This window comes from Macrosteles quadrilineatus, unplaced genomic scaffold, assembly GCF_028750875.1.
Source record: "Macrosteles quadrilineatus isolate MER2022 unplaced genomic scaffold, UCM_ALF_1.0 Scaffold_1__1_contigs__length_201487025, whole genome shotgun sequence".
Lineage (NCBI taxonomy): Eukaryota > Metazoa > Arthropoda > Insecta > Hemiptera > Cicadellidae > Macrosteles > Macrosteles quadrilineatus.
In genome coordinates, this window is record NW_026542594.1 from 98004808 (window position 1) to 98076896 (window position 72089).

The 72089-nt window shown below is 33.2% G+C and overlaps 1 protein-coding gene across 2 annotated transcripts; it reads left to right on the top strand.

Annotated features, from left to right (window-relative positions):
• Nucleotides 1-8889: 8889 nt before the first annotated feature.
• LOC128982346 (uncharacterized) lies at nt 8890-49225 on the top strand. 2 transcript variants are annotated; one of them, XM_054401309.1, is made up of 13 exons: nt 8890-9004; nt 9300-9411; nt 10717-10970; nt 12328-12452; nt 12783-12957; nt 16535-16711; nt 37705-37813; nt 39702-39958; nt 41993-42114; nt 42559-42727; nt 43382-43558; nt 47850-48015; nt 48959-49225. In XM_054401309.1, the coding sequence occupies exons 1-13, from the start codon at nt 8968-8970 to the stop codon at nt 49080-49082; spliced, it is 2004 nt and encodes a 667-aa protein (XP_054257284.1). In that variant the 5' UTR covers nt 8890-8967; the 3' UTR covers nt 49083-49225. The 2 variants fall into 2 exon arrangements, with proteins under 2 accessions (XP_054257284.1, XP_054257290.1); XM_054401315.1 differs by lacking the exons at nt 9300-9411; nt 10717-10970 and having other exon boundaries at nt 8917-9004.
• The last annotated feature ends 22864 nt before the right edge of the window (nt 49226-72089 follow it).

The following is a 72089-nucleotide window of genomic DNA, read 5'->3' on the forward strand; positions in this document are numbered from 1 at the left end:
AAAACTTTTCGGGACTGAATTTTTCAATTTTTTTTCTTTCAATTTTGGGATATGAATCATTATGCTAAATGAAGAAAAACTTTTATGTGAAGGTGTGTCCGAAAAATTCATATTTACCCAGATATCTGCCATTTTGTTTATACAAAAATATTGTTATCCGTGAAGTTTTTAATATTAAGATTATGAAACTTGGTAAGCATGTTAACGTACAAAGATCTATTACATAAAAAATAATAAGTTTAGTCCGATTAGAAATATCAAAATGGCGGCAGTTTGAATTTTTATAACCTAAACAACTCGGAAATGGATAATTTTATCAAACAATGTTGAGAACACTTTTTAAGCATTTTATTTCCCTATCTAACGACACCAAGATCACAACTATCGGACGGCAAATAACCGAAATAGAACGTTTTTGGTGTAAAAATAAGAAAAGAATACATAGTTTCTTCAGGGTGCACGTTATTTAACCTTATCTTACAAGTAAACAAACCTATCTGTTTTTAGTTATTTGCCAACCGATGTTTTTTTTCTTGGTGTCGTTTGGTAGGGAATTAAAAATGCAAAAAAGTTCTCTTGACATTTTTTAATAAGATTATTCGTTTTTGAGTTATTTAAATTATAAAAAATAAAACGGCTGCTATTTTGAAATCTCTAAACAGACTAACTTTATATTTTTTTTATATAAAAGGTCTTGTATACTTTAACATGCTTATCACGTTTCATAATCATCGGTTAAAAAACTTTACATATAAAAATATTTTTTCATAAAAACAAATTGGCGGATATCTTGGTAAATAGGCATTTTCGGACATACATTTACGTAACCTTTTTTCCTTTTAGCATGATGATTCATATCTCAAAGTTCTGAAACATTTTTTATGGACACCCTGTATACAGTTTAATTAAATCGAATTTGGTAAACGCCTGAAGTTTGGGTAAAGCTATTCAAGATAATATGTAGTAAAATAATTATTATGCTTTTAAACGTGAAAAACTTAGTGAATATTAAGATTGCAAATAGTTATCGGGATATGAATTGAATTGATATTGAATAGTTTGCGAAAATATTGAAGGATATTTTGGAGAATGCGTCATAGGGAATATATAAACGTTCTGTCACCACTATCAGCTGAGACAAACCACCAATTTATACGTTTGTCGAGAATGTGACAAGTCACGTGACAAGACAGCTGATCTGCTTAGTTTTGGCTTATCCTGACAAATGTAAGCCATTATTTCTCTGAACCAGGGGTTCCCAAATTTTGTTGTTTCACGCCCCCTTGTGAAAGGTGGACCTTTTTTACCTTTTGTAAATTTTGGATGAAAAATGTTACAATGTAAACAAAACTAGTATTTTTACCATTACATTACATTTAAGTATTAGCTACACACATAGTATGTAGTCATTTGGTATTTAATTAAGTAATATTTTTATAATAATTACGAATATAAATAATTATGAAATATAATAAAATGAAAATAAATAAATATTTAATAAATAAAAGGAATATTATGCTATCTAAAAAATTTAAATGAAGAGCAGTCAGGATTGGTCAAAAACATAATGAAAAATAACATTTGAATTGAGTAAAGGGGGTACGATTTAAAAGTCTTGGCCATTGAAAGAGTTGCAGGAATGAAAGTAATAAAATGTGTAACAGATATGTATAAATTATTTTTAGTCTTAGGAACATTTTACTGTAACTGATCCTAGGCTCGCGCTCCCCTGACAAATCTTCATACCCCCCACTGTGGGAACTCCTGATCTAAGCCTTAGTGGCGTGACGTTTCTTAGTTTATACACAGGCAATATATAAAAGTGCATATAAAAGGCAATAACCCGGTCTAAGAAACCACTTTTGAGGGACCAATGAAACTAATGGCTTCCCTTCAACTCATCAAAAATATCAAAATGTAGAAAGTAATAATTAAATTTAAATTCACAATAAAAATACCGGAAGACAATCATCAATCGATTAATAGGCATTAAGGTGTTTTAAAACCGTCATATGTTTGCAAAATCGAAATTATCTCAATCGAACAACATACCGTAACATATTCATAAACTATTTAAAAATACAAATGATTCAAAAGTATTACATCAGAAGACTATTTACTATATTATTATCAACTAGAATTCACTTGCTGTTATGTATCCTCTCGAACGAATTCTTCAATTTTGTTGCTTCAGTTTGAGCTGTACTCTAATAACTTTCCTTAAACAAATTTAAACGTATTAATTTGTTAAAAATTATAATAATAACAATAATGGTAACAATAACCAAAGAAAAGCACAGGTTTTTACAATGAATGTTTCATTTTCCAACTATTAACACACTGTTGCACTAGTAGCCCTAAGGCAGTAAGGCAAGGGATCAAATTCATTCGGGAGGGGTTTCTTTATTACAAAACTTTAGCAAACTGCCTCAAACTTCTGTGGACTCTTGAATATTTGAGTCAATTAATGTTACTGTTAATATCCATTTTATTGTTCAGCTAATAATCCTAAAATGCAGCTTATGTTTTGTGAGGTATCAAATTAATTATTTTTGCTACTATTTTTATTATAAACAAATACTTTTCTGTATAACTTTCGCGAATTTCTCATATAATCTATTACCGTAGGATTCATGGGAAGACCTGGACCCAGGACTGATATACTTTTTCGCATTGAGGTTCCCAGGAACTAAAAACACGATCCGACCAAATTCATATATATAAGTGTGTGTGTGTGTGTGTGTGTCCGGCAGCACCATAATTCGACTAAAAATGATCCAACTTTAATTAAATTTGTTACAATCGTATGGATCTACAATTATTCGAAAGAGTTCGCAAACCAGTATGATTGGACTATGGTAACGAGGGTTTATGGGGTAAAAGTTGGATTTTCTCATTTATGACCCTGAATTTATCATTTTAAATTTCTTTCATAACTGTTTTGTAGAGCGTATAAAAGAAATAATTTAGTACAGTTATTGTATCTCTATGCGTTTGCTTTTGGATACATTCTAATGAAATTTGGCAAATTTGTTTATTTTGTAATAAGCTATCATCATTTTAATAAAACACACACCTTAATACATTCCCTGTAGCAACAAAACTAAGTAGTCATTGATATACTGAAATTAATTTTATTTAAATAGGAAATAACTATAACAATTTTATATCATTATTTCAGGAGAAATCCAGCCAGGTATATCTACGTCATTCGCTTATACTACTATTTGCAGGTTTGCTGTGGCAGGGGTAAGTACTCTGACTTTGATAACTTATGTGTAATATTGTGAACCTCTCCTCAGTAGGAGTTTTGATAGGACTAACAGCATATATTCACCCTTGTGGATGGAATATCAGCAACTATTAAAAAAAAAAAAAAAAAAAAAAAAAAAAACTTTAGGACAGGGGAAAACGATGAAATGTTAAGGTAATATATGAACTGACGCTAACAATACGTATCAGTTGATTATACTATCGACAACTAATAATATGTTCATGATTATCAAGCTGTTCTAATCAAAATTCTTATTTTTACACTGACACAAGACTTTGAAACTTTAAGTGAAAATAATTATAAAAGAACAACGCTCTACAAATTGCTAAATACAATAAAGCTAAATACAAACATCATAACGTAAAGATTTAAAGCATAGCGTATTCCAGTATTCTACCGTTTGGAAATTGAAAAAAAAAAAATTAATATTCATTCTGAAAGCCCCTCGCCAACGAGTATGTGACACAATGCAACGAGACGCGCCATCTATAAATTATTAAATTGTGACATAATTTGGACTATTGATGGAGGTAAGCCGTAGCCTAAAAAGTAAGAAATATGTTGTTCTGTAAGTTTCTGCTGCTATATATTGGGACTTTTCATCGATCGCGCCAAGTCGTGAAATCCATGGATAAGTTTAAGTTATTTGATTACCTGCTTTAATTTAAATTAAAGTACTAGCCCTACACCAATCTCACAGTTCTTTTAACAACTGCTGAAGTTTACATTAGTAAATGATTTTCTTCTAACATATGATCATTGTTTTAAAATGGATTTACAGTCCATTAGAAAATTCCACTAAGATTTGTTTTATATTTTCACTCACCACCGTATTATACAACAATAATGCTTCTACGTTATTGTTCCACAAATGATAAAAGGTAGGCCTACGCACTTATATTATTAATTACATAATAACGCTATTATCTAACCCATATGCTTTGAACATATAGGTACTTATTTTACAATTTGGGGCCAATAGTTAGCCAAGATTTGATTCTCTTACAAAATATTGAATATATTCTTGTCATTCTTATAACTAGGAAACAATTATTGTTTAAACACAGCAACTTCTGCACAGCAATATACAATATTTACTATAGACAATAATTTCACAACTGCCCCTATTAATCGATATTGAAACACCGCAAACATTTATATCGAAAGGTTAGTGAAACCAGTATAGTAATTAAATTAATAAAAAAAAAACTACGACCAAGATGATCGTCGAATAAATGTAAATTACTTTGGATTGATGAGTTATCCTATACTCTAATACGAGCAAAGTTTGCTTGTATGTATGCTTGAACCAAGATCTCGAAAACGGCTCCGACGATTTTCTTCAAATGTTGTATATAGTTTATTTCTGGCCTAAAAACGAGTTTACTGCAATTAGAACTGCCAACAAAAATCTAATTACGTAGAAAAATGAAACTGAAAATCACATTTTTTTAACATTAGTCTTATGGGTTGCTAGGTAACCATGTTGGCTGAATTAAATAACAAGGAAAAAGTAAACAAAAGACTTGTAATTTGTCTATCCACAGTATACTAGCAAAACAAAATACAGTACAAAAGGAAAAACATCAGTTGTTACTATTGAGCAAAGATTATACTGAAGATTACTCGATTCTATAGTAAAGGGTAGCAGTGTGGAGTGTGGGATCTGTTTATGACGATTAGATTACGGTATCTGCAATCCTTAAATGCTATGGAAAGGGAGGAAACAGGTCTACGACCATAGGAAGTGGCGAAGGCAGTAGTAAAGGCGAGCAGTCTGGAGTGTGGAAACTGTTTATGACGATTAAATTAAGGTATCTGCAATCCTAAAATGTAATGGGAAGAGAGGAAAACAGGTCCATGACGTAGGAAATGGGGAAGGAAGTTGTAAGGCTAGCAGTCCAGAGTGTGGGAACCGTCTGTAGCATTTATGTATCTGCAATTCTAAAATAGTATGAGGAAGGAGGGCAAACAGGTCTACGACATAGGGAGTGGTGAAGGAATTAATTAACAATTAAATTAGTAAGGGTGAGCAGTCTGGAGTGTGGGAATTGTTAATAACACACGATTAGATCAAGTTATCTACAATCCTAAAATGCTATGGGAAGGAAGGGAATCAGGTCCGCGACGTAGAAAGTGGTGAAGGAAGTAGTAAAGGCGAGCAGTCTGGAGTGTGGAAACTGTTTATGACGATTAGATTAAGGAATCTGCAATCCTAAAATCCTATGGGAAGGGATGGAAAGAGGTTCACGACGTAGGAAGTGGTGAAGGAAGTAGTAAAGGCGAGCAGTCTGGAGCGTGAAAACTGTTTATGACGATTAGATTGAGGAATCTACAATCCTGAAATGCTATGGGAATGGAGGGAAACAGGTCCGCGACGTAGGAAGTGGTGAAGGAAGTAGTAAAGACGAGCAGTCTGGAGTGTGAAAACTGTTTATGACGATTAGATTAAGGAATCTGCAATCCTAAAATGCTATGGGAAGGGAGGGAAACAGGTTCACGACGTAAGAAGTGGTGAAGGAAGTAGTAAAGGCGAGCAGTCTGGAGCGTGAAAACTGTTTATGACGATTAGATTAAGGAATCTACAATCCTAAAATGCTATGGGAATGGAGGGAAACAGGTCCGCGACGTAGGAAGTGGTGAAGGAAGTAGTAAAGACGAGCAGTCTGGAGTGTGAAAACTGTTTATGACGATTAGATTAAGGAATCTGCAATCCTAAAATGCTATGGGAAGGGAGAGAAACAGGTTCACGACGTAGGAAGTGGTGGAGGAAGTAGTAAAGGCGAGCAGTCTGGAGTGTGGAAACTGTTTATGACGATTAGATTAGGGTATCTACAATCCTAAAATGCTATGGGAAGGGATGGAAAGAGGTCTGCGTCATAGGAAGTGGTGAAGGAAGTAGTAAAGGTGAGCAGTCAGGAGTGTGGGAAATGTTTATGACGATTAGATTAAGGAATCTACAATCCTAAAATGCTATGGGAATGGAGGGAAACATGTCTGCGACGTAGGAAGAGGTGAAGGAAGTAGTAAAGGCAAGCAGCCCGGAGTGTTGGAACTGTTAATGACGATTAGATTAGGGTATCATCAATCCTAAAATGCCATTGGAAGGGATGGAAAGAGGTCTGCGACATAGGAAGTGGTGAAGGAAGTAGTAAAGGTGAGCAGTCTGGAGTCTGGGAACTGTTTATGGGAATTACATTAAGGTATCTACAATCCTAAAATGCTACACGAAGGGAGGAAAACAGGTCTATGACGTAGGAAATGGTGTAGGAAGTAGTAATGCTAGCAGTGCAGAGTGTGGGAACTGTCTGTGGCATTTATGTATCTGCAATTCTAAAATGGTATAGGGAAGGAGGGCAAACAGGTCCACGACGTAGGGAGTGGTGAAGTAACTAGTGAAGGTGAGCAGTGTGGAGTTTGGGAGTGGATTAATGTATCTGCAATACTTTTCAGAGTAAACTAACAATTTTCCCCGAGCAAAGCTCGGTCCCCAGGTACTAATATCATAAATGAAACACATTTAGCCCAATATGGATTATAACACAAACAGTCTTAAATTTTCATTATTGGTATAAAGTCAACTAAAAGAGTTGAGGTTGGAACTATTCAATCAAGTTCAAGGCAGAGGTACAGAGTAGGTGGCTCCCACACCGCCTTGCACCTTGCTGGAGTGAGGGATGGTGTTGGCTGCCCCATGGATAGACAGAGTGCCGGGGCCGAGCTTGGTGCTGCCACCCACACTGCCTGTGACGACGTTCCCTTGTTCCTCTGGACGTTCCTCTGGAGTGAGTCGCCTCCATATTTATATAAATAGCAATAACCATTAGCTGCGTTTTCTATTCTCTAAAGTCCAGATTAATTGGGATTATTATTTGATTTTACAACACCATCACCGGAACCAGAAGCCTTTATATCTTATCTGTAAAACAAAAAATAAACCATAAAGATGTAATCAATTTAATAAAATTTATAAAATGTACCTGAAAATTGATTTCTCATATTTGGCGAAATCGCTCAACATTTGGGTCTAAATAGCTGATAATCGATTACAGCAGTTACTAATCATCACGTTCATAAAACTAATAAGCCAAAATAGCCAAAGCGCGCATTCTTTAGCCTTTAAAATACCTTTTCTGCAAATATTTTTTTTTTTTAATAGTAATTTTAAGGAGTTTAAAAAATTTGACAATGTTTAAGAATGATATTTTACCTTTTTACCGGCTCATTACATACATTATTGAAGGCCCTATATCAATATTACGCTCCCTAAAAATCTGTATAGCTTGTATCTACATCTGGCTAGAATGACGGAGTCAACAGCTTTGAATACTATTTTGAACTCATTACGACCTGATAATCGAACTAGTCTTATAGGCATGCTACAGTATTTCAATAGGTAGCAGGTTTTTCGCTATAGTCCGTGTGTTTTTTCGATCTAATTGGCGTGTAACCAAACCTGAGTTGTACACTATGATCATTATATTTGAGCATTTCCTGGTCTATCGTGATATATGGTTGGAGAGGTAGCGGCAAGGAGTTCGTTCTAGCTATGTGTATTTGTGTACTCTAGCCTAGTTTTACTCGTGTGCCTGCAATATCTCGACGCAAGTACGCGTCAGCCTTGCTTAGCGTGTCTGTATGTAGCCAAACTGCAGGCGTTAAACCAATTCAGGGATTCCGTTGACTAAATTGTAATCTATTTCTAATGTACTAATCCCTCCTGAGTCCTGGCACAGAAAACATATTACTATAACCATGTTTTCTGTGGTCCTGTTGTCCTGGACACTTGTGTTACTCTTTTGTAGGTAATCATTTAATTTCAAATAGACATTTTCTTTTTTAGATCATCGAATGATCATAATGATATTGAGACCCATGAAAAACTAGTTGTTTTTGATTTCGAACTAATTTATTTTAAAAGTCCAAATTTGAATTTGGACCGCGATAATCCATACTTCTTACATTGTTAAATGAAACAAGCTATCATAACATTTTATAATTTTCAAAGCATCATCTATGTTTTATATACATAAGAGTTTTCTCTGTTACATCCCTTTTGGCACCCCGTTTCTTGGTGTAACGTAGTGCTTCTACTTTAACAGAAGAAACTGTGGTTTTATACTATGTGGTCCTCAGTATACTTATCTCTTATGTCAACAGCAACAGCTTGCTATATTTTGCTCTCCATAGCTGTACGTTTTATCGCTGGCATTAGTTGAAACAGGGGTAGAAAATAAATCAAGACTACTCACTTTCAAATGTATATACTTTTGCAATGCTTTAAAACAGAACCCTAGTTTTTCCGATCCTTCAACTCCTTATTGAAAAAAAAATATATATATATATATATGTATACATATATTTTTAGAATCCAATCTAAATATTTTATTTGTATTTTATTTATACTTTTAATACCTAGTTTATGAAATATGGCCACTATCTTAATTAATTTATTATTTCATTTCATTTACATTACACGTATACTTTGCGGCTCGGTTCAAGGTCTAATAAACATATGGCTGCCTGACTAATGGTTGTTTGCCAAACATTGCTATCGTCATTCCAAATTGATTGCTCTTATTGCGTAATTATGAAGAGCAGCTTTCGAGTGAGGTGTCGTTTCAGGTAACTGTTCACACAAGAGTTTACTAGTTTCTTGCATGTGACACACTGTTTACTACGCTTGCTCTTCAATGATGACGAGGGGATCAATTCTGAATCTTCTAATACGTAAGTATGTGTAAGTTAAGGGCTATGGCCCCTACTGTTAATTTAAATAGATCAATTATAAAAAATTATAAACATACAACATTATTTCTTGGTGATGGTTTTTAAAGAATGAAATAGTTTCTATACAATGGTAAATATTAACTAACGACCTAAATACTGACATTAGAGGATGCAGATAATCTTATGATGTATTTTATGCATGTTTTTAGTTTTGTAAAAATATAGTAGTTTATGCACTGTTATGTGCTGTTAAATTCAATTATTAATTTTGAATAATTATGTTACCTTTTTTTAGTATTGATTTTTTGTTCAAACGTTTCAATGGCGAAGAGGGTATTCAAAAGAGAACCAAGTCTAAATATACCGAAAGAGGAGCTGACCAATCATATAGAGCTACGAAAAGTAAAGTAAGATTTAAATTATACTTACACATAAATATAAGCAAAACCACGGTCTTTTCCGTTAATTATAAATTAACAGCATATCCATTAACAAAAATACATGTTGTACATGTACATGTTATACAAAATGCATAAAATTACGGCAGTTAACTTATTTTCCATAAAAATAACATTAGAATTGTAAATTTCAAAATTTCTTCGTAACAAATAATTGTAAAAAAACACTTCAATATACTAAATATTTTTGTCTTTAAAATTGTACCAAGAGGATTTGGGTAATTTTATATTTTGAAAATCAAAAGTGAGAAACCCAATTTTTACCCTTTAAACCCCCCATAAAATCCCGTTCCTATGGTCTGACCATGCTCGTTCGCAAACTGATTCAAGTTTATCCTGCCCTACACTTGCAAGCCAAAAATGTCATTAAAATCTAACAAAGATTACTGAAGTTGTCACGGTTATGGACGTATATAAATTTGAACGAATTGTGTTTTTGCCCTCAAAAACATCAAAGTTAAAATGGGAATCGGTCCCGGGTCTAGGTCTTTCCCTATAGGGAAATTTTATAAATTGAAATGTCGTTATTAATCAATGGTTTTATGTGTATTAGACTTAACTAATATTACTCAGACACAAAAAACAATACATTAAACAATTTTTAAATAAACATGTTTTAAGAACTAAGAAACACCTATAATTCGGTAATTTGATTGTACGAATACATTTTAATATAAAGATATCGTGTTTGTAAAAAGGTAAAAAATATTAGCTAAGACTGTATGATGAGGGAACCTTTCATTATATTAACAAGAAGTTTTAAAATGAATCTAGTTGATCAAAACCAATATTCATTAAGTAGCAAATTAAAAAAATAAATAAATAAAAACAATAAAAAATAAACTTTTTCTAGTAGTAACATACCCGGTGCCCGAGGTCCCAGGTTTAGATCCCGTCAATCACCAATGGTTTTTACGGTTGAAAATATTAACTTATGACGGAGTTTAATGAATAACTAATTAGTGTAGGTTTGTGATTTACTTTTTAATATGACAACTATAAATATGTAAACGTGACTTATTATACAACACCGAAATATATCAAAATGTATGTTTTATACATCGTAGAATCATCACTGGACCACCACTAATAAATGTTTTGACTACCGTTTGGTGTTACAGTGTATTTCATTATTAATTCTCATATAGTGTAGCAGTATGTAGTAGTCACAATTTAAACAAATAACTACCTAATGTTTCTTCATTTTGTAATATTATTTAGAACGTTTTATAAACATTAATCTAAAATTCTTAGAAACAATTGGATGCCCAAGGGATTGGGAGAGGCTGAAGGTGGCGTACTACCTCGATTCGAAGGCAGTCCTGACGACGCACTAAAGATATTTGAAAGGAAAGGAGACAAGTATACGTTCGACAAACAACCGCTGGCTTCAGCTGATCAGCTCATGACGGACAGTTTCGGTTACAGAAAGGACAAGGAGTCCATTTTCATTCTACACACAATCGGAACCGACGCCCAACACCTTAGCGTAAGAAACGTCGTATCCGGTGAGTGTTGAGTATATGTTAACTTCAATACTATGCTTCGATTACGATTAGTCGACAAACGATTTTAGCGAATTTCCCCTATAGGGAATAAGCTATTACCGTAGTACTCATGGTAAGACCTGGACCCGGGACCGATTTACTTTTTCGTTTTGAGGTCCCCAGAGACCAAAAACACCATCCGTTCAAATTCATATAAATGTGTGTGTCCGTTAGCGCGATAACTCGAGCAAAAATCATCCGATTTTGATGAAATTTGGTACAAACGTGTAAACTTACGTTTATTCAAACGAGTTCGCAAACCAGCATGATCGGACTATGGGAACAGGGGTTTATGGGGGGTTTTATGGGGTAAAAATTGGATTTTCCCTTTTTTGACCCTAACAACTTAGAATTTTTCTTTCCAAACCATTTTGTAGAGCTTAAAAAACAAATAATTTAGTATAATGAAGCGTTATTATGCACCTGATGGTTACGAAGAAAATTCCAAAAATCTGTAAATAAAAGATCCCCATGTTATTCTTATGGAGAATAAGTAAACTGTTGTAGTTTGCTTGTTTATGAACATATTTTGATCAAATTTGGAAAATGCATTCCTTTCATACTAAACCATTACATTTTACAAAAAAAAAAAATACCTTTTTACCCTCCCTGTTGCAGCAAACCTAAACCTAATGTTATTTAAATAGGGAATAAATGTGATATTTTTAAGGAGACATTTTAGTGTAAATCCAGTCAGGCAAATGGAAATTCGGTTAGTCTGCAGGTTTCCTGCTGCGGGGGTATTACTTTCTTTGTTTAATTACCAGCTGTGCTTTAAATCGTATACATGAAATTAATAAAATCATATAAAACGTATTACTCGTATCACTTATTAGTCATGAGGACGCCATGAACATCCGTAATTGTAACTTCAGTATATTGATAATACCCCCAAAGCAGCAACTCTGCATACCAAGCTAATTTCTATTTGCCTAGTTCGGTTCTTACTACAATTTTTCCTATTATAGTAAGCACGATGACTGAAGTGAAAATGAAGCGGTTTTGATGACATTTGGTACAAACTTCTGAATCTACGTCCATTTGAACGACTTTGTTTACGGTAACATTTGAATTGGACTATAGAACGGGCCAAACCACACAATAGCATGAGCGAAAGGTCTTGCATTATAAATATTTTAAAAATAGTGCAAATAGTGTAAATAAATAGTGCTAAATTGAGGTGGCTTTCACAGGAAGAGCAAGAAGACAAAGGCCTTTTCATCATATAAATTAAGATTATCCAAGTGTTTTTGCAGTTGCCCACAATTATGATCAAACACATTTTAGACTGCCAATTCTAATAAGAATTTGTCAACAGCACTGGCTATGAGAAGGCTAATATGGAATGAGTACAACTTGTTTCTATTTAACATGCCAAACGTAATGGACTTCATGCTGAAACACGTCGTAAGATCAATATTTATTCCTGCAGGTAAAACTAAGGTAAATAATACAAATAAAGCTACAAAAATCTTTCTTTAGCTTTTACAAGACCAATATTTTTGTTTCGTCGCTTACTTAAAAACGTAGCTTCACTACAGTGTAGTACCTAATACGGTCTTTCATAATCCAGTTTTATAATTCAAGAGTTCATTTAATCTTTAGGCGTTGCTTTTATTTTTTCAATATATCAAATACCATCCCTCACTGTATTTCACTGAATGCAGTCCTAGTTTGAAATAGAGTTTGAAACATTTCTCATTTATGATACACTAGTACCATGAATCAGTCGTGTTTACGTTTTATTTATTCTTACTGTTACATTTTTTTCAGTTACAGGAAGTAGGTACAGTTTTAGGCAACTTTTTCAACTCATTAATTGTGAAGGAACTGATAAATGCCAATCAGATTCATATTGTGGGGTTCTGCTTTTCATCCCAAATTTCAGGATACATAGGACGATACGTTTCTTCTTATAATGGTGGAGAAAGAATAAAATCTATAACCGGTAAGGGAAACTACTACCTACCTAAAAACCTTTTGCAATAAACTTCATATTGCTGTTATAGCTATAAATTGAAGTCAAACAATTTATGATATTCGATAATCATTGCTAATAATAGCCAATTAGCTTAACTAGCTTAACTTGTCTTAACATAAAGTACCATTTGGGTATTATTTACATTTAATAATGTATATTTACAAAGACTTAAATGATTCTCTATTGACTCTCGACGATATGTTTACTATAAACATCGGATACCTAGATATACATCTCATAAAATATGCATTTAAATATATGAGGTTAGACAACTTTTCAATTAAAACAAATAAAAATAAGACATTACTGTAGCAACTGTAACTAATGTTTTATCCTACTAATATTATAAATGAGAAAGTTTGGATGTATGGATGTATGGATGTATGGATGTATGTTTGTGACAAGTGAACGCGAAAAATACTGGTCGGATTGGGCTGAAATTTGGCATGATGATAGCTCACATTCCCGATTAACATATAGGCATATTCTTATTTCAAAAATCCTTTCGGGCTCCGCCCCAGTGGCTCTGGAGTTTCCCATGTTAACCTTATGAGAAATGAAATTATTGAATCTTAACAGCTGTTTCAATTAAACAAGTTGGTTCTGTTCTGTGATGTTCAATAGCAAAAAAGTTACAAAAATTACCAACAGGGTGCAGCACTATTATTTCTTTTACATTTATGACAACAGCTAATTTGCAACCAAAAGGTGAGTGAGCGTAGCGAACGAACTTCAACCTGGAGGCGAGTTAGCGTAGCGAACGAACTTCAACCTGGAGGCGAGTTAGCGTAGCGAACGAGCTAACCTGAAGGCAAGTGAGCGCAGCGAACGAGCTCCAACCTAAAGGTGAGTGAGCGTAGCGAACGAGCTCAAACCTAAAGGTGAGTGAGCGTAGCGAACGAGCTCCAACCTAAAGGTGAGTGAGCGTAGCGAAAAAACTTCAACCAGGACGTGATTGAGCCATGCGAACGAGATAATCTTGAAAATTAAGAAGTTAAACGGGGCAAAGCCCGCGGGTTACAGCTAGTTAGATATAAGCAGCTTAATATTAAACAAGAATAAAGATTCTTGAATTCGATCAACTTCTTTAGTGGCATGATAAAACTTCCAAAACATATAAATGTTTCAAAAAAACATTGCCAAATCAATGAAATTTAGCATTGTTACTTTATGGTTACTTTAATAACCAAGAGTAGGTATAGGTCAGAGATGGGGAAGACACATAGATTAAATGAGAAGCTTTTCGATATTACTGATTAAGTAACTAAACTCTCATCTTCCATCCAAGAACAATACGATCAAAAAAAATCACAAAAAAAACATCTGGTGGCTGTATCAATTTGGAACGACGGTTGAATGGAAACAGTGATGACAGCAAACTCGTTCATGAAAATCCAAGAACAAACTGTTAGATTTCATCAGTCTTCCTATAAACCTAATGCCCCTACACAGTCCCTGCAAATACCAAAAGCTGATAAGCCAGTATGGTACCACACTATTGTTCCAAGACACGCAAGGATACCAAAGAGTCATCCGGTAGAATGGAATTTATAAAGGAAGAAAACTGTAATGTGTTCTTAACTATTTTGTTATTTAACCATTTGAAATTAACTAGCAGAGTACCCATCTTTTGTACGGGGTTGGTATATAAGTATAAAATGCTGATTGCAGTTATACTCAAGCTTTGCATTTGAAATGGGGAAGGACGCAGTTAGGTCAAATTCGGTTCTTTAAAATTACAGTATGCTATAGTATATAACACATATACCAATAGCCATAAACTTCTACCACTGCACCTACACAATATAAATTACCAAACATTCGCACAAAATCACAAATTATTAAATTAAAAACACAAACATAACTGTAAACAATCCTACTTTGACAGTTCTCACTGCATAGGCCTATCACAGCTATTTGTTGCTGCTTAGTTCAAATTAGCTGTTGTCATAAATGCAAAGAAAAAAATAATAGTAGGCTGCACCCCGTTGGTAAACCTTATATTTTTGTTGATGCTATTGCATATCATAGAACCAACTTAAATAGTTGAAACAGCTGACTAAATTCTTTAATTTCTTTTATATAAACACTCACAAGGTTAACATGGGGAATTTCAGAGCCACTGGGGTGGAGCCCGAACGGATTTTTGAGCTAAGAATATGCCTATATGTCAATCGGGAATGTGAGCTATCATCATGCAAATTTCAGCCCAATCTATCCAGTATTTGATGTGTGATTGAACTTCAAACAAACAAACACATAAATTTTCACATTTATAATATTAGTATTATTTATTATGATATGACTATTTCTTGTTGCTATGCTTATTTTTTACAAGTTCACCTACAAAACTTTGTTTCAAAATAAAATAAATATTATTTATTTAATACATTTGATTAATTAAATACGTTTCACTATGTATAAGACTTCTAAAAGGATTACGAAAATCAAAGAAGACGCTAAATATAAGGATTGGAGATGGGTTTCATTTGAAGAAAACAGCTGATTGCACCAGGTTCCTGGTGGAACAAGAAAATTGTTGGTTCAGAGCACAGATAAACATATGAACACACATAATATATAACATCCTCCGGGTAGTAACCAAACAGTAAAACATAAATCATTAAATTAACTCTAAATATTGAAACGACATTTGGCCAACATTTACTAGACACGAAAAACGAGTATCTAGATTTATAATAGGAAGAGAAGTGTGCTTGTGTTGGTTTGTCTATAGTTATACCAAAATTTAAACAGGCTTTTAAATAGAATGATCATCAAATTTGACAAAAAAACTCCCTTTCTGGATGAAAATGGAATTCTTGGAGTTCAAGGACAGCTGAAAAATGTAAAATGCCTAGCATATAAAACAAATATCCAATATATTGGACCCAGAACATTGTTTTACGAAGCTTTTGATGGATAGATACCATAAGATAATTTTTCCTCAAGTACAAAAGACTGATAATATGTAATTTGACAATGTTACGAAATGTTTTGTCAAAGAAACAGTAAGGAGTAGCTAAAATCTAAGCCCTGTACTTTACGAGTATTTTGGGCCAAGTATGAAAGGAGATAAGTGTACGATGAGTGACACGATCTTGCAGTCTTGTTAGTGACTAGGGCCTATAATGGGAGATTTAACAGAAGCAAGACTCACAGCTCACCCTTCTATAGTACTGGAATAGATTAATTTGGTCGAATGACAGTAATAATGTAACTGATGGTAGAAGAAACGAGAAGAGGTATGGGGTTTTTATTCACATTACTCCAGCTATATATATAGAGATCTCATTAACAAACTAGTGTCACCACAGTAATGACAGTAAAAAAATTTATCGTAAGAAGAGGATCACCAAAAATGAAAAATCCCAAGAGTAACCTATACACTTTTCTTTAATTATTGGTACTAAATAATTTAAGTAAAATGAAATTGTTATTAAATCATTATGAATTTTCGATCAAAGATCAATATGAGGCTCTAAAAATAATTAGAGGATAAATAATTTTGAGGGTACTGTTTTTACCAAAATACCTTTTTCAGCTTTAGACCCATTTACACTAGGGTTATCCGGAGTGTTCAACAAACCCGTTTCCAAGGACGACGCTCAACTAGTGCACATATACCACACCAACTCAATCGCGCTTGGAACACTTTACCGCAGGGGCACCGCTGATTTCATCTTCAACAACGGTTGGATACAGCCCGGATGTTACTTTTGTAAGTAAAATCACTGTAGCTCACATTCTCCATTTTGAGTAGGTAACCTTTTAGGATGGCGCCTTTTAAATTTAACTTTAAAATAATTCACAGAAAATTTTCATAAACAAGCAGTCCTATGATATTGGCCATTTTGAACTGTTTCAACACAAATAATATTATTTTGAGTAGTACGTTGCCACCACAGTAAGGAGGGGGTGAAACCCATTTTGGTTTTAGTAACCTAATACAATTTTCATTTGTTATTTACTTTCACGTTATTTGTAATTAAGATTTTTTTATCAACCCCTCCTTATTAATTATATTTCTGGCTGGTGTGTTAAATAAATTACACTAGCAGATTATATGACAATTAATACAACATAATTTGTCATAAATAAGTTAAATTTATATATTAGTTGTGACAAAGAAGGATTTTGTCCACGCCACGGAAAGTACTAAGACAATATCGTGGTTTGATTTTTCAATTTAAAATCTCAGAGATTTATTATTTATGCATATACTGGAGTTCAAAATGTGCATTATATTTACCTAGGAGTACGTCACAAATAATGTATTCAACAAAAAGTGTTTGGTTTAAAAAAAAATTATAAAACCACTGTGAAGGACAAACTTAATGATTATTTATTTAACTGTATTCCCACGGTTTTAAACTATCTTCTTTCCAAAGTAAACAAACATCTTTTAATTTACATTATTTACACAATGGGGCATATAATACTTTCACTAGCGTAATAGACAAATGTAATAGTTAAATTTTTTCTTCAGCGGAAAATTACAACTGCAGCCATTGGAAGGTATGCAAATATTTCTGGAACGTAATCCTGTATCCTGAGCTGTGGGTCGCAAGGTCATGTCCAAGCTGGCTACGTTTCAAGACCTGTCTTTGTAACGCCAGAGCAAGTGTGTCAATTACGTTCCCGCCTGTGGAAGGGTGAGATATGCAGAGTGTTTAGCCAGTAATACACGTAGAAACTAATCACTTGAGTTAACCAAATATATTAGTTTGTTGAAAAAGGTTTAAAACCTCATTAATATATTTCATTTGGTTTATTTTATTGAAGAATAGATACCAAACTTTACTTTTAAGTTTTAATTTGGTTGTTTAATCTATTTCAAAATTAGTTTGTTGACTCGGTAAATTATAGTACACAAATTACCTCTGATTTGCTGGTTCAGAAGTAGACTTTAGGGTAGTAAAATCATGATAAACCTTTCAAAGGTCTTATGAATAATAAATATTACAAATGGTCAGGCGGAGCCTTGTCTACTTTTTCTTTCTCCCTCTATAGTAGGTAAGTATAGGGGAGAAAGTATGTTTTTTGTCAACATTTGATTTTTGGTGGATAATATCTGTTTTGGGCCCCTCCTTAAACCAAAAAAGTGGTTATCAAAATTATGTGCAATTCAGTTCAAAAATCTTTATTCATATAAAATAGCTTTTATACAATTCCATGAGCAACCATGTGTTGTAAACACGCGTGGTTGAAAACTTAAAACTATATCTTATATTCTATATAAATACTGTGTAAATAAAGTGTGTCTGTCTGTCTGTGTGTGAGTGTGTGTGTTTGTGCTAAAAATCTACCGATGGTCAGATTTTGATTACATTTGGTAAATGGTCCATGGCATCTCTAGAAGATTTACCATTTTTTTTTTGATATTTTGATTTTAATGGTGATTTCTCCATAAAAACCCTTAAAACAACGGTACCCCCATCACTGTAACATTTACGGTTCAAAAGTCATTGCAACTTTTGCAATTTTATTTATTAAATATCATAGTTGCTCCCATAAATCTTTGTGGCTTTTGTCGACTGAGTGTACTAAATATGATATTTCTTTCAATTTATTCCCATTACTATGAACTATTGCAGATCCTACACGTACTTTCTCATCTTTCTTGTTGTGAATCTTCTTCTCAGGTGTTTGTTTCAAAACCACGTCATAATATCCAATCATATACCTACTTTTTAACTATTTATTTTACTAACTAGAACACCGTGTTACAGTGCACGAGGATCGTACTATTTGAACACGTTGGCTCATAAGCCCTACGGCATTGGTCCTCAAGCAGCCTATTGCTACACCAGAAAGATTGACAAGGATACGCTATAAATAAGCAATGCTGGCAACCAATAAAAACTTTAAAAAATTTTAGTTTTATTTTAACAGGCAAATTGATTATTTAAAACATCCCGTATTTTGTAGTATAATGCAATATAAATCCTTACATAATACACTGTGTACCATGTGTTTAAGATAAAAGTAGCTCAGCTTTTACTTTATTAATCTTGATCGCTCTCGATAACTATTACGTTAAGACTAGGCAAAGTTCTTGGTAGGAAATTGGCTTGGATAGTCTATCCCTCTTTTTTTAAGACAACCATTACTCACTCGTTTGTATGCCAATTTTATCTTTTATTACAGTAGAATATTACTAAAATATTTACTAAACCTAGATGGCTAGACTTCTCAGATGTCCTTTGCTAATAAACAAATGTCAGTAGATAGTGTCCACTTTCTTTCATGCAGGATTCAAGCATTTTTTTTTTTTTATTTTTCCATTACACGTCTTGGCATTTGATGGCCACCATTAATTTGCACCCTTCCTTGTTAATTGCATCCTTAACAGACATCAGGGTTTGAGGTTTGTGAGTGTAGGCTTGACATTTTATAACGCAAAAAAAATCACTAACGCTCAAATATGGCAACCTTTGAGCCACAGTATATCACGTGAAACGTGAAAACCGCATCATATAAACGTAAAAGCCTTCCAGGACTATTAGGCGGATGTATACGCTTGCATTTTGTGCATAGCGGACGGTAGGTGGATATATCCGCATATTATTATGACAGTTATTGTTATAGTTGATTGTCTATAACATCATTAATCTTCGTAAAATCGTCCGTTTATTCAATTATATCTTTAACCGATGTACAAGGAATGTTTTTCTAGAAGAATAAGAAATTTAATAATTTTTTTTATTAAATACAATTTTAAACTAACCTAAATCTTTTAAGAAATTTAATACAAAAAAGTAAAAAAAATAGTTCGGACAAAAGTGCTGCATCGGTCACCTTTTTACAACATTCTATAAATTATAGACATTGTTATGTTTTTATTTCAACTAGTGTCCCTGTTGCTCGAAATCGAGCAATTGCTAAGTATTACAGGCGTTATTTTAAAACGAATAACAGTCATATTTTTTTATGACTATAAAAGATTCGACTCAATGATTACTCAAGATGTACATAACAGATCGATATAATCAACATTTCTTGTAAATATCTTATCATTTTTCAAAAGCAGATTTTGTTTTTTAGTGTTTATAACACACATTATTTCTATTTCTTCCCCTTGGTGGTGTACTATGACTTTCCTATGTTTCCATAGTTTGCAAATCGTCTCTTTCAATGATTACTAAGAAATGCAGCACAGTGTTAATTCAGTTTTCTTTTTAGTATATCAATTTATCCAGGCTCTCTCGTTTTTTCCCATTGTAATAATTACGCCAACCCAAATTCAAATAGTAACTATTTCATTTCAACCGAGTAAGTAAATGTTTGTGGCAAACTAACTGTTAAATTAGCAAACTTATTGACTGTTTACATTTAACATATGTTCTTCTTCTCACTTTTAACTTCTGACAACAGCTGGAGTTTCATAACAATGTTTGTTTCCCATGTTAATCTTATGGAGAAATACGAAACTTTAAAGAGCCCCAGGGCCTTACTCTCTAATTATTTCCCTAAAAAGGAAGTTTCCTGCACAACTTCACGTTACGCTCTTTCCAATGACACCAAGAACATGTAAATCGGTTCAGTAGTTTCGGAGGAGTAATTGTCACAAAAAACCTGCTTGCGTATTAAATAAGTACTAGTGTACATGTTGCTCGAATTCGAGCAATTGTAAAGTATTACAGGATTTGCAAACCAATAACAATCATACTTAGTTATCAACATTTCAACAAAAACATACCTACCTTCCCTGTAGCAGCAAACCTAAGTACGCATATTAAAATTAACTTAATGTTATTTAAATAGGAAAAAAATTACCATTTTAAGGGAATAATTAATCTTTGTAATAATTAAGCCAGGTAAATGGAAATTCGCTTAGTCTGAAGGTTTGCTGCGGATACACAATTTTAATAACAGTAAAGATTGAAGAATCTGAATTTTTACTTATATCCATGAATTTATCTAACAATTATTTCCTGTAAAATATTATTACACCAGTTCAAAAATATTGAAACTAACTCAATCAACAAATGATGTTGAAAGAATTCCATACTAATGACATTAACATATAGTTTGACAGTTCCATTTAATCAATGTTAAATGTTTACATTCTGGCATAGACAAAAATGATTCGGGCGAGTGACATATTTGATTCATGTTTATGATCCCTACCGTTCCTGTTCTAATAATCATGCAGTATTTAATATGTTTGTACCAGCTGTGTGGAATTGTGAAATCAAAATTAATTTGACAGTTAGTTCTGCTTGTTTACATTTTTAAATTTTGTGGGTTGTTCTTTGTTACCATGGATACCATCAATAAATATTTCACTCTTAATTTCTGACAACAGCTGGAGTTCCATAACAAATTTTGCTTTCCATGTTAATCTTATGGATAAATACGAAACTTTAAAGGGCCCCAGGGGCTCACTCTCTAATTATTTCCTTAAAAAGAAAGTTTCCTGCACAACTTCACGTTACGCTCTTTCCAATGACACCAAAAACATGTCAATTGGTTCAGTAGTTTCGGAGGAGTAATTGTCACAAAAAACCTGCTTGCGTATTAAATAAGTATAGATATAGATAAAATAATTTTGCTGTCTGTATAACACAGTCTGGGAAGGGACTGGACACACCACGGCCATTGAATTCTGATCAGGGTGGACGATGAATCTTGTTGAAAATAAACATAGGTACGGTATTGTTTTATCAAACATTGTTGTCTCACCTGTTACCTGAAAAAAGTGCTTGATCATATCTAAGCTTCCGTTTCAACATCTTCAGAGTTCTAAGAGTATTTCGAGTAGATTTTTTCCGATATAATATACATTCATATTTCCTCAAACCGCTAATCAACCTGAGGATTGTATTTGGCTGGAAACTATATCGTGGTGTGTAAGATGAAAGGGAACTTAAAACAATCGTTTCGCTGCCGAGATAGGCTCACCATGTCCCACATACTCATCATGGGCAAACATATAATGTGTTTAACGTCCCCGTGGCTACTAAAATTGCGTAATATTCAGCAATGAATTACACCTATTGTACCCCTCCACAATAACTAATGCACGTACACTATCCATTTGAAATACATCCAGTTTCCGTTGGTTTACCCTGTATTCAATGTATACAAACGGATGCACTTAAGTTTTTCCCCTTCTAGGTAAAAGGCAAAAATGTGAATTTTGTAGTAAATTTGTTATGGCTAATAACCAAAAGCTAGTCAATTATGCGGCACAGTGAACTCTTAATGGCTATTGGATTTTAATAAAATTGTAATGTACACACACAGAATCACATTACAAAGTTGTGTCGAATTTTATTTATGCAGTTACGGTGCATGTGAAGCAATGTTTTAGTATAATTAAAATACCCGCCGCTGCAGCAAACCTGTAGACTCAGCTAATTTCAATTTTAATTTAGTTAGCTAGATTTTCAAAACAAAATATTACCTTAAAATCGTCAGATTTATTCCCATTCATGAAAAAAAGCTATTATTTGAACTGAATTATGACTGTATTGGTGCGATAAATACGATAAGTGATATTAGTGAACAGTAGAAATAAAACTATTATGAATAAATAGCTAAAATGAAACTAAACAGGTTATACTAAAATGTAAACTAAAACTAATGAAATCCGTGGAGAGCTATACGAAATGACAATTGAACAACGCTGTTTGGTTAAAATAATTGTAATATACATTTAGGGGATACTTCAGGGCTGGGTACTGCTTTCCATTAAAAGTGTTTTAAAAATATTCCTAAAGTAGATTGGTAGACAAATATGGTAAACACTATTTTTATCAACTATATAATACTGGTTATAAATGGCCGCCATTAGCTCAACAGCGACCAGGAGAGATAAGCTCGACGTGCAGCAACAAACGACAGTAGTTTGTTTACAACGCTTACAGCTACAACAGCTACAGCTCATCAAACACTCCCTTGCAAGTAGGGTGTGGAAACTACGTCGTGATTGTTTGCTAGTTGGTCAGCTTTTGATTAATGGACAATATCATTAAATGGTATTTTCCATGCAGTGGCATTTAATAAATCGTTTTCTACAAAGCAAATGATTTGTACTAAATTTATTTAACACAACTATTCCATCACTTAAAAAAAATTAAAATACACTTTTAGAATGGTATTTCAAATAAGGGCGAAAAGGTTATCTGGGTAATGCCTGTTGTATACAACTAAAATGCTACCACAGCAGAAAACCAGCAGATTAAACGAATTGTGCAAAAAATATGTCAGTTTTATTTCCTACTAGCTGTACCCGCGGGCTTTGCCCCGTTTAACTTCATAAGTATTCGCATAGCTCATTCACGTCCTGGTTAAGGTTCGTTCGCTACGCTCACTCACCTTTGGGTTGGAGCTCGTTCGCTGCGCTCACTTGCCTTCAGGTTATCTCGTTCACTACGCTAACTCGCCTCCAGGTTGAAGTTCGTTCGCTACGCTCACTCACCTTTTGGTTGGAAATTAGCTGTTGTCATAGATTAAAAAAAATAATAGTGCTGCACCCTGTTGGTAAACCTTGTAACTTTTATGCTATTGAACATCATAGAACAGAACCAACTTGTTTAATTGAAACAGCTGTTAAGATTCATTAATTCCTTTTAAATATGAAAAACCATAAGGTTAACATGGGGAACTACAGAGCCACTGGGGCGGAGCCCGAAAGGATTTTTGGGATAATAATATGCTTTAATGTTAATCGGGAATGTGAGCTATCATCATGCCAAATTTCAGCCCAATCCGTCCAGTAGTTTATGCGTGATTGAGCAACAAACACACACAGAAACACACACACAAACTCACAAACTTTCAGATTTATAATATTATAAGATTTAAATAACATTGGTTTTAACGAGTACTTGAGTGTACTGCTACAGGAAAGGTAATAAAGAGGGTGATAGTAAAACGTTAGTAGGTATAACCATTGACTATTGGATAATAGTCAAAGGTATAACATAGAATTTCTGACTTTGTTCAAAATATATCCCTAAACAAGCAACCTATAACAGCTAATTTATTCTACATAAGAATAACACGGGAACTTGTACTAAAAGTTGTTGTATTCTCTCCGAATCCATTATGTGTACAACATCACTTCAATATACTAAAATATCTGTTTTCTAGTTTTACTAATTGGTTTACAAAGAAATAGCCAAATTTTACGTTTTGACGGTAAACATGGGAACACATTTTTGGGAAAATGGGAAGTTATTACAATTTTTTTACCCATAGTTATTTAAGTCCGATCATGCTGGTTTGTGAACTCGTTTTAATAATATCTTAACAGATGGTACTTTTGGTCTCTGAGGTAATCAAAATTTAAATAAGTCAATCGGTTCCGTGTCCAAGTTTTACCATGAGACTTACTGCAATAGCATATTCCCTAAAAGGGAAATTCGCTAAAATGGACCGCTAAATTCAATCGCGGTGACAGGTTTAGAATTACATTATAAATAAACGGTATCAGCATTCTGACACATACTTTCTCCCATAAGTTTGTCAACAACCTTTATCATGCGTAAGCGGTGTGAGTAAATATACGGAAATGGGATTTGTACAATTTTCTTCATTATTTAAATGACAATAAAATACTAAGTTTTTATCAAAATCGTTTTGAGCCAATTTTGGGAAAATCCTATTTTTCCGTTATTTTATGGGGTTTTATGGGAAATTCCCCATTAAAAATAAAAATTTCTAAAAAATGAAAAAAAACTATCAAAATTGTAAGGACCATAACATACTATGTTAAATCAAAACCGGATTTTTGTCTAAAATCCTATTTTTCGTTATTTTATGGGGTTTTTATGGGAAAATAACATAATTTACCATAACTTTTGAACCGTAATTTTTACAGAAATGGGATTTGTACCATTTTGTTCAGAATTTAAAGGGCTACAACATACTAAATTTTTATCAAAATCGTTCGGGCCATTTTTGAGAAAATCCGATTTTTCCCGTTTTTTATGGGGTTTTATGGGAAAATCCCCATTAAAAATCAAAATTTCAAAAAAAATAAAAAAAATGCCTGGAGATACCATAGATTAGAACCTACATACCGAATTTAATCGAAATCAGACCACAGGTGTAGTCTCTAGCTCTGTACACATCCAGACACACAGACACACACACAGACATCACTTCGAAAACCACTTTTTTGGGTCCAGGGGGACCCAAAACGAATACATCCACTCAAAACTCAAACTCGAAAATTTTGACGAAAACAATACTTTCTCCATATACTATGGTATAGGGGGAGAAAGTAAAAACTAGTTTTGACAATGGTCACAAGGTTACCTTATCAATGTTATGCATTCAATGATTTAAACTGCTACAAAAGATTTTTCATAGCATTCCAAAAATAAAATGATGTCTCTTTATAACGCAGAGTGACCCACACTGCCCGCTTCGTAAGAAAGCCAGTCCAAGAATAATTTATATTACATGCTGCTCTATATTCAGTGTTGTATAACAACTGTATAGTAAAGTTCTAAATTCATTACAAACAATTCTATATAAGATAGATCCATGTATTAAGGTGCAAACTGGTCTGGTGGTAGAGCGCGGGGCTTTGTTCCTCGATTTCCCGAGTTTACATCTCGCAAATCACTATAAAGGCTACATCTTATATTCCACGACCTTCTAAAAGCCTAGCCTAAAGCAATGAAAAACTGTACCGGCCCTATTGTGTTAAGATGGGAAGGAAGGACATCACAAATAATAACTAATATCTAGTTAATTTCTTATAGGACGTTTTTATATACGTACATATTATACGTCAATGATTTAACCTAGTTCATGGCAGCGATTTGTTATAGTTTTGTTATAGCTATAGTTTCGATAACAGATATAGTGTAGTGTCAATCACTATTACAATAAGTATATAGTCAAAGCTATGAAAATATATAACTACTTTTGGAAACTTCATTAAAAATACTCTGATAGCATAAATCAACCACGCTCTGAAATACTCCATGAATACAAAATGAGTTCGAAAATTGTCACAGGAATCAATTAAAACTTCCTCCGTTATTATTGCATCAGCCGTTTAATACCTGCCTATGAGCATGAATACAAAAACATTTTAAACAAGTTAAACTCAAAATGAGTCATACGTGTTCCTATTGAGTGTGTTCTGGTCTTTTTATAAACCACCAGCCAGAGGCTAAGCTTTGTGAAATGTTATTCAAATAACATTGGTTAGACCTTCGTAAAGCTAAAAATACCATTCCAAACACACTATTGTATTTATAGATTAACATTTATAAGTGCTTTACAAAGTGTAGAAAACGCAAACTGGAAAATAATTTCATCAAAGTTCCAGTACAAAAATAGTTTACGTAATATTATTTGTCATTAACACTTGATCCGTGGATTATGCTTGTTGACCAATTACGTATGCGTGATGATTCCCCTGATTTACAACAAGCTAGCTATTACATCGTAACAAATTAAAACAATTGTACCCTCGTTGCAGCGCACATTGAGCAAACAGTTTTTTCACAAACATGTTTAAAGAATAATATTGAAATGCCACCTAAATAGATTTATGATATAAAGTGTTTTACTTAAATACATTGAACTTGATGTATATAAAGCTGTGTTTCTACAAGTTAGCACAAGTTGTTGTTCTCTAATTTATTTTAAATCCCCCAGTAAAATTGGTAATATCTAGACAATTGCATAAAGAGATCATGTGATAGTGTAATTGAATAAGACAACAATTTTACTGTTATTATATTTTACTTATATTATTAAAAAAAAAACACTGACTTTTGTGATACTAAAGCCATCAAAACCCTTTCCCTCATTTTAGTCGAATCAGGCCAGGCTCTTGGTTCAATAACTCATTAAACATACGTCAGTGTGCACGTTTTATTCAAACTACACCCGAGTGGCAGATTTTACTATAAACATGTATATACTGGAAACAAAATATGCAGCAAACCTAAGAACTCGTCAAATCTACTGTTATTGAAACAGAGAATAAATATGACCAGTTAATGGACGTTTTTGTAAAAATTCAATGAGAAGGATTATAATTCGCTTAGTCTGCACGTTTGCTGCGGCGGGGTTATTGTTTTAATAGTGTGGATGTATATATTCTCCTGGAGTGTGACAGGTATGACGGGCGTTGACCTTGACAAGTAACAGTTATCAACGATCCTGGTCCTTGTATGATAAGAGAGTGCGGGCGCGGGTATGTTGCGTGCTGGTTGTGGTATTAAAGCATGAGCCTGAGCCATACATTGGCCACGATTATGTTCACTTGACGTTGATGATAAATTAAACATAGAGACCCAGACTTAGTTTTAAAATATTTACGTTGCATGAGTGTTTTCCTGCTTGCAGATATAGTCATCGCTGTATGCGGTTATCACTCACAAATGGTTTATTCTTAAACCAAACAAATCATCTACATTTGTTATGAAGCCTTTAACAGCCCTTTAAATTCAGTTTACCCAGGTTAAAAAATCACTAATTGAACAAATATATGCATATATAATCCATGTATTTAGTTGAACATCGGCTTAGGCCTGAATCCACTAAAATGAGAGACGGCTAGGCGTTGAAATATGGTAGTGGCGTCAAAAGAAAGGTCTTGGTCCGTAGATGTGTAATCCGACAATAACCAAGACGGATAGTTTGACAATATTGATTTGGAACTGCTGTTAACATTCGAATTTAAACTCAGTAAACACGGGTTATAATTATTTACTTAATTTGATCAAATAAAATACTCATATTAATTTTTGTGATTTTTAAATTGAATTTTTAATTCGTACTATGTTTTGTTATAATTCAATGACATCTTATAACTAAGATATTTACACTTTTTATAACTTTGATTTTAATGTATAAACTTTGATTTATAAATGATATATCCCTGATTAATGTTGTAGAAAACATAAAATATGTTTAAACTGTGTTCTAGTTTGTTGAAGTAAACTCTAATCCTGCGTATCATTGGAAATTGCCACGAACGAGAATTGTGTCAGTAAATGTTTAAATTAATGGACTCAGTTGTATTTAATTAATTGTCAACTCAAGAATAAAGTTTATAATTAGTTCTGCGATCCAAAACTAATGCTTCAATGCTTACAAAGCTAAGATTTAAAATTTTTGGCAACGGAGCAATCCATGTTATAAAGTGAAAATGTAATTTAAATTATGTGACATTACATGTGCAAATACTGACTCCTATGGTGTAGCTCATTCAGGATAGACTTCCCACAGTTGTCTGTCAATGTTATCATGTTACTAGCCTGTTTTGCATCAATATCAGAAGACGATTAGGGCATGTTCTGTGTCCGGATGTACTGTATAACTAATGTCTTCAGCTACCTTAATGCAGTAATGATTGACACACTATTAGCATACCTAATATCAACTATCGGGAAAATAAACAAATTTTACTTATGCGACTAGTATAATGTTGTTATTGTAAGTGCATTAAAATTACATGTGATATAGTAGTTTAAGCAACGATTGCGTAAAGATAAGATTAACGAGCAGAAAATTTGAGGTACGAACCTTGGAGAGTACCTTAAAAACCTCTACGAGTGTCGTTAACACTCAGGGCTACTACATAATATTAGATGGTGTAAGAGTAGAAATGTACGGGTTAAGAGTGAAAGGGAAGAAAAACTTACTACCCTTTCAAAAGGGGATCATCATGTCCATAATATCATTGATTGGGCTTTTTGAGGGGTTGCAAAAATCAGGATTAAAGTACATAATGACAAGCAGGTTAACTCAAGACTTGCTTGAAAGTTTATTTGGCCAAATTCGAGGTGCTGGTGTGTTTGCAGACCACCCAACAGCAACAGAAGTCATCTCACGAATAAAAAAAATCATGCTTTCAAACAAAATGCCAAAACCTTCGCCTAAAACAAATATTGAAGTGGAGGGCGAAACCAGCTTGGATGTGTATTTGACAGCGGAACTCATCCAGTCGGCTTTCTCTCGTGATGGATTGTTAGAAATATCAACCCCTCCAGAAAACACAAACGAGGATGAAGCTGATCTGTTGCCTGATTTTAAGGTGAGTGAGCAGATCGACCCAGATACGAAGTTGTCAACAAGGAGCTGGGCCGAGGAAGAAGCTCTTTCTTACGTAGCTGGATATGTTACGTATAAGTCCAGGAAAGTAGACCCATCACTTGGAACAATGAGTAGAAATGTACCTGAAGAAAGTTTGGACAATGATGCGTGGCTGAAGACCTTATCTCATTGTAAACTAACAGTACCTTCGGAAGAGTGGAAAAAAACTATATAAAAGTTTGAAATTATATTTTTAAATTTTCACGGAGAAGGAAACTCTTTTTGTAAAGATAAACATGTAATAGCGAACCTGAAATAGTATATTTCATTACTAGGACCGAAAGTGGCATTTTCCGTCGCGCGCCCAAGTTTTTGTGTGAGGCGAAGCCGAACACATGGAACCCCTATTTCACGTGCGAGGCGAAGCCGAGTATGTGAGAGCTATTTTCACGTACGAGGCGAAGCCGAGGACGGGAATAATGGAGCAAGTGCCGGATAATACCTTTCGGCACGAGTTATGAACGATACTTTTTATCACGACGCAAAAATACACAAACACAGAATAGCAGACCTCAGTATATTAAAACAATTTGATTTCTCAATTAATTTGATTGAACATCAAAATAAAATAAAATCTTCTAAAAAGAAACTTACGTGTATTTCTCAATAAATTTTGTTTAAACATCAAAATAAAAGAATAACACAACTTTTAAAAATACATACAGCTGATTAAAATCATTAAATTAAACCGTAACAAAACACTGGCGCGCGTAGTGAATAAATGGAGAACTAATTGAGAGCGAGGGAAAGTAAATTTAGAGCGAGGGAAAATCAGCTGATCGATTTTCCCTCGCCCTAAATTAGAACTTGGGAAACGACTACTTTCATTGATATCAGCTATTATCGAAAATAGTTACTTTCGTTAAGGAGTGATGAAAAAGGTTTTAATTGAAAAGTTCCCGCATATCTGCAAACAAGCTATACATGTGTATGCCAGAGTGAGAACATTCATAAGAGTAAGAAGTGTCAACAACAATTTGGACTCTAAAAGAAGGCAGATAAAAAAAGCTAAAAAAGTGGTTAAAATCGCAAAAGGAGATATGTGCGGTAAATCAGTAAAATGAGACAGTGGATATTACAACTAACTATAAGTCTAATACTAAACAACTGTGTTTTTTACATATTATAATATAATAGAAACATATTATGTTTTTAATATAACTTTGGTTTACACAATTGGGTTCAGCTTTAAAAACAAACAATTAAGTATTTATAATTATTACTCTAGCTCGGTTGGGAAGTGAGATATTATAACTAATAAACACAGTATATTATTATTTGTTACAATATTATATTACGTTATATATATCTTATTTATGAATATAATTTAATGAAAAAATTGTAGGTGGCTTCGTGTATTACTGAGGTACATTTTATATCCATTTGAAATTCACTGAATATGAAGGTTTGCTGTGTTTTCTTCAAAATTGAAGTTAAATAATTTTGTATTGTGTTTCAGGCAGACACTTGAAAAAGAAAAACTCATACAGATATGAAAAATACATATGAAAACAAATTGTTATTATTTGTAAATATTATTATCATTTGTAAAGTATACATGTAAAATGTATTTACTCATTTAAATAAACAAGTACTAGACCCAAACAGAGCGCGTATATCTTATAGTCCAACTAATTTAACTACTGTACTGTTTACAGTTACAGTTTTAATCAGTTGTTGTTCAAGTTAGACAACAACTGAATAAAAATGTGTTTTTTAACATCAAATAAATATATTACAAGTATTTAGCAATTACACTTATATTTATTTACTGTATGGTGAAACTTCGAGGATGTTATAAACATAAACATGAGTACAGTTATCGCTTGAACCATTTAACAATAGACTAACTAACAAGTATGTTTTATCTATGATTTAACTAACCACACCTTGAATAAAATCATAGGGTTACCACTTCTTGCTAAAAACAAATTTCAAACAATTAAAACAAAAACAAAAAACCTAGCTGGGGACAACAATTATTGTAAGACGAACACTACTGTTACGGCCGGCGGGCGCGAGCATAAGTTGCGTCTTGCCGTGTTCTTATACCTAAATTTCTGAAGAAACCAAACACTATAGAAAAAAAAGAAGAAATACAAAACTAAATTTGGTTATTTCTCTAAAACTTTTCCACTGACGAAACGACTCTGGCCAAAAAATAAAAAAAAACTTTCCCACAGAACAACTTTTTCAAGTCTGATTTTAAAAACATAACTAAATGTGTCTAATAAAACCTTAATAAATAAATAAATTACATTATTATTAATTTTTAATTATTACCATAGCTTTACTTAGACTCTACACTGTAAGCGTACAAAGTTTCAAAAATATTATTTAACTATTACTGTTAATAATGACCGTGTATTGGTCGCGGAATTTTACCGTGAATTGGGCTCGCGGTTCAATCAGGCTAGTGACGTCACGTGTCACGTGACCTGGGTGCCACGCCGGCAGTAGAAATGGCGCAGCCCTTTAATGTAGTAGCCCTGGTTAACACTACGCAAGGGAGTTAACCACACTCGTAGAGTCGGGTTGGTGAGTCGGTGGCTCAGTTGGTAGAGTCGCGGACTTCGGGCCCAAGGCAGTAGTGTCGTGGGTTCGGATCCTGGTCACTGCCACAAACTTTAATCAGTACAGTTCACCTTCGTACTGTACCGCCTCACCCCTTGCTTTGCTGGATACGTTCCACGCACAGATCTGTAGTCTATGTGGACCTAGGAGGATTAAACATTAAGGAGAGGGCACGCGAATAGGAATACACGTGTTGCGGTGAAGCCAGCTTTAGCAGAACACTAGAGGGGCACGCGGAGCCGTAGAGTGGCAAAAAGCCTGGGCTATAACATGGGAGAGATAGGGAAAAACGCGACGCGCGCTGTTTCGAATTAAAATTGTCGCTAAACTAAAACACCTGTGTTATTCAGCGATGGCATTCTTAAAGTAAATTAAATTTCCTATCGAATGGTGTAAATCATTTCTATGAAAACTATTATTTATTATTTATTATTGAAGATCAAAGTTGAAAGAATTGACCTGGACTTTAAACATATGATTACTATAATTACGTTTTTGAAAAAATATGATGTATCTACACAAATTAACAATTTATTCGTGTTCCTTAAGAGTTTCTCGAAATAAAAAATATATATTTACCTATATTTAAAAGTGGTATTTAGAAAAATAATTACAATAAAGTTTTATTTTTATTTTTCCAGTTTATAAAACAATCTTACTAATAATAGGTTAAAATGAAAATTTTAATTCGGGTGGTGAAATACATTTTAAATTTGTATTTTTCATAGTTTTCTCGATTTGTTAATATCATATTTTACTAGTTTTAAGTCATTTATGTGCTAGGCAGGTGATTTTAAATAGCCAAGGTTAAGAAAAAATGCAAAGCCGCTCTAACTTTTTTTACACCAACAGCCGTTACAATTAAATTACAATCATAAAAAGTAAAAAAAATTCTTGGCAATCAAATTCATGATTTTTTAATATCATATTGAACTATATTTGATCTGTTTGCCCAAAGAAACTTCGAGTAAAAAGGGTAAATGTTCAACAATCATCGCGTCTTCTGACGCCAAAGTGCGTTTATCATTCTTTTAAAGGATTAAAACATATTTTATTTCTTTTTAAGAAAATGTTCAAATACACATACAGTACTACTCATGATTTGAGTTTTAATTTATGAACAGTAAAATCCATTGGTGATATGGCGGGATTTGAACCCGGGCCCCATGAACCGGAGTCCCGCGCTTTGGTTAGAGTATTATAAATAATACACAATACAAGTATGGCAAAAAATAAAAACAAGGACAAACGAATTCTAAAATACAAGTCGTCCTTGTGTAACGTACTATTGGTAAATAAATATGACTTTCCTCTTAATAGGTTCCTAATATTACGGTTAGAATTTAACTTTTTAATTTTCGTAGCATGATGAAGTCTAATTTTTAAATAGTCAATTGATATTTCTGTTACCAAATCTTCCAGTAACGCATACAACGCAGTATGAGAGGGGGGCGGGAGAGTAGCGCTGCCTCCCCCCCTCCCCAGTACGCTGGCTTCAACGAAACTACAGCGTGTCCTCTCCTTAATGTTTAATCCTCCTAGATGTGGACGGGCAAATGCAAGGTTAAAAGAGGCCACCAACCTCCAAAAAAAAGAAAAAAAAAGTTGTGTACGCTACTTTACCTATGACAATGTTTTAATTAATACAATTTACTTCTCATAACTTTTAAGAGAGATTATTTTTTCATTAATAACCTCTCTTTGCCACTCACAGTAATGAAATAAAACATTGTACCAAACAATAATTGTGCCACTCAACGATTAAATTGGCCTGCACAGCCGATTAGTTAAAGTTAGAATCAATACAATTTACTCCTAATCTCTCAATCCTTGAACCTCATTGGTCCATTACCGAAAAACTATGCTGTTATGAAATTAAACAATGCTGTTATGTGAAACTTTTCAATTCTAAGAACTGAACTGTAACGGCTACTTTCAAAACGGTCGTAGGTAAAATACATTTAATCACGTTTGAATGTCACAACTTTGACGCTGAATGTCTCTGGCCTCACAATAAAGGCCTCCTACTGAACGTCAAATAGTTTTAAAGCCACTACAGATGATAAGGAAATTGATGACAGATTTTGGTAGATCAATATGCATATTGATCGCTATGAATACAGCTAGATTTTTGTCATAAAATCTGTGACAGATGAGCAAGACATTGTTGGGAGATCTGAACGTACAATATAGTTGTGTCTATTTTGCGGTCGAACATTTACCAGAGGGTCCATGTACCAGAGAGGTTGATCAATAAATGGACAATTTTACCAATTGACCAACTGGTCGACCTATATATTTTGGTACACGGTAGCCGTACAATATAGAATAGAATATTTGATTATTTTCTCTTTTCAGATAGGGTACATATAATACACAGGTCTCAAGTATTGCATAGTCTCTACGTACACAATATACATGATCTCTATGTATATATCAAGATCTTCGGTATAAAAGCCGCAACATATCAGCAACACATTGTTGGCAGACAGTAGCCGTACAATATACATGATCTCTATGTATATATCAAGATCTTTGGTATAAAAGCCGCAACAGAAGAACAAGACATTGTTGGCAGACAGTAGCCGTACAATATACATGATCTCTATGTATATATCAAGATCTTTGGCATAAAAGCCGCAACAGAAGAACAAGACATAGTTGGCAGACAGTAGCCGTACAATATACATGATCTCTATGTATATATCAAGATCTCTGGTATAAAAGCCGCAACAGAAGAACAAGACATTGTTGGCAGACAGTAGCCGTACAATATACATGATCTCTATGTATATATCAAGATCTTTGGCATAAAAGCCGCAACAGAAGAACAAGACATTGTTGGCAGACAGTAGCCGTACAATATACATGATCTCTATGTATATATCAAGATCTTTGGTATAAAAGCCGCAACAGAAGAACAAGACATTGTTGGCAGACAGTAGCCGTACAATATACATGATCTCTATGTATATATCAAGATCTTTGGCATAAAAGCCGCAACAGAAGAACAAGACATTGTTGGCAGACAGTAGCCGTACAATATACATGATCTCTATGTATATATCAAGATCTTTGGCATAAAAGCCGCAACAGAAGAACAAGACATTGTTGGCAGACAGTAGCCGTACAATATACATGATCTCTATGTATATATCAAGATCTTTGGTATAAAAGCCGCAACAGAAGAACAAGACATTGTTGGCAGACAGTAGCCGTACAATATACATGATCTCTATGTATATATCAAGATCTTTGGCATAAAAGCCGCAACAGAAGAACAAGACATTGTTGGCAGACAGTAGCCGTACAATATACATGATCTCTATGTATATATCAAGATCTTTGGCATAAAAGCCGCAACAGATGAACAAGACATTGTTGGCAGACAGTAGCCGTACAATATACATGATCTCTATGTATATATCAAGATCTTTGGCATAAAAGCCGCAACAGATGAGCAAGACATTGTTGGCAGACTGTGGCCGTACAATAGCCACAGACAATGGGTCCTCAGACTTCAGTAGATGAGCTTTGCTAATCATCCTGCTTGCGACATCCATTGTCAACCTTCTATGTACTGTAAAATGTTTGGTTCCTTCATTGCGTTCATGGCCATTGGCTTAAGATATAACTACCTAAACGTGTTAAACTACAAATATCGAGCAAGGAAAAACTTTTAATGCTTTTAATGAGGGTTTTCTATCCGTACTAACCCTTTATCTTTTAAAAAAAACCTTAACACCAATCAGACATTAATGCGTCTATGATGCTAGATTTACTTTTTAAACTATATATTCTACTTTACCACCTTTTATTGTGATTTTATTAGGTTAGGAATAAAATATATATTGTTAATTTACTTTTAGCATTACTGAATTACAAATAAGGAATATAGAAATATATACGTTTTACGTTAACAGTTATTTATAATATGCGGTAAGTGTACAGCAAAGAGTTCTCGCAAAGTAGAAAACGGAAAAGGAAAAGGCAACGAGCGGAAAATGCGGAAATCCCGGCATCTGAAGGAGACAATAGAGTGCAACTGATTGGCAGTTACTTTGCTTGGCTATATTTTCAGAAGGAAATATAGTACGTCACTACGTACTACTTTATACTGAAAACAATTAATTCAGTATTGATAGAAAAAGGTATAACCATGGTTAAGCAGTAATAACAGGCTAGTATTGTTCCACTAAAAATTGGCAGATAAACAATAAATCATTGCATAAATTATGTGAAAAATTAAGAATTTTCCTTTAAAAAAAAAATCCTTAATATAAAATACTCAATAAAGACAGCCTAATCTTGGCTACAAATAGAAACTTTGAAAATGCCGTTTTAATGTATTTCTTATAAAAAACATGTGTTTTTACTTTTCCCTGATTTATATTTAATATAATAAAACATTCGTAATTGTTTGCAAATCTGCATGAATTAAGCTTTCCGACCCAGCTTTCCCATCCAATACTGTGGATTTAGTTGTACAAAGTTTTAAAAAAACTATCTCCAACTCGGTATTTTCTCCCCGCTTATTAATTCGGAGGTACATATCTTACCTAGGCTATATCGTTCATACATACACACATACAATCATACAAATATATATTCAAACATGCAGTTTTAAAATTAAATCAATAATTTCTGTATACAGTAAACAGAAATTAACTCATATTATAAACCCATGTAAAGATTTCAGAAAAAAGATTCACAACAAAAGTGGAAATATCAAAATACTGATAAAAGTTTTACTTTTTTTACACTTATTACAACACCCAAGAGTGTTATCTGTTCTGTAGGGTTATTGCTAGCTTGGTAACATATAAAATAAGGAGGGGACCCGTGCGGAAAGGGCGCAGTTTAATACAATCCAAAACCCTTTTTGGAGGCAAAATTAATCCACTGCAATACACATTTATTTGTTTATGATTTTGTTTGCTTATAACAGCTATTAAGCAAGTAGAAAAATTAAATTACAATGAATTTGTTGATGTTTTATGTACAGTAATAAGAGATTTATCTACATCATTTAGGCCCAGTTGTCAAAAAAGCCTATTGAAACACCCAGGCATACATTTTCATAGACAGTTTAATCTCATATTAACAATCCGACTGTGGTTAAACAATCAACTGTAGAAACATCTGTTAAATTACAATATTCACATTTACACCTTTATACAGAACCTTTGGTCAGTATACATGGATCTACGAAATGGACTCTAGAAATAAATCAAACGTGAAGGGTGAAGGCCTAAAGGTACCATATTAACTACAATTCTCAGGTGCACTAGATCATAAGCTTTAAATAACACCTCTCTTGCACACCTTTTTGGCATGTTATTAAGTAAAAAAAACATTATTGTATATAGTCTATAGATGTTTCTATTCTGTGGGTTGTCAAGTATACCCAATATCATAAGAAAACTTCCACACTAGAAACACCACACAACAACCAACAACCAACAACAACAACAACAACAACAACACACGTGCATGCACACATGCTCAAAATTTTGCCCTAATAATCGTACTAATTTAGTCAATAATGTCAGTTCGGCGATGTGCGACCTTGATACAGCAGTGCTCATGCCAGCTTCGTAATAAATTTACTTGTTTTTTTCTCTCCAGAGCAGACAACGTTTTATTCTAGTGTTCTAACAGTTTTAGATGGATACACATCTTGGGAAATGAAGCACATTATTATATTTTGGATACTCAGTAAGTATTTAAGATTTAAAAGATGACGGTTGGCTCATTAATATAAACAGATTCACATTGTATACGAGTATGCATAAGCGTTCTGTGTGTGAGTGCTGAACTATGATTCAGTTTGTATCTATAAAGTCTAAATAGCTCAATAAAATAAAGTTTTTCTTTACTCCTTAACAGTTTTAAGAAACCACATAGTAGCCTAGCCCAGCGCAGACGATTGAAATAAGGACCCAGAATCCTCGCAAGTTCAGCAGTTGCAATAATACTAACTCATAACCGCAATCAAAAATTTAAGTATGCAAATATAAAATAGTAACCACATTTACTTAGGAGTTAAATTTGTTTCAGGTAATTTTCAAAGTTCGGATGCGTTTTTTAAATTGAAGAACTTTCTACCAACGGCAAAGGATGTACCTAAAGAAGAGATGGAATCGAAAATTGAATTACGCCTTGTAGAGTAAGGATTGTTAGATACAGTTATTAGTATTTGAACAATTGCTAGTTTTTAATTTGCGTATATTAGAATAATATTTATCATTCTGAAGTAAATCCCAATAGCAAATATAAAATACCCAGCAAACCTGCAGACTAAGTGAACTTGTCTGATTGCAGTTTTAATAAAAAAAATCCATAAATAAGACATGTTTATTCACAATTTAAATAACTTTAGATTTAACGAGGGCTTAGGTTTGCTGCTACAGGTAAGCTAAAAAGTGTTTTTGACCATACGTCAACAGTACAGGATGAAATAAATAAATTCGCCAAATTTTATCAACATAAAATATCCATAAACAATTAGTAAAAGTACTGCAGTTTTAATTTCCTCCATAAGAATAGACCTCCGTTCCCATGGTCGGATCATGCTGGTTCGCGAACTAGTTCGAATAATTAATTAATTGTAGGATTACATGTTTATACAGAATTTCTTCAAAATCGGATCATTTTTGCTCGAGTTATCGTACCATCGGACATGTATTTGAATAGTTGGTGTTTTTGGCCTCTGGGGACCTCAAAACGAAGAAATAAATCGGTCCCGGGTCCAGATCTTACCATGAGACCTACGGTAATAGCTTATTCCCTATATGAGTAATTCGCTAAAAAAAGAATTAGATATTTTTATTAGACAACAAAACTAATAATCAGACTATCTTCTGGATTATGCATTTAGAAATCTTTATTTTGTATTTGGAAAACATTAAAAGGGTGTTAAGATCTTAACTGCAATCTATATCCGATATCAATTCCAAAAGCCTGTATCTAAAGTATTTGGAATGCAGACAACTAAAACATTATTTTCCATGGGGAATGGAGTTGGATTTGGGCTGATAGAGTGTTAACTAACAAAATTAAAACCCAGCTTAGCTTAGCTTTATATCCTAAATACAATTTTAAAAACTAGCCATAAAATATAGTAAAGATATATTTAAAATCCCACCAGACCTATGTAGTGCTCCTTATTAGCCTATTAGATTGAAACAAGTTTTTGTCAAGCTCTCTAAAAATGTAATACAATACAGGGCTACGGTTTCACTATATTTGTTATTTATTTAAATATAGTTTTTCAATTAAACAATCTTATATAACTCATACCAGTGGATTGTAGGGACATGGGTCTCTAAAAAGCTGAAAGATAAAACAAATTATTGTAATTTTTAAACCAATTTAGTATAAAATTATATATGTGTAGGGATAGATATCTCTGTACACCATATACTTTGTGTAAAAAAAACAGTATCTTTGATTATCATTTGATGTTAAGTGTGATCGGCTTAGCCCGTGTATGATTCAGAACAGCTGTTGATTTGCTATCAAGTTTTCATTCGCTTAGAATGCAGGTTTGCTGCGGCGGGGGTATTACAGTAGTTAATTTAACGATCGTACTTCATTGCAATAATGAGAATTGCAACCAGAATTACAATTCTATGTAGTTTATTTAGCTACGTTTTTATATTTTATATAAATAACAACTTTACAACATAGGCTACCAATTGAATTGAATTTGTGTAACTAGTGGGCGAAGTGGCACTTTGCTGCACACGAGATAAATGTTTACGCACGAGCCAAAGTTTCTTGAGTGCAGCAAAGGCAGTTTGCACTAGTGTTACACATTATTGTTTTTCCTACAGTTACCTACTATAAATTTTATAAACGTGCAAAATAAAAGCACGCTTTTTTGTGTTGTTTGGTTGGAATACTGGTGTGCACCAAAAAACTGTGAACTAAAGTAAGGCTTTCTGTACTATAATAATGTGCAAGGAACATCGGGTGACTGTAGGAAAACTTATTTTAATGTTAGGTTCATAAAATCACGGAAAATCACAGTTTAAACTCTGAAGTCATTTCAGCAAAGAGTGGGTGCCATTCGGAGCCAAGACCATCCAGAGTGACGATGTGATTCCCAAATACCTTGGCAAACTTGATGAGGCCTATGCATTATTTACGTCTGAAAAAACAAACCCGAAGTACCATATTAGGCCATTAGCGGATGCCAAGGACCTGTTTAAAGAAGAAAATGGCTTCAGAGGAAAGTTAGAGTCTATATTTATTATGCATACGATTTCTGGTGATGCTGACAACTACTTTGTCAGAAACACAATTACAGGTATGACTGGCTTCGCAATACTAGGACCACTTCAATGTTTGTTAAAAATATAATGGCATTTAGATAAAAACAGTCAACGAACTTTGATGTAGGTACATCATATAAAATACTGACAGAGGATACGTAATACGTAATACGTAAATTTGGATTGATAATATACTAGTATTACTCCAATAACATTTTAGAGAGAAACTAGACAATTATATTAGGTAAAACTATTTAAGTATTTATGTGTTTGTGATGCCATCTATTTCGAATTACCAACCGTCGAACCTAACATAATATCAAAACAGAAATCTCAAATCATGGATAAAACGAACATATACATGGACATTCATTTTAAAGGCTGGTAAATTCCTATTTGATCTCTTCGGAGATGTTCATTTCTTGTAATGTTAGGTGAGTTTCGCTGTCACTGAAGATTATTTTTGAATAACCAAATCTTGAGAATAATGTTTTGTTGTTTTTGTAAAGGTTGTTGATATAGTATCACCTGTAGGCATTTTTATCGTACGCCTACGACAATCACCCCATTTTCCTTAGAAGAGCCCTGTACAAAAATTACAATACGTTCTAGGAGAAAATTTCCATCTCATCGACCGTAGCTCCGCAATGCTTCGTAAACGCACTTTCAGGTTTCTTCTCTTCGTTCGGTCTTATTCTCTCTAACTTTTATTATTTTTTTTTATTACTGAATGCAAAATTGTGTTTTTAAAAAAGGTATTATTGCTTGTTGTGTAATACAGATTGATTGTTGGTAAATTATGGATAACCACTTTAATTTCAAGTAGTTCATTACTTTAGAAACTTTCAAGACCGGCTTTAAAGCTTTTTGCTCACTTCTTGTTGTCAATGATGATTTTTTAGATGTAAGATGAAAAATATTCAATCTATTGCTATCTCCCAAACATTATACGTTAAACTTCACTTCTCTTTCAAGAATCTATGGAAAAGGAAATCCAGGGAATAAGAACGTAGTTATTTCCTTATAGCGAATTTCCTTACAAGGAAGTAGCAATTACCGTAGGTTGTACAGTCCTAGACCCGGAACCGATTTACTTTTTTAATTTGATGACTCTAGAGACAAAAACACTATTCGTTCAGATTTAACAGGGGTAGAAAACACAACATAGTGAGTAGTTTGTCCTGTAAACTACAAAAAGCCGTTACAATAGTTTCAAACCTAGCAATGTTGTAATTTTATTAGGTACTGTTTCCTAAAAATATTCTCATAAAACTCGGTATAGATCATAAACATAAACAAAGTCCAATCAATAGTTACTTTTAAAACTCTCGCCATACGTCTGGCCCCACGTTAGAATTCCATATTTAAATATAGGACTGAAATAGTTCCAAATAGGATAGTTTATAAGATATTCAATGTTAACAAGAGGCTTTAATTTTAAAAACAAAAATGACACTCTCGAAAGTTTTTTTTTCTTTTTTACATATTGGCACTCACCGATATGTTCTTTATCACCAGGCAAATTAAAAATTGCTTAAGCCATCTAGGAGGAGTTTACGTATACAAAAATTCATAAGTGTTGACGCTTAGTTGGCTCCGCACAATTAAGAATACAATCTAATAACTAATATTTAAATGAAATAATAGTGTGCCAAACATCAGCTGAAACGCTACCTACAAAAAATAGTAAAACAACTATATTTAAAGGTTTTAATGAAATCTATCAAAGGTATTCCTGTGCCATTTTTATAAATAAAATAGCATGGTGTGGCGTCATATATCTGCGTTATAAACTACATTTAAAATGATTATGTAAACAACAACAACTAGCCATGAAATGTGTATTGAATACATCCAATAAATCACTAAAGTTTGTTTAATAAACGAAATACAATCTAAATTAAAATTCATCATATATGGAGAGTTACTATTAATATGATTATTTTCATTAAGTTACGCATACAGATTATATACCGGTTGTATCATTACTCAACTGACTTACGAATTCCCTATAACTAAAATAAATTTGGATCACATAACAAATTAAATTATTCTTCAACTTTTTTCAGCATTAGCTTTGAGAAATTTCTTGAAGAAATATAACGTGTTTGCATTCGACATGCCAGAGTTGCAGGATTCTATGGAACAGACCATCGCCAAAGCCATGTACGGTCAAAGAACTAACTACAAAGTAAATATACTTGTTTATACCTTAAAATTATTGTATTTCCTTTAATTTCGATTTGGTCCAAGTGTACTATATTATACATCACATCAAAAGGTGTTAAAAATTATCACAATGGACAGAAACGTTTTACTATACCTGTACTACAGTCTAATGATATTCGTTCAATTTGTTAAAAGCAACTTTTCTTATAAAAATATAATAGTTTTTAAATTTACAAATTCATTGAAGTTGTACTATACAAACATAATTTAATAAGAATACCTCCGTAAAAAATTATACGTAGCAGCAGTCAACTATTTCAGATATTCACTGTAGTAGAAGAGTTTAACATAAAATTAACTGGGTCAAACACTTTTTATTTCTTTGATTAAATGTGTGCATTAAATTATTTGATATTCGTCTAATGCTAATTTATAGAAACTAAAATAACATATTTAATATTTACAGGACATTAGTGAAACGATTGGTAAATTCTTCAACACAGCGATCGCAGACAATCTACTACAGCTTGACCAAATACACTTTTTTGGATTTTGCTACTCTAGCCAGCTTGCAGGCTATATAGGTCGCTATTTATCCTCGACAAACGGTGGCAACAAGATAAAATCCATAACAGGTGCGTAAATAGAGCGTTTAAATGGAGAATATAATGAAGTTATTGCATTACTCTTCTTAATGTCAAGAAAAACGTACTTCTTAATGATTAAAGAGGTCTCGTGGGCTGAATACGAGTGTATTTCTTTGTAATTAAATAATATATGTTTATTATTTTATTTGTAATCTCATGATTATTGCAATACTAATTAGTATTAATTAATATTACCTCTTGCTCCAAATATCAAGTAATGTTGTTTGTATTTATTTCAATACTATGCGATATTTTAAGGTAAATCTTTAGTTCACATAATTATGTGAATAAATATGGTTTTACAAATGTATTGTTATGATAACACCTAGTATTGTTATTATACAGTATATTCTACATTACATGATTCTAGATTTTTATTATTTAACTCATGACTAGAACCTAACCCATTACTCAAACCATTACCTTTTTCGTAACTAACGAGATACTTTTGTTTTGTTGTTGACAAAAATAAATACATATAATAATATTATATTTTAATTTTACTCGTATAAGATAATAACTGAAATAAAATTATCTCTAATTGAATATAAAATGTATGTGATATAAAATGTGTGTATGGGATATTATATGTGATATAAAATAATAGTATATTATTTTATATACTATTATATGATCCCTCAGCTCTGGACCCACACTCGGCGTTTTTATACGCTTTTAAAAACAAAGTGATCTCTAAGGACGACGCCCAGCTGGTGTTTGCCTACCACAGTAACTCAATTGGCGAGGGGTCTCTCTTTCGCAAGGCAACAGCTGATTTCAATCTCAACAGTGGATGGATCCAGCCAGGGTGTTACTTCAGTAAGTGTTAGGAGGAGATTGTATATTCTAGTTTTATTCTCCGTCTGTTACCCTATAGTCCAGTAAAACAAGACATTTTGGTATGCAAAAGGTCGGGTAGTTCTGATTTTTGGATATGTTGTTAGTAACATAAAATCCAAGTTATCCACCTCGAGATGCTGCCGCTCGCCGCGGGGTGCGTCACTTGTTATCGAAATATCAAAAATATGGCAATTCCTATTGTTTTTCACTCAATCTCGCGAACCGTTGATTTTACCGAAATTTTTATATTATAACATTAAAGAAGAATAAATTTGTGACAGTTTAAGCCCAACAGCAAGTATTTAGCGTAAATAATGGTCAAAATACAGACCATCAAAATAAATGAATTTTCCAAAGACGTATAAAAATTTAGTTTTTTTTTTCAATATTTCCACAATATAGTTGTTTGAAGCAAACACCGTATTGACTTAGAGAGTATGCCAGTTTATTTGCCATTAATAGAAAATAAATTAAAGTATGAATAAAAATACCCCCACCTCAGCAAACCTGCAGACTAAGCGAATTTCCATTTGCTTGATTTGATTTTCACCAACCTATTTAAATAACATTAGGTTTAACTGGTGCCTAGGTTTGCTGCTACAGGGAGGGTAATATAGTATATAAAATACTAGTAGTATGATAAGAAACGAATAAATTTACCCAATTTTATAAAAATTTGTCTATAAATAAGGAAAAAAACAATAATTAAAAATCTTTGCTATTGGAATAACTTGAGGTTTTTTAATTTACATTTTTTAATTTTCTCCGTAACCAATAACTGTAAAAAACATTTTAATGTACTAAATTATTTGTTTTTAAGCTCTACAAAATGGTTTAGAGATGCATTGTAAAATTGTATGTTTTAAGGGTCAAAAATACGAAAAACCCGTTCTTAACAAAACCCTCATAAAGCAACCGTTCCCATGGCCTGATCAAATCAAATCAAATCAAAATCTGTTTTATTTCCAAAAATATTTTACAATATTTACACATACAAAATACGAACAATAGTCCCGCATATGCCGTAAAAGACCTGTGTGCGGGACGAGCTCTGTTACAAATCAAATTTGAAATATTCTTAAAAATTAAAACTAAATTAATCAAAATACTATTTACAACCAAGCTATGAGACTGCTACAGGAACAGTTAACGCTAAGTGAAAGGTAGTCGAGTGAATGGAGTTGCAGTTACTAATGTCTGTACGCTAAATATTGTTTGGTGTACCTGTGTATTTATTATTGTTATGTATTGTATACTGAACTGATAAGTGTCTCAGACTGATCGAGCCCAATCTCCGACAGCCAACTGCTTACCGAACGTTTATAAACTGGAAGAGATACCTGTAGATCTCTAATCTCTGATGGTATATTCCTATACAAAAAATTCGCAATATAAAAAGCATTGGTAAGGTTTGCAGACTTGAAAACTCGGGGTACCTGCATGCCTACATTTACAGCTTTTGTGGTGGGATAGTTATGTGCGATTGGCGTTACTATCAAATCTTGATTGGAGTAGGTATATACAAGTAAAGTTTTGATAAAAAGTTGACGCACCGAAAGTTATTGAGTGTTTTTTAATAATAAATTTGTAGGGAAACGCCTGTTGAATTGAAAAGCTATTTTAATAATTAGTTTTTGTATGACAAACAGTGGCTTTAAAATATTGCTACTAGCTCCTCCCCATATTATATTTCCATATTGAAGTACCGATTGGACAAATGCATAGTATAACATTTTTATTTCATTAATGTTAAGAATTTCGCGTACGTTTTTTAAAACATAAATTAATTTCCTAAGTTTTGTCTTATACTTCAATGATCATTCTTCGCGAACTCGTTTTAATACATGTAGGTTTACATGCCGAAAAACAGACCTTCAAAATATACCTTCAACGGCAAAACTACTCTTCCCAAAGATGTCAAATGTTTATACATAAACATTTAAGCTAACCTTTGGGTACAATACTTTCACATGAAAACAAAATAAAACAGTTTAACATAGTTAACAGTTTATTGAGGCCAAAAGATCAGGCAAATAAGATCTTCCAATTACAATCACTCTACAGATCTACAAAAAAAAAACTAAAGATTTTACTAAACTGTATCAAAAAAAGTTATTATCGTCCGTTAGCACGATGATTCCCAAAATCATCCGATTTAGTGGAATTTGGTACAAACATTTCTTTTATTTGTGAATCAAGAGATGGACTATTTATCATTTACTTTCCCTATTGTAAGTGACTTAGCCTATTGCTTTTGCTAAGTGGCCTAAATAAATCATTGAATCATGTGCACGTACATTTATTTATTAAAACGAGTTTGCAAAGCATGATCGGCATGATAAGGCCATAGGAACGGTTGCTTTATAGGTATTTTGCCGGTAAGATTTTTTTTTTCATTTTTAACCCTCAAAACATACAATTTTACAATTGTATCATTAAAGAATTTTGTAGAGCTTAAAAACAAATAATTTAGTACATTAAAATGTTTTTTACAGTTCTAGGTTACGGAGAAAATTAAAAAAAAACATCAAGTTATTCCAATAGCGAAGATTTTTAATAATTGTTTTTTTCCTTATCATACTATTATTATTTTATATACTATATTACCCTCCCGGTAGCAGCAAACCTAGGCACCAGTTAAACCTAATGTTATTTAAATAGGTTTGTGAAAATCAAATCAAGCAAATGGAAATTCGCTTAGTCTGCAGGTTTGCTGAGGTGGGGGTATTTTTATTCATACTTTAATTTATTTTCTATTAATAGCAAATAAACTGGCATACACTCTAAGTCAATACGGTGTTTGCTTCAAACAACTATATTGTGGAAATATTGAAAAAAAACTCAATTTTTATACGTCTTTGGAAAATTCATTTATTTTGATGGTCTGTATTTTGACCATTATTTACGCTACATACTTGCTGTTGGGCTTAAACTGTCACAAATTTATTCTTCTTTAATGTAATAATATACAATTTTCGGTAAAATCAACGGTTCGTGAGATTGAGTGAAAAACAATAGGAATTGCCATATTTTTTATATTTCGATAACAAGTGGCGCGCCCCGCGGGAAGCGGCAGCATCTCGAGGTGGATAACTTGGATTTTATGTTATGGACCTAATACTAACAACATATCCAAAAATCAGAACTACCCGACCTTTTGCACGGCAACCCCTTATTTTCTGACAGTTTTACTGGACTACTAGCCTACGTATTACTATTTAGCATACAATACTCTTTCTAGGTGTGTATTTTCAATGTTGCTGCCTTTAAACACTTTTTTTCGTTTACTAGTAATATCTGAAAATACATATACACAGGACCCGGATACTTTTAAATGGTATACGTGCGACTGTAACCATTGCGAGGGGGAAAGAGGTCACTCATTTTTGTATGTGAAGTCATTTTAGAAGTCATGGAGCCGTGGACTATGCAACACCGTAGTTTACCTTGATGCGTATGTGTGAAACTAAAAGTTTATCATGGTACTTTTATGAGTCTACTTTCAGCTTGGTCCCCATGATATCAATCCCATCTAAAATATAATTCTCAGGTTGCTTATAACCCCCGAACTACGATGGATCTTAAGGTGCAATTTACCAGGAAGTTGCAACAATTAATGATGCCGTGAGCTGGTAAGGGAAGGATTGAAAGAACCTGCTTGTAAAATGTAGACCTCAAAGGTTTTCTCTAAGAAGTCTGAAAAGCTTAGCTAAACTATTTGTAGCAAGTAGACATATTCTTAAGTAGCAAGAGTTAACAAATGTTTTGATGTAATACTACTTATAATTAACACGAAAACTAATGAGTATTGCTGATTTTAAAACACCCGGTCTCTTCCAATCACGGTTTTTGACAAGAATGTATGTACGGAATATGTGTCTTTAACGTATATTTATATTTTGTTAGTTCTTATATCTGTTGAGAGGGTTATAGTTGACGAATAAAAATATTCAGTACACACGTATTCTAATTGAGATATTTTGCAAATAATGTTTGAGAACTTACCAACCATTTGTAAAAGTGATCGTGCTAATTCTGGTCAGAAATGGCCCTGTTGATTCGTTTTTTGTAGTGTTTAAGCTTTGAGCCGTTCGTTCTAAGCCTACCTAAATCAACTAACTTTAATACAGGTACTTTCCTCAAGTAAGGTTTAAAATAGTTTTCCTCAATTATTTTGTGAAATAAACCAGTAAACGCTTAGTATATGATCTTTGGCATAAGTTCAATTAATTGATTGTTCGTCATAACTCTTTTATACGTACTTTTTTAGAACGCAGCGTTATGTGCAGTCATAGAAGAGCTGTGACCGCATTCTGGTATGTGATTCTATACCCTCAGTTGTGGATAGCAAGGAGGTGCAGTCATTATTTCCTTTTCAAGTCCTGCCTCTGCAGTTTTATGTCAAAGACTTCACTAACATTTCCACCAGTCTCCGGGTAAGTAACACTGCACTGTATATGTTACTTGTAGAACGTTCTCAATCCTAAAAACAGCACCTATACGTCCAAAATTACTGCGACTTTTTAATCGTTAAATTGCAAAGGAGTTTTTAATGCACAACTTAAATGGTGGTAGAAAAACTATAAAATAAACTATATAAAAACTAGCCATGGACCAGTATTTCCCACGGGCTTAAAGTAGTAAGTTTTGACTGTATTCAACTCACAACAGCTAGTTTACGTATTATACCCAATGAATTGCGTGTTTATTTCCATAATGCACGCACCTCACAGATGCGAGGGTGCACTGTCGATTTCAAAAGGAGATAATTTTAAGATGTAAATTTTACGGTTGCAAATGGTATAATAGGAAAGCACACGATCTTACTCACAAAGCCAGAACAAGAATGGACGAGGCTTAACCTAATCCATTGGTAATTGTACGAGACCCAACAAGAAGTAATAATACACCCGCTCATTGGTCAGTGAGTTACGAAAACCCGAGACAGGATCTTTGCCGTTGAATAAGCGGAACGGACCAAAAAACGAAGTTTACTTCTGCTAGGACGTTGTCTGCAGACCATGTCAGAGAGTTCATGGTTGTAGATGTTGCTTAGTGCCATTAATATAGTGCTCACCAGCTGTAAGAGGTTTACAATTAAAAATGGTTCCTTCAACTCAATCTATTATCCTTCATCCCGTTGCTAGGAGTTTGTACGCTACAGATGTTGTTGTACTCGGTTGTAATGCAAATGTCATTTTAGCCATCTTGGATAGGACTAGGTCTATTACAACAACTAGGGCTCATTAAAATTGTGTATCCAGGTTGCATTACAGCCTAATTTATTCCTCGACAAATTTGACACGTTACAATGTGGTTAATGAATATATTTGATTTGTTTTACATAACTGTTAATGACTTGATCTGGACATTTTACAGTGCAAGAGGGACGTATTACTTGAACACTATGTCGCACAAACCTTACGGATTCGGCCCTTCAGGTGCTAACTGTATCTCCTTCAACAGGGAGAAGAAATCAGAGGATATAATAAACAAGAACTAACCAACTTCTAGCATGTTTATAATTCGCCACCAAAATATTAAAACTGCTATGTCAACTCATCAAAATAGCCAACGTCAATCTTAAAGCTGAAGGTGTCATTAAAAGTTCTTTGAGGCTAGCGGCCATATTTGATTAATTTCAAACAGCTGCTGAAGAGTTATTTATCATCCCAAAGTATTTTTATAAATTCCATAGTGATAGTAATATCTAGGGCTCTATAAGATCAGAAATTTTCTTCAGAAAGGTCTTCTAATTGTGATTTTGTAAATGTTTTTCAAGGAAGTCCTTGGAGGCTATCGGCCATCTTCAACTTGCCCGCCATAAGAGCCATGTTAATTTGAAACAGCCACTAAAGTTCCATATGCCAGTTATTTACCAACACAAAATATTTTTTTCAAATACCAAAGTGATTTTAATTTAAATATCAAGGGCACTACGAGATTAAAAACTTTCTTTGTAGTTTTTTAAGTGTTTAGCAGAGTTAGCACAGGTAGTTTTCGAGGGCTTTTAATTTTAAATTTATAACACAATCATATCTGTTAAATGTTGATCAATTAGCATACAAATAAACAACATCTTACTATATAATATTATAAATGTGAAAGTTTGTGTGTTTGTTTGTTTGTTTGTTTGTTTGTTTGTTTGTTTGTTTGAAGTTCAATCACGCATAAACCACTAGACGGATTGGGCTGAAATTTGGCATGATGATAGCTTACATTCCCGATTAACATATAGGCATATTCTTATCTCAAAAATCCTTTCGGGCTCCGCCCCAGTGGCTCTGTAATTCCCCATGTTAACCTTATAAGTATTCATATTTAAAGGGAATTAAAGAATTTAGTCAGCTGTTTCAACTAAAAAAGTTGGTTCTATGATATGGAAAAGCATTAAAAAGTTATAAGATTTACCAACAGGGTGCAGCACTATATTTTTTTTGCATTTATGAAAACAGCTAATTTGAACTAAGCAGCAACAAAAAACTGTGATTCGCAATGAGAACTGTCAAAGTAGGATTGTTTACAGTTATGTTTATGTTTTTCATTTCATGAATAATTTGTGATATTTTGCGAATTGATAATTTATTTTTCTCTATTGTTTAGGTGAAATGGTAGAACATTATGGCTATGGTAGATGTGTAATACTATACAATACTGTAAATTTAAAAAAGCAAATTTTATCAAACTGTGTCCTCCACCCATTGCAATCGCAAAGCTTAAGTATAACTGCAATAAGCATTTAATACTTATATTCCAACCCCGTACGAAGGACGGGTACTCTGCTAGTTGAAAAATATATTTACACCTGTTGTCTCACGAAACAGGAATGACTACTTAAGCGGTTAAACTTTTAATATTCAGAGTGTCCATAAGCAACTTTTCAGGACTTTAGGATATGGACCCTAATACCAATCAAAAAGGGTTGATGCGAAGGAATATCCAAAAATGCATATTTTCCCAGGTAGCTACAATTTCTTTCTTTATACATAAACATTTTTGCATTTGAAGCTTTACAACCGATCCTTATGAAATTTGGGATGTGTATTAAAGTTAAAGAGATCTGTATTAGAAATAAAAGATAAGAGTGAGTCAAATTTTTTATTTAAACATTTCGGCCCAGGTACAATTTTATTTAGCACTAGCTGCTGTACCCGTGCTTCGCAACGGAGAGAACACCTAAGAGAAAATTTTAAAGTTGAAAATACATCTTGCTTTAAAGCTAGGCTATGATAAGAATTACCTTGTTAAATTTTGTACTATGATAAATTTTGTTAGGCTACCTAGTAAAATTATATAAACCGCTGATGCATGTATGAAAATACTGTATCAAATGATACGCTTACTTAAAAGTTTACTTAGTTGAAAACATTATTGCGCAACATAGGGCACAACATTAAAGCAACAAACAATTTAAAATGATTTCTCATAAAATAGGATAAGATAGGATATGTTGTACCTTAACTACTGAAATTTTGTCAGGAATCTTTTTACCTCTGGCTCATTATGTAAAAATCACCGTAAGCAAAATTAAAATAACTTAAAACTTGTATTACATTTTGTAAGAAAGACAGTCCCTATCATCGTTAATCAGGGCACAAATTTTATCAATGTAAATAAGAAATCAACAACATATAATACATACCAGTTATTATTTTTACTCGTTCCTTAGTTCATTGTATTTACATTAGTTAACACGCTAACCATTGAGTAAAGGAATATAATTAACAAATATTTAATTGATTTTAGAAGCAAAATTGAATTGCGCACAGCTGAGTTTTGTGATATGCACCATGGTAAAATTAAAGTAGTGTTGTAGGAAAACACAATAACTCCTTTTCTCTAAATGTGGAAAAAGCTACGGTAATATGAAGTGTTATGTGAAATTAAGTATTCTATCATCAGGGCAATCGATCGTAACCACTAATAACGGTTTTAGATTTTACAATAGCATGTAAAGTGTATACTCCAAGTATTTTTAGTATCCTAATATATATTTTTATAAGTGTATACTTATATTTTCCTAATAAAAGAAAATATAAGTATTAGGTACGACAAAAAAATTAGTATAATTAATTACAATTTAGTTTGTAATTAGAATAAAAATGCAAATAATAAAGTAAATAGCCACCTAGAAGAATCTTGGGAGCAGAACCTGTACCTCCTAACCTCAGCTATTTGAACTAATTTATATATTTGATTATTCACGTTCTTCCGATAGCTCCATAAGGTTAACATACAAACTTTACAGGCGAGTGGCGCTTATAAGGTTAAATACAAAACTGAAGACGAATCAAACTAATCAAAAACCATTAAAATCGGTCCAGCCGTTCTTGAGTTATAAGTGGTGTAATTAACACGACATTTTTTATATATATTTAGATTTCTTATTCAACCGAACCAAGATGAAAAAGGTCGAATAACAAAATAAATTAAATATAGCTTTTTTGTGTGAAATTAGGCTAATATAGTCAAGGTACACCTAATTTTGACTGATTAAGCGAATTATGATTTTTCTGATTGAATTTTAACTCAAACATTTCCATAAATATGTCTATCTATTCCCACTTAAATAACATTAAACTTAACTAGTACTGCTACAGGGACGGTAACAAGTGTTTTTTTTACAAAATTGTAATAGTATTTTTTCCCTAGGATAGCGCATTTGTTTTTCACATTACTTCAGGCTAGACCTGCGGCATTATCACTTAGATAAATCCATAGGTGAGTTGGCGGGGATCGAACCCGAGACCTCAGGGACTGAAGTCCCACGCTTTAACCACTACGCCAGCTCGCTCCCAAATAATAATATTAATTCAATACTATGTTAATAGCATAGAATTAAATAAATAAATTTGCCAAATTTGATCTACAGAATCTATAAAAAAGCAAATTACAACAGTTTTCTGTTTCTCCATAAAAAAAACCGTGGGAATCTTAAATGTTAAGTTTTTGTGAATTGTCTCAATAACAATTAATTTTACTATAAAGCATCATTATACGAAATTGTTTGTTTTTAAGCTCTACAAGATGGCTGTAATACAAATTTGGAATTTTCATATTTGAATTTTAAACACTTTTAAAACCCAATATTTCAAAATTTCAAAACCCCAGAATACCCTGTACCATGCCCTATTTATCTGGTTTGCAAACTCATTCCAGTTGATTCTTAATTCATTTATTAGAAATTTAGGAATACAGATACCTTAATCTAATCGTCATAAACAGTTTCCACACTCCAGACTGCTCACCTTTACTACTTCCTTCACCACTTCCTACGTCACGGACCTCAAGCTAGTGTCGTCATTTGATTATATTTATGATCCATACCGTTTCTGTTCTAATATCTATGTAATAATTCTATCAGCTTTTAGGCATATTCTTATTTCAAAAATCCTTTCGGGCTCCGCCCCAGTGGCTCTGGAGTTTCCCATGTTAACCTAATGAGAAATGGAATTATTGAATCTTAACAGCTGTTTCAATTAAACAAGTTGGTCCTGTTCTATGATGTTCAATAGCATTAAAGTTACAAGGATTACCAACAGGGTGCAGCACTATTATTTCTGTTACATTTATGACAACAGCTAATTTGCAACCAAAAGGTGAGTGAGCGTAGCGAACGAACTTCAACCTGGAGGCGAGTTAGCGAAGCGAACGAGCTAAACTGAAGGCAAGTGAGCGCAGCGAACGAGCTAAACTGAAGGCAAGTGAGCGCAGCGAACGAGCTCCAACCTAAAGGTGAGTGAGCGTAGCGAACGAGCTCCAACCTAAAGGTGAGTGAGCGTAGCGAACAAACTTCAACAAGGACGTGATTGAGCCATGCGAACGAGATAATCTTGAAAATTAAGAAGTTAAACGGGGCAAAGCCCGTGGGTTACAGCTAGTTTATTATAATCATATTTGAATAACGATGTTTCTTCGTTATTATCATTGATCTCAGAATATTTAAACTATGCAAAGATGTTTGAAAGTAATAAAATACACACACATTTGGCAAAAAGCCCACAAAGAGCTTGTTATGAATCGGCAACTCGAGATTGCAAGGCCGAGAACAAAGATGAAGAATGAATATTGCAGCTTCATTATGAGCTTTTGTGCCAACATGGACGCTAGATCCTTTGATAATTGTTATCAGTTTTCTCTGAGCCGTATGACGTCTTCACGCGTAATACGTGCAATAGATCAAACAATAACCTGAGAAACTGTGGTGCAAGATCAAGAATATTAAATTGTTAAACAATGCTACAACAACGTAATGATAACTATTGTGAACGATAACTTCTAATGGAAACTAATCAATTTGAAAGAATACAGAACGGAGTAATGGATAATTAATTAATTAAAATTATGATTAGAAGTATGCAAATACACAAGTACCGGTATACTAAACACTTCTTCGCATAAACCTAAGCTGATTAAATAGATTTTACGTGAACCGTTATTAAGAAGAAAATTTGCAAAAACAACATCTTCTTCACTTTACCCCACCATTATAAACCTACGATGTATCTGCATCAATTAGTGATGATTATCATAAGGATTTAGAAATAATTTAAACAATTAGATCAAATTAGATATTCACGTTTAACATTAAATTTGTGTCATGTCAATTATTTTTAATGTTACAAACAATTAATTGACTGATATATTTAAACTAAATCAATTCAATATTCAATATATTGAATACTATGAGTAGTTTGTTCGCATTTTTGTACTTAAAATATGCCATAGTCGTAGCTCCAATCCACATTTGAATAAAATAAAGCTTTAAATGTATCTTATAAATGCTAAAGGTTTGCCTAAATTAAACAGAAACACTTTGATCCACGATTTTTATAATTTCTTTGCATGTACAAAAGTAGGTTTCTTACCTATATAACGTCCACTGCCTTCCACCTAAGTATTCGTCCGTGTAGCCTAAAAAAATAATGTTATAAATAAATACTCTACCACAGTAATAATTTTATTGTATTTTACGTGGCATAAGACCAGAATACTTATACTGTATGCCTATAATTTATTAAACAATTCTTGATCAGCCTTGCACGTGTTATTAAATTTACTATTTACTAGTGTACATATTGCTCGAATTCGAGCAATTGCTAAGTATTACAGGCGTTATTTAAAAACGAATAACATTCATAATTTCCGACGATTTTAAAAGATTCGACTCAAAAGATTATGGAAATTCCCAAAATGTACATAACAGATCGATATAATCAACAATTCTTGTAAATATCTTATCATTTTTCAAAAGCTGATCTTGTTTTTTAGTGTTTTCTACAAATAGCCTTACTCATAGCTGCATTAGGTTGTCCATAATAACGATTATAAATAAAAAAACACATTATTTTTATATATTCTCCTTAGGCCCCTCGCCCACTATACGATTTCGGTCGTACGACACTGTGTCGGAACGACAACATTTCCACAGTGAACCATTGGATCTTATGAGAGCTCGCCCACTGTACGATAATCTCACGACTACGACAAACTGTCGTGAAGCAGTCGTCCACTGCCACTGTGATCCACGACTGTCGTACGACTGTTTCACTCGCAGTGGCGTACACAATCAAATGGGCGCTCGCCCACTATACGATTTTTATCGTATGTCGTGCGTTCTCCCCAGTAGTCTTATATATACTTTTTGCAATTAACTCATACTTAGTCATTATTATAGTTGTTATATCACTTTGCGTATTTCTTATCGTGAATAAATATTTTTTACAATTCATTCATACTTTTTTATTATAATGTTTGATATATCACTTGGTCTTATTTTCCAACCATTATTTTGCGTAATTTTGATCTTCCTATTTATTTTTTACAATTTGTTTATATTTTTCCTTATATTATGTTTAAATACTGCATCACTTATGAGTAAATATACCAAAATAATTATTGAAAAATGCGGGTTTGGCTATTATTATTGTATAATCTTAATTATTAATTATATTGTGTAAAAAAGTTTCACTAAAACATATAAATATATATTTTTGTAGATTATATTGATAAAATTAAATCTATTTAAAAACTAATCCAAAAACAATTAACATACATACTTTTTACCAGACTATCCCAAAACCCTATGATAGTTATGGTAAATTTAAAAACTTGTAAAATGCATGGACTAATATAATTTGAAAATTTCTTTCAATACATTAACTAAAAAATAATTTACACATAAAAATAAATGTTTCTTTAATGCTGTATGCCTACATTGGCCACTATCGCTTAATCTACGCCACAGCAGCCACATTGCAGCAACACGTAACGGATCATTGTTTTACTATTTGATACAGAACCACTGTTTTAAGATATTGCGCAACACACCCACACCTCACTCTTCCGGGCTACCGAGCAACTGGCCATTTATCCGACAAAGTGTCGTAAAGTGGGCGAGGACCACACATATGATAAGAATATCGTACGACACAGTGTCGTACGACCGAAATCGTATAGTGGGCGAGAGGCCTAGAAGAGAAGTGAAGCGCGACTGATCATTAATTTAACTGCTTCGCTAAGAATCTGAGATATTAGACAGGGACTCGTATCCTAATATTTATCGTGATATTTTAGTGGTTAGTGAATTTGATTGATAAAAAAGATGTCCTGTAGTGGTGTTCTATGACTTCCCTATGTTTCTATAGTTTGCAAATTGGTGTTTTCAATGATTACTAAGAAATGCAGCAAAGTGTTAATTCAGTTTTCTTTTTAGTATATCAAATTATCCAGGCTCTCTCGCTTTTTTCATTGTAATATTTACGCCAACCCAAATTCAAATAGTAAATATTTCATATCAACCAAGTCAGTAAATGTTTGTAGCAAACTGTTTAATTAGCAAACTTATTGACTGTTTACAATTAACATATGTTCTTCTTCTCACTTTTAACTTCTGACAACAGCTGGATTTTTATAACAATGTTTGTTTCCCATGTTAATCTTATGGAGAAATACGAAACTTTAAAGATCCCCAGGGCCTCACTCTCTAATTATTTCCCAAAAAAAAAGGTTTCCTGCACAACTTCACGTTACGCTGTTTCCAATGACACTAAAAACATGTAAATCGGTTCAGTAGTTTCGGAGGAGTAATTGTGACAAAAAAACCTGCTTGCGTATTAAATAAGTATAGATAGATTATAATCAAAATTTTTATGGATAGTTTTAACAAACTCTATCCATATAGGTACATTTTTAAACGCTTGTATATATGTAGAGCTGCCTAGTCATGTGTTTTTTGTAGCATGGCGTGATTATAAAAAAAACAGGCACAAGCTTAGTATCACCTTTTTCTTTATTTAGTCTAGAGGGCATTTTTAATCAAACAATGTCAACTTAGCTTCTAAGAACTTTCAGTTGGAGGTGAAAATCTGACAATTCTTTTGAAGATATAGTATCAATTTAAGTATGCATAACTGTGTGCAATAAACTGTTATTACCAGTGAATACTCATAATATACTGGATTCTTTCTCAATAAAACCGTTGTAAACATGAAAAGTAACAATGGTTGTTAAAAACTCGGACACTGATGTGAAAGTTGAGGTGTTGTTCCCCGGAACATCCCAAGCCAGAGCAGTCCAAATTTATTTCTCTCGACAGAGTTTATGTATCCAAATACAATGTTCTTAACAAACTAAACGAAAAGATATACGCACATTGTTATACATTGTCATTACTTAGTTACTACGACAACCTAATGTAACTAATTATCTTTCTTGAAATGGTAAGTGATCGGCACTCAGTGTCAAAGTCCCTTCACTCAGAACTTGTTAAACCCTTAATCTATAAAGTTTGACGCTTCAAGACAGTGACTCTAAAACAAGATTGCTGATACAGAAACTTTACATGGCGGTCCTTTCGTTTCAAAGAAATGAGTCACGAACACCAGAAAATTAATAATAATGCTTTCACCCACCGTAGACTTTTGTAAATACTGAATACTGTAAAGTCAAATCAAATCATATCAAATCAAATCAAAATATCCTTTATTCATTTCAGTACAATTGTACAGGAATAGAGTCAGATCTTACAAAATATAATGCTTTACATTGAACTAAAAATAAAACAGAGTATTTATTTTATTTTTTCTCCCAAAACTCTTCAAGATAATAAGGGACAAGTTTAATCAAATACTGTTTCAGACAATTTTTAAACTTTTTTTGTATCATTTTCAGTTAGAAGGGTTTTTGGTAGATGGGACATAAATTTATTTCCTGTGAATTTCGTTTTATTTTTATACAATTCTAGATTGTGTCTATCAATTTGAGTTTGAGAACGAGTGTTATAATTATGACTAATTTTGTTTAATACCTGAGTTTTTGTAATATTTTTTGCATAAATAATAGTTTCCAAGATATATAGTCCATGAACAGTCAGTATTTCAAGGACTGAATAATCGATGTAACTTATACTTCCAAAGGCTTCATCCTCATGCTATTGGTGGTGTTCCTAAGAATAACATCCTATGAAAAATAATATACTTACCAAAGATCATCCAGACAAGTTATAAATGTAACTTTAAAACTAACGTAAATTTTGTTTCTAAAAAACTAAATATAAGCTTGTTTCGCTCTTACTTTATGCCTTGGTCCGCGTTTATAAAGGTATTAAGGCATTATTAGGACTTCCATTGTTCGAGAAGCTTAAGTTTAGTTCTGTGTCACCTAATAAACTGCCAATAAATCTATTTTAAGGACGTTGAGTTATTACATTACATAGAAAATTCCAATTCTTTACAGTTAGAAACCACTTTAATTACTCCATCCCATTTAGCATAAAGAACTACCTAGAAATAATAATTCCCATAATCGTGCTAACGTACATATGCATTTAAAATATGCACTATTGACTGTTGTTAAAGTTGTATTGCCCAAGGATAGTGGAATTTGGTTGGCAATCTTAATCCCTTACTTCTTTTCAACTTCGCTGAATCAAAGTTTAAATAGTTTGAGGTGTAACGAAATATTGTACGCCTCACTATTGTAAACAAATATTTATGTTATAGGTTAGTTTTTGTATAATTCTAAGATACTGAGAATAATCAGAAACGAAAAGCAACATTTAAACTTAAGCAACTTAAATCGGATGTCCTCTATATTATTAAGTCAAGGAATATGTATAAATCAATTATTTCTACATATGATAAACTTGGAAAATGTCCACAAGAAATTCCGGTTTTTGATATTTTTATTTATACCACCCTAAAAATATCAATCCCCTCTTTACTTAATTAAAAACAGTGCATCTTTAGTCGAGTCAACCACTAATAGACGTGCTAAAGACTTGAAACATTAATCAATTGTTGTTGTTGGGCCTATACCACAGAGAAATGAAACATAATGTAAAATCGACCCTCTGGTTTCCATGCTACAATCACTTTGTAGCAATAACTCATTATGTTGACTTTCCTAAATGCAATCTTGGAAATATATTCATCTTTACGGGACTTGTAATCATTCTAATTCCTACCAGGACTAATATGACTGACTACATCTAGTTTGTTGCTCAGAGAGACCAAGGTTAGTTTTATAATAGTTTACCTATATTGTGACCAACTAGGATTGGGAATCATGTGTTTAATTATTAAGAGTATAGGGACAATTTGATAGAGGAAAGCTTCAAAAGTGCGACTTTATTGATGTAATTTAAGGTAATGTAACACGGTAATGGTGTAATGGAGAAGATAGGACCTTATCTCGCTGATAAGGTAATCACTCATGTGTGATTGACAATTGATAATCCTCACTGTCAATTTAGAGCCCCAACCTTGGGATGGCGAGCATGTGATCACCTTTCACCAGTTCACACCGCAACATGGACAAATGATTCGCTTAAGTTCTCTGAAGTATTCTCTTTAAAGAAGTCTTCGTTACATATAAACAGTTTCCATGTATTGAAATTACAATCTTCTTGGTTGAATCTTTCCAACTCGTTTTCCAGCAGAGTTGCATAAGCAGTTTGAACAATAAAATATTGTACTTAACACTTTACCCGTAGTGTTGTTTTACAAAACTATAATGCATGCATACTGGTTAAACTTTTTTTTATCAATCGACAATAATGAACAACGGTTGTTGATAAATGATATAAAAATACCCCCACCGCAGCAAACCTGCCGAGTAAGTGAATTTCCATTTGTCTTAATTGATTTTCAATTAAGTCTATTTAAATAACATTAGGTTTAACGAGTACCTAGGTTTGCTGCTACAAGGAAACTAATTAAGTGTGTTTTTTTTTTTATATTAATTCCCATCTTACACCTTTAAATCAAAATTCATCTAAATCTGACAAAAAATACTCAAGTTATCGTGTTCACGGACACACGCACATATATATATATATATATACACACATACATATATAAACAATTTAACGAATTATGTTTAGGCCTCTGGGAATACAAAATTAAAAAGTAAATTGGTGCCACATACGGTAATAGCTACTCCTCTATAGGGAAATTCGCTAAAATTAGCCAGGACAACGAAATAATATACGATAGTAAACACAAATACGTTTGTATATGGTAAGATGTTATGGCAAGATTTTAAATATATTATGAAGGGTCCCGTGCGCAAATTGAGCATTTTAATAAGGCCCGAAATTTGTTTCTGGGGCATAGCGAAATATGTTATACCCTTTTATTATTCCAATATTGTTTGTTTCCATTAAATATACAATATTTAAAGGCCTTAGACGATTTATTACCAGGTAAATAAAACTACGAATTAACAACACCAAATTTTATTGTTGATATCTACGGGTACGAGTTCTTAAAAATTATTGAAACGGGTATAGTTCTAAGCTCTTCCTTAGTATGGTAGCTAAACTTCTGTAAAATTTAAGCCCAGCTGGTTCAGTAGTTTTTATGTGATTGAGTATCACACAAACACACACACACACACCTACACACACGCACGCACGCACACAGGAAAAGACATACATCATTCGATTATTATATAATATATTATATATATAGATTATGTATAACTCAACAATACTAGGTAAATAATAAAATAGTTATAATTATAGTCATGAGAAAACTACTACATTTACCGATCGCAGCATTTGTAATAATTACGAGAAGGCAACAAAACCCATCAATATTTTAATCCAGTTGGACATAATCCTTATCCCAGGGTGGTTAAATGTATCCAACGATCACTGAGCCCAGGATGTTTTACAGATTTATCACTCAGTCGATTATTCATTTAATTTTCAAAAATGATACAGATGCACACACAAATTTTAAAGTTGGATTAATATATGTTTTTTATTGACATTCATAATAATCAATCATAACAGTCCATTTCGCTGAAGAATTTACTTCCAATACTTAATGAATATTTATTACAATGTTTAAGATTTGTGTGTGATATGAACAGTTTTTGTCTAAGTACTGTACAGGTTTAGTATTGAACACATTATAATTTGTGTCGCAAGCCAGTAAGTAAGATTTTGACCACTCTTAAACGATTTACATCTTTGATTTTACATTATCTGTTATACTGTAGTAACTCTATAACGTTGTCCTGTATCTCCTAAGTGGTAGGCTACACTGAGCTGTCAATCCACTGAGAGTGATTACCTCATCATAGGGTTGATGAAGACGCCACGTCATCCATTGCACCACGCGATCTTCTATACTTTACCTCTTCTCCTAGAACCTTAACGTAGGCCATGTAAAAATACACAAACATCAGTAGTTTTAAGGTGTGAATATGAACGGTACAGACAGTTTACCAGATCTTCAACGAGTTACGCCGTTACGCCATACTATAACAACGAAGCACCAGTGGCACTATTAATACATGCAAGCAATGCAGTGCGGCTGATGGCAACTGACGTTAATTTATCGTGAAACATTTTTTTCTGAGTAAGAGCGAGAAAATCGGTGGATCTTACGATTGACCGGTTTTTCTTCGAGGAAAATCGTTCCGGAGACCTGACATGTTGTTCCTATTTAAGCAACAATTTAACGATTAGTTGGCCTATGTCTATAAATTAGTCTGACTTATGTTAATGTTTTTCAGGTTCAAACACCAACAATCGGGCAATTTATCTGTTTGCTTAACTCTCTACCTACACCTTGCCAAACCAATATAAATCACATCATATTACTTTTACTGTTTATCATTAATATAAAACGATGAAATTCTAGTGGGGCCAAAATAACATAATATCAACTGCAAGTAAATTAACTCCCGAATATAATGATTAGCAAACAAACTGTCAAACAATTACAAATCAAACTAATTTTGCCGACTAAAAACTAAAATTACATTCATATTATAGTTTATAAGGGGTTTCTTCTTGGTATTTTAAAAACTTTAATCAGCTAAGGTTATGAACTTGTATGCTGTTTTATTAAAATCACGTGAAATAAATAGTGGTTGAGTGAAAGATATAGTGTACTCGTTAAGTGCGGTGAGGGGTAAGGAGCGTTTGCTAACATTCACACATACAGACGGAGTTCAGGGATTGTTCCATCAATTGATAGCCTCTGCGGGGAGGGATTAGGTCCAGTTGTGATTTATGGACGTGTTCGCCGCCTTTGATAAACGGTTTTATTTACAAAACAAACAGTGAGTGCCCAGTATTTGCGATCTTATGTAAATTTCAAAAGCTTTCATTGAAAGGATAGTATTCTCTGAAAAGGTTAATCGTTAATCTCTGAAACTCCATATTTTTATGGCAACTTGATTTAATATTGAACCAAAAGGCGGTAGTATCGATGGTATGTAGAGTTTTAAACAACAAGTCACCCGTAAAACTGGCTATGAATCATGTAACCAAAAGCATATAAGTTACTAGGAAGGTTTAAGCACCATTCTTTAAGCTCAGCTCAGTAATTGAGATTTGACCAATGTTAAAAGTGGAAAAAATAATTAATCTGTTTGTCAAATCATCTCAAGCCAAACCACCTGCGTGAAGAAGCTGTCAGACTCCCGGGCTCCTGGATTGACTCAAGGTTAAGTTGCAGACCCTACATTAGCAAGTTATGCGTCAAGCTTAACAGAGTAGTTCATCTTCTCAGGTAACTTCTGTTGGCTTCCTGCAGCTGCAGCATATGACATCTTGCTCCTTCAGAAGATGGCTTTGAGGGTGGTTACGTCCGCCGGGAACCGAGACCACTGTTAAAGTAGGTCTATCATAAAGTGTCCAAAGGTTCTGACTATCTATGGTCAGTATATCCTAATAGCATGGTATTACTTAAATAAACTCAACAAAACTTGCTCAACGTGTGGACAAACACATTTGTACCAAGCACGACGTGGCCCTCTCCTTGACCTGCCCAGATGCCAACTTGCCTAGACTCGTACCCTTCCGGCTAACCATTCTATGCCAGTACTCTCCATACACTCTCCCCGTTAAAGTGGGCGAGCTGGACATTAGGGGCCTTTAAAGATACACAGAGGGACTATTTGGTGGGTAGACCTTGTATCCACTTAGTGAACTGGATGACACACCACTTTTTGGCAACTCACCACCATCGTAATGAGCTTCATTTTATAATACCCCCGCCGCAGCAATTAAGCCGCAGCAAAAAGTTACGCCGCAGCAAACCTGTTGTCTAAGCGAATTTCCATTTGTCTGAATTGATTTTCAACTAAACCTATTCAAATAACATGAGGTTTAATGAGTACCTAAGTTTGCTTGGTACTTACGTATTAAACGGAGGCCACCTAACCTACAGATTCGATTTGATTAGTAAACCTTCACCATCAGCAAGTTTGGTTGGTTAGGTTAGGTTAAGATAGTTTAATTTGATAAAAAAACATATATTTATGATAACCCAACCTAACATAACCGCTGCAGCGCGCTGTAAAATATGTGGCCTCCGTTTAATACGTAAGTACCGTTTGCTTTTACAAGGATACTAATAACGCGTATTTTTTGTAAAATATTAATAGCTTAGTATAAAATAAATAAATTTGCCAAGTTTGATCAAAATATATCCATAAACAAGCAAACTACAACATTTTACAATGTTCTCCATAATAATAGCATGGGAATTTTAAATTTACAATTTTTTTTATTTTCTCCGTCACCAATAACCTTACAAAAACACTTTGATATACTAAATTATTTGTTTGTTTAAGCTCTGTAAAAAAATGGTCTAGAGAGAAATTAGGAAGTTTTCTGTTTTGAGGGTCAGAAATTAGAAAAACTATTTTTTACACCATAAAACCCCCCGTAAAACCCTATTCGCATGGTCCGATCATGATGGTTGCAAACTCTTTCAAGTTTATCCCACCTTACACCTTTAAACCAAATTTCATCAAAATCGGACAAAAATTACTCAACTTATCGCGTTCACGGACGTACATATATACAGGGTGAGGCAGTAAGGGCACCCGGATTTTCTTTCGTTGTCACATTATAAGTAAAGCAAAAATGAATGAAAAGCTGTGCTTATAACATCAATAATAAGACATTCTGTCTGAGGCTTGTAACTCTGAGATTTTGATGTAGGAACCTATTTTTAAAATAGTGATTCTTGTGCAAATACCCAGATATTGTTTGGACCACATTCCATACTTGGTCAATATGGTGCTGTTCCAGATTGGAAAACAATAGAGAACTGGGTAAAATTATTTAGGATAAAATAATCGGTGGTTGCACACAGAGAGCACAGAATGGTTGCACCAGCCATTGTTGAAAGAGTTGTGAGTCGCAATAACTCAAAGTCCAAAGAGTTTTACCAGGATGCGTTGTTACAAGCTTTACGTTGGCTGTTTGCTTTCTTTGGGGGTTCTCCCTTTAAGCTACTTGAAATTTAAGGTTTTTAAAATTTGCCCTAGGGATTTTCTTAAATTGAAGCTCTCCAAGAAACAAAAGTGATTCCTGAAGAAATTTTGGAAGGAGTATTCAATGGCATTTTCAAGTGACTGAAAAGTCACTTGAAAGTCACTTGAAAAGTCAAGTAGGACAAGAACGACACTTGAAGGATTTTATTTTCAAGAAATGGAAAAATGACTTTGTTAAGTTAAAATGGCAAACGATAAGCTGTGTTTTGATGTGCTATTTATATGTATAGGGTAAATAGTAGTGAATTTGTACTATTTATAAATTGTGGCGCTTTCATTGCCTCACCCTGTATATATAAATTTGAACGAATGGTGTTTTTGGCCTCTGGGGTCATAAAAATGAAAAAGTAAATCGGTCCCGGGCCTAGGTCTTACCGTTCCGCCTACGGCAATAACTACTTCCCTATAGGGAAATTCGCTAAAAAGGACGCAATCATGTTTTACTTTGTCGGACACCAGTCCAGTATTCAAGTAAGTAAGTAAACAAGAAGTTGTTGTCCTAGTTGAATGGTTGAAATCAACATTATAGAATATACAACAAAGACTTAAAAGTCAACGAAATTTTGTGATATAATTTAAAACCTACAGTATTTTAACCTGCAAACAAATTTTACTGTTGGACTTTTACATAGCACTAGTTATTGGATGCATTATCAATATTGTTCCAAGTATCTCATTGTGAAAGATTTACCATGCCAACAATTCTTCATCCTCATACTTGGCTTTATACATAAGTATAATCATAGACTAAGCAACGTATGCTTTATCCATGGTATAATACAGCGATTCTAGTTTTTTGGTCACATCACTAAAAGATTTTTAGATTAGCTTAGGACTGATTGTTTCCCATGTACTTTTACTAAACATTCTGAATGGCTTTTCTTTTAATATTTTTTATATTTAAAAAATACATAATTTTTTTCCAAAATGTATGTTAAAATATATTGTTGAAATATATTTACCAAAAACCAAGAAAATCGTAACACAGAAGCACTATTTCATGTAGAAAACATTTTTTTAAGGTATCCAAATGAAGGAGTTGGTAAACAATTTATCTAATTTTATGTGGATCAACAATTAGTATATTACGCTCAACCGTAGAGGAGGGAATAAATAATATAACATTCTTCATTTTATTTTTGGCAGTAGAGTGGAGAGTACAAAGATTGGTCATGATGATTTCATACTATACAACTTCAATTGGATATTTTCGTCAAAACTAAATAAAAATAATGCGAGAAAATTATTATAAACTACAGTAAGTTAAATATTATTTTAATACAAAAGGTAGCAATATAGGCTAGTTATTCAAATATTTTCAATAGGCCTACTATACGTATCGTTTAGGTTATAGACTCGATTAAATTAGAACCGTGTTTTAGTAGGCATAATAAATACAGAAAACCTGTAATATACAGTACATTTATAATGCCATTATTAAAATAATTATTATTTACCCTATTTAACACGATACTATGGCTATCAGTTGTAGCATTGTCCCTGTTGTACAGAGAGTTACAGACTGGCAGGGCAGGTGTGAACACTGAACACTACGTCGACATTTGCGGTGTCGAGGCTTTGATTGTGTTTGTGAAACAACCCCTATCTGAGCTAATTGTTTGGTCCTGCCACTTGTTGGGTGCTTCACATCGCACTTCATGGCTTCTACAACTCCCGGTTTTAAAAGGAAAACTCTCCTAAAACATAATTTAAATAATACTAAAATATATGCTGCAATAATAATTATTTATAACAAGATAAGAAGTTATTATAAGTTTGTTTCACCCTCTAAGAGTTTAAAGAATTTTAAAGTACGAACAATTATTAATTATTTACGTTTCGTTACTTTTGTATATTGTTTTAGACTCCTCCTTTTACATTCTAAGTTTCACAAGATCATAAGAAATTCCTTAAGGGGTTACATAAATTGAAAAAAAGATTTGCCTTATACCTATTTCCCTTTAAATGGACTACTGTTTGTAGCCTTTTTAAGAAACGGAATTTTTGATGGACATTTTTTTTCAGGACGGTGACGTCGTACTGTAATCCAGCTACTAGGAGGTCACGAATTGTGGATATTTGCATGCACTGTGGATACGATACTCCCTGGGGTGGATTAACGTCCGCACTAGTGAGTACCATGACTATGCGCAGTGCTATCCTGATAATTAAACCAATTCGTATATACCAAGGCAAAAATGTGGTTTGTATTCAACTATAAACTGTAGGTCCCTTAGTTGCCATTAGCTGTATGGGCTATTAATTAACAGCTGTGTCTCTGTCTAAGGAATAAGTCGGCCTTAGTCACTAACAAGACTACAAGATCGCGACACTTACCCTACACTCATCTCCATTCATACTTGGCTTATAATACCTACCTTTGTATGGTCGCCATTTCAAAGAAAAAGTATTAGTAAATAAGGCTCATGTCGGCAGATATTTAATGCAGTAGCCGCGTAAGTTAGGAGCTCTACTTCGGGTAATACAGACGCGTTTCTGAATGTAACAATAATTAATTATCCCGCGTCAACGAAATCTCTGGTCTCAGCGCCTTCTGGCTCAGCAACATTTGAATCTATTCATCTGCTTTTAGATGACTCGCCAATTCGGTCTTTCAAGCTGTTGAAACCTCCAGGCATTAATTTTACCCTTTATGCGAAGAGTCATTTTTGAAAATCTTTTTTGTATAAATTCTTTTATTTATAACAATTTATGTTATTTGTTTTGAAATAAGTACAAAGTATTATATACGTTTTTCGATCAAGTTATGTCAATTTTCTAGCGAGCCAACAATAGGCTTAAAAATATTGATGTTGCGGATATCCAAACTCCTTATACTAAAAAGATTAGTGGTCTTACTCCAATTTTATAAGTACAAAAAAAGTAAATTATCTTTTTCGATGCCAAGGTATGCTTTAAACTGTAGTTTCGCATTTCTTGTTTTGAACTAATTGCGTTTTGTGTAAGCCTGTTTTGCAAAAAAAAGAGCTAGATACAAGACAAACTTAATTAAACTTTTTTTTCTTCCAATATAAGCCCAATTGTATATTTGTGTCACTCAGCAAATCCTACGCTTTTCATTCATGTAAACATTTAGAGGAATGCTTTATTGAAGTTTAGGTGTACCTATGTAATTTATATAGGCCTACAAAATATCATTAAATCATAAACAAAACTAAACCCATCAATTGGACTAAATATTGAACACAACAAATGCAAACATTAGATTCTCATCTTACAAATTGGAACGGTCGTGTATGGACGAGCATTTTTAAGTAACTAAGCTTTATTAGTTTTGAAACTTGCCGTGTAAAATGATAATATTTTAATTCGATGAAGGAATGGCTGTAGCGGATCTGTGGTTCCGGTTGATTAGTTTCAGCCAGGAGTGATTAAGCAGGATTATAATCAGCGAGATGTCTGCGTATCAGATCTAGCTTAACTGAATTGAATCCTTTGAGGGGACTACCATAGTAAAAACCCCTTTGTTTTTCTTTTTCTTTTTAACATGTCCTTGGATATGACCTATGCCACTATCATAAGCTACTTATTATTTATTCGCGGCTTATTTGAGCAGAAGATTTCATAATTTTTTCGACAGAGTAAATTCAAATTCAGTTATAATTTTTAATACAGTAGGTCTGGATGCAATAAAACGTTTGGTACGTTCGGCAGTGCGTAAGTGGGGTGTTAATAGTTATGGAAGTGAATATATTTAGCTATACACCATTACCGGTACCTCTAATTTAAGTACGTGTAAGTAATTTAAGTAAGTGTTAAGTATACAGGTAATTTTAGTATTGTAATGCCCTAATCGATATATAATACGACGCTTATTGGGATTACAGGGCATTATAGCTTGTTGTGCAATTAAAAAAAAAGTTAAGTCGTGTCCGTCAAGTGTAATGCAGACTTTAAGAAAGGTTAAGAAGAAAGTTTGAGCAACTTTGATTATGGTTTTAATTGTTTGTGTAATATATGACTAATTAGATAGCGCGCACGAAGACAAAAATGTTTATACGACGTATTTTAAGTTGATATTGTAGGTAATCTTTACCATTATACAACAGTAAATATTATGTAAAATTCTCCCTACATAATATCACACACCAAAATGTAAACATGATCATGACAAACTAACAGTTAATAGTATTGTTTATGTTTCAACCGGTAACACAATAATGACAGCGGTTGATTGACACGTTTAACAACATGTTGTCAACAACAATGTCTTTGGTCGAGTATCCTTTACGAACTGGACATTATTAGTGCTATGTTTGTATAATATGTTTACATTAAAGGTTACCTGGTCTGTGATGTTCGGGACCGACTGTACGCTATCACTACTCGACAGACACTAAGCCAAGCAACAGGTTGATGCGTCCGGGACCAGCGCGTGCGCCATTTGCAGTGGACACAACTGTACCGCCACCGCGACAATCGATATTGGCAAACTAGACAACGGATGAAACCGTTATCTTTCTATTTCTCATCCAGGATCAATTATTAAATGATTCAAACATTCAGCCAGCAAAGAAAACAAATCATCCGATTAGCTTTTAAGTGATGGGTCGTAAGATTATTTTGTATGACAGCAGGTGTACTTCACCCCTTTTCCATTACAAGATATATAGGCTACATAGTAAATATTTTGCTTAAATATATAGTGATATATATTAGATTATTATTGATATATCTTAGTGATATGAAGATAGAACACCCCAAAACGACATGACGAGGACAACAAAAATGTAATTAGTATAATTCCTGTTTTGAAACTGGTATGACACAGAGGGTTGACCTTTTACATTTTAAGTTATGTTACATGTGACATTCTAATGAATACAGCTGTAGGGTGTGTCGGGAATTGAACCCGCCCCTCCAGCACCGAAGTCCGAGATGCCAACCACTTAGGTTTTATCTTTAACACCCCTTTTCTGGCTGTCCTGCTTAACCAATGTTTATAATTGAGGTGTAATGTTAAAGCTTATCTTGCGCATGGGAACTTTATATCACCGTATATTTTTAAAATACCATCCTAGTAATTTTATAATATGAAAATTTGAACTCATTTTAAAGAAAGATTGTTTCGGCAATCTATCGCTTAATTGTTAATTTGTGAGTGGTTTACGTATTGATAGTCATTTTTCTTAAAATGCAAATGCCTTTCTTGTAGCATAGCAAAATGTTAGAAAACAATGAAAATTTTTCAACCAGTGATGTATAAAATAATAGTTTCTATAAAACGGTTGAAGTCCAGCAAATTACTGTTAGAAGACACCAATTTATACTATACCATAACCATCCAAGTAGTACGTACTAATGGTTCAGAAACTAGGTAACTGACCAAGGAATCAAAAACCATTGTGTTGTAAAATAGAGTGCTGAGAAAAATACATGGACCAGTAAAATATAACGAAGGCTGGAGGATATAAGAAAGCTTAGAGAAATGTATAATCCCCAGATAAAGTGGTGATGTCCAAAAGTAAAGAGCCAGCATGGGGACGCCATGCGTGGAGTAGAGAAGATAGTTTAAGATGCCATGGTGTGTATACATAAATGATTTAAACTATGACTTAAACTTAGAGCAAATGTATTAATATTTAGTCATTGCATATACAATCGCAATCATAGACCATCATTTGATGATATAGTGATTTCAATCAGTAAGATCGTTTATTTAAGTTTAACCAACATTAAATCTGAAATAGTGTACCTGTTGCTCGAATTCAAGCAGTTGCGAAGTATTACAGGCGATATTTTAAAATTAATAACAGTCATAATTTCCGATGGCCTTAAAAAAGTCGACTCAAGATAATGGAAATACTCATGATGTACATAGCAGTTCGATAATCTACATTTCTTGTAAATATCCATTTTTCATAACTGATCTTGGTTTTATTGTTTTCTACAAATGTTTCCCCCTAATAGCCTTATTAGTTTGTCCATAAAAATGGTTATAAATTCTAAAAAAATCATTATTTCTATGTCTTTTACTTGGTGGTGTTCTATGACTTTCCAATGTTTCCATAGTTTGCAAATCGGCTCTTTCAATGATTGCTCAAGAAATGCAGGACACTGTAATTCAATTTTCTTTTTAGTTTATCAAACTGTCCAGGCTTTCTCGTATTTTTTCTATGGTAATATTTACGCCGACCGAAATTCTTAAATGAAATATTTATTTTAAGCCAAGTGAGTAATGTTTGTAGCTCACGTTTCCAATTGCAACCAAAATTAACAGCAATTAAATTATCCAGCTGATCAAAATGTAAACAAATATGTTCCTCGTGAGGATAACATGGGTACCTAAAAAGCCATTGGGACAGAGCCCAAGGAACTTTTTTTAATGTAGGGTCAGTTTGAAAATCGTCACACCTAAACGAATATTTGTGTATATATTATGAGGGATTAAATATTAAAACAAAAAAAGCCTTATTGTTCACAAAGTTTTATGAAGCGTATTAATAATATAGTTTATATCTATGACACGTAATTTCCTCAATCAACCTTTTACTGTAGTCTCAATCAGTGTTATAAATGTGTTAGGCTTTTCAACAAGTATGTAACACGAGACGACGTAGTTTTCTAAGACAGACTTTCCCAGCTATTCCGACCCGGGCGCGAGCACCTGTTGCACACAATCAATACCTTGATAACACCAACACCCAACAATAGCAACCTCCTGTACTATCTCACCATTGATAACAACACTTCCTAGAACAATATCCCTGCGTTACAGGTAGGCCTATCAGTCAACTCTTCCCTTTCATTAATGTGCTGACGGATACCAAAATAAATATGGAAAGTGTAACAATCGTTTTGGGGCACTTAATAATTTTATCTCTAACACAAATACAGTTTTTAATTAATAAAAAAGTGTATCTCAAGGTAATGACAAAGTATTTTTAATAGTATAATATCGGCACTATTGTAGTGGACTTGTTTCCAAAACAATGAATAATGTAAGATTAAGTTTTACAGCGACAATTGTATTTTAATGTAACACGGGTGGATACTGTGTGACACCATCCATTAACCAAGAGGGTATACAACAATCACAATTACACCCTATTCATCGCTTATTGTTTTAAAACCATCCCGATTTAGTAAAATAACTGTAGCAAAGGTTACAAATCTTGGCCCGTGATTAAAAAAAGGTTTTAAGATGCAAATAAAACTATTATCTATTATAAAAATTTAAGTTCTTAAAAATATCAACTGTTTCTATTAAAATTAAGCTATTTTAAATGCCACAATTATGGATTATTAGTAGTTAGCCAGCGCTCGTTGCTTTGCTTGAAACTATTATTTTAAATGGTAATTTGTTCTTTACGATAAATAATAAAAATGTATACAAAAAAAAATTTAATACATGAATTAACAGTGTTTTTTTTCATTAAGTGTATAAATTTTTAGGCGTACTTACCTCCATGTAGGCACGCAACATACAGCTATCCGTGTGAAAAGCATGCATTTTTCTGAATTTAAACAGGTGATAATCAGGGATTGCCCTTGTGCCTTATAATGGTGAATGCGAAAGCAAGACGCAAAGGAAATTGTAGTCACTTCAATTCAAAGAGTAATTCGGATGACAGACATCATCGGTATTCTTGGGATTAAGACTATTTCTTCTTTAAACTTATCACTGATGATTGTTGCTTCGATCAAATTAGGTGTCATTTTTTAAATCGTCAGTCTAATTTCG

Coding starts and splice junctions, on each gene's coding strand:
- LOC128982346 (XM_054401309.1), top strand. CDS start 8,968: ATGATGACGAGGGGATCAATTCTGAATCTTCTAATAC. Junction 42,115..42,558: donor GTCAAAGAACTAACTACAAA/GTAAATATACTT, acceptor TAATATTTACAG/GACATTAGTGAAACGATTGG. Junction 42,728..43,381: donor CAAGATAAAATCCATAACAG/GTGCGTAAATAG, acceptor ATGATCCCTCAG/CTCTGGACCCACACTCGGCG.